This window comes from Primulina tabacum, chromosome 13 (genome assembly GCF_025594145.1).
Source record: "Primulina tabacum isolate GXHZ01 chromosome 13, ASM2559414v2, whole genome shotgun sequence".
NCBI lineage: Eukaryota > Viridiplantae > Streptophyta > Magnoliopsida > Lamiales > Gesneriaceae > Primulina > Primulina tabacum.
The window spans coordinates 5,709,604-5,781,692 of NC_134562.1; the positions used below are offsets into that span (position 1 = coordinate 5,709,604).

At 36.9% G+C, this 72,089-nt stretch overlaps 1 long non-coding RNA gene and 1 other non-coding gene across 2 annotated transcripts; one reads left to right on the forward strand and one right to left on the reverse strand.

Annotated features, from left to right (window-relative positions):
* The first annotated feature begins 16,547 nt into the window (after positions 1–16,547).
* LOC142523000 (uncharacterized) lies at positions 16,548–53,333 on the forward strand. Its single transcript, XR_012814565.1, has 3 exons — positions 16,548–16,660; positions 17,062–17,573; positions 53,229–53,333. It is a non-coding gene; the product is annotated as an uncharacterized LOC142523000 (long non-coding RNA).
* Positions 42,757–42,863, reverse strand: LOC142523560 (small nucleolar RNA R71). Its single transcript, XR_012814748.1, has one exon. It is a non-coding gene; the product is annotated as a small nucleolar RNA R71 (small nucleolar RNA).
* Positions 53,334–72,089: the final 18,756 nt, after the last annotated feature.

Consider the following 72,089-nt stretch of genomic DNA (forward strand, 5'->3'; position numbering starts at 1 on the left):
CTACATCTATCTCTTTGCTGGAGGTTCCATTTCCTAGAAGAGTTCTAAACAGTCTCTTATAGCCTCTTCCATCATGGCTGCTGAGTTTGTAGCATGTTATGAGACATCCAATCATGGAGTATGGCTGCAAAAAAACTTTCACGGGACTGCGCATTGTTGATAGCATTGAAAGGTCACTAAGAATACATTGTGACAATAAATTAGCAGTTATGTATTCCAATATTAACAAGAGCTCGACGAAGTCAAAACATATTGACATCGAGAACTTGGTTTTAAAGAAAGATTTCAGAGTGGAAAGTTGTCTATTGAGCATATCAGTACAAACTCCAAGGTTGCAGATCCGCTTACTAAAAGACTACCACCCAAACAGTTTCATCAGCACACTGCTCTATGGTCAATTGAGCAAATTCGTTTTTATTGGGAGTTTGTTACTTTAAATAGTTTTCAGTTGTAGACATTTTCAATTAGAGTTATGTAAAAAAAATTACATAAATAAATTTCAAGTTCAGTCACACTCTGATTATAGTTTAAAGTTTGATCTCAAAAAGTTCAGGGAGGACCAGTTGGAAATGGACATGTTATGATCACATTGCATGAAATTTCCATGCAACACATCCACTTCATAATCCATGTCATTCATTTGTGTTGGCATGTAACGTCTCGAAAATTAGAAGGTCCACGTGAACCACAATCATCCAAGTTATTAAATTTCTTTTGTATTTTATTAAATTTTTTTAAGGCATTAAATGCATGTTTATTTCATTAATTTGTGTTTTTATTTAACGGTTTATTTAAAGTTTCATGCATTAAGGCTTTAAGTTGTATTTTGTGCTCGAACGAGTAACGGAGACCTGGAATATTCAAGAAAAATATTTTTGTGGAGTAATTATTTTTAATTAATTAATATGAGGTGTTTTTAAGTATGATTTTTTAAAAAGGGCCTTGGTTGGGTATTTTTACCCATCGGGTCATATTTTTAGCCGGTACGCAAATTTTTATCGATTCGGAGGACTTTTTGAGGGCTCGGACATTATTTTAAAAAACGTACCTAAACGAAATATTTTTCGGGAGTGTTTTTGGACTTGACGGGTTTATTTTATTACTTAATGGGCCTAAAACCATTTTTATCCTTTAATTTTAATTAAGGACCCATTAGTTTATTATTTTATGACTTAAACCTAATTAACTAAACCCTAAACCTATTTTGCTACATGGTGGCCACCCCCTTCTTTTCTCCAGCAGCTTTCTCATGTTAGAAAAGCAGCAACCAGCAGCCAGTCTTGATTTCTCCATGGTTCTTCAAGAAAACTCCTCCCCCACCTCTCCGGTTCACGTCCCGTGCATAGTTCTTCGAGTTTTCAAGTGTATAATCATTAAGGCACGTCATGTATCTCATTTTCTCATCATTACACCATATATATGCGGTTGTATATGTATTTTCCGATAAAACTCATTGATCTATCATGTAGCTCTTTTGTGCAAAGTTTTGAAACGTAATATGCATTGTTTCATTCATGTCTCACGTTTTCTTGACCATGGTGCAAGGGGCTGCTAGACCTAGGTAAAATGGGGCTGTACATGTCGAAGTTTAGGAGGTAGGAGGGTCGAGTGTAAATTGAACAAGGGCTAAGTGATGAATCGATGGGGTTCTGCTTGTGAAGGGAAGTTAGGGTAGATCGGCTAAGGGGTTGAGGAGTCCATGCAAGGGGCTGATTGGGGCCGTGGTGCAAACCCTAAAGGGTCCAAGCCGTGGTTCATAAATGCTGGAACGTGGCTTTGTATGTCTATGGTAGGATCGAAGAGCATGGAAATTTTGGTTGCGCGGGGTGAGTGCTTCGGGCCAATCGCTTGAGGTCGAATGCATGGAACTGTAGGCTCGGGTGAGTGGTCTAGAGAAGGGTTCTTGGGCTCGGTCTTGGTCCTAGGGCTTGCTGGTTCGAAGCTAGTTCGGCTTCGGGTAGGCTAGAGTCGCATATTTGTTGATCTACCACATTAGGGTTTGAGTTTTAGCAAGGGGGCCGAAATTAAAGCAGCTTTTGGCCTTGTTTTCGTGGGTCATAGTGGGCTGGAAAGTATGGTTTAAGGGCTGGTTGGCTAGATAAGACAAGATTTGGGAAAATTCGGTTAAGTTTCGGGTCGTTTCAGGTTAAAACCGGGACCCCGGTCTAAGTTTTAAAACGAGACGGTTGAGTTTTGTAACGAGCTCGAGTTTATGACTAAGAAACAATTTTAAATATGTTTTGGGATTTTTTATGGAGTTTGGTAAGCTTCGGGTCGAAATTTAGAGGTCCAGGGGTAAAACGGTCATTTTGGGTTTCCAAGGGCAAAATTGTCATTTTGCACCCAGGGTGAGTTTTTAGTCCTGCCAGCGTCCCGAGCACAAATATATCATGCTTTTAAATATTTATGTATCATGAATATGATTTTTATGAAATTATGAAAACTACGTTGCGTGCTTGATTCTAAGAAAATTTACGTATATGCATGATTTTGTTAAATGATGAAAATGATGATGCTTTGAAAGATGGGAATTGGTTGCTACTAACGTTGTACATGCAAATGTCAATAATGTATATGTAAATGCTAATGATGATGTTTAGGCGCAGTAGATGGGTTATACTGTCGCTGATGTCCGACAGCCGCCAGGTACCACGGTTTTATGTAGATGGATCCATTGTATAATGATTAAACGATAAAGCTGATACGAAAGTCACAACTAATTAACTAAATTCAATTAAATTAAATGTATAAGTATATGATGATACGATGAGCTGTTTTGACACGTATGCTTTTACCATATGATTTTATGCGACACATTTACGTTTATGTTTTCAAGTTCATGAAATGTATATTTATTACAATACTTTTCACCGTTGCATGTTATGTATATGTATTTGATATAACGTTACAGGTGTGTTGAGTCTTTAGACTCATTAGGTGTGAATGATACTGGTGAGCATTTTGATCAGGAGATTGGAGGTGATGATGACTGAACGGGCGGAGCTGGTGGCGCACGTTAACCCGAGGACCTTGTATTCTTCCGCAAGAATATGATTTTATGGGAACATGTTTAAACAGCTTTTTAAATAGTTGATGATTTTATTTTGTTGAGGGTTTTGACAGATTTTAATATGCTTGACGCCTCATATTTTTAAACGGTAATTGTTTAGGTTGGTTGCTCTTTTCATAATTTTAACTTTATTTATTTTATTCAGCAGTGGATTGATTTTAAAAAATGAATGTTTCGAATTTTATGTATTTATTTAGGCATGGTTTCGGCCGTTGCATTTTTTTTTTAAAATATGTTTCAGTAGAATTTTAGATAGAATTTTAAAGTTAGCAGACGTTTCAGTTGGTATCAGAGCAAGGGTCCTGTTTAGGGTTGTGCCACCGCCAGCTTCTGCAGCTCAGTCTTCAAGCCTCAAGTCTGTAAGTTTAAAGGTTTCAAATGTTTTGAAAGTTTTATGATATCACCTGCATGTTTACATGATATACATTTTATGGTACATGTTTATCTGTCATTATGTTTTGAGAATAGATGCTTTAAAATTTTTATGCATGTTACGACATGAAATGAGAAATTATATGATTTTCATGCATGTTGACTTTATGGTGGAATTGGACATGATTAAGAATTTGGCTATTGGGCGTTAGGAAAAGTTGAAAATGATTTGACTATATTAATTTTGGTTAGTAAATACTGATGTTCTACTCTTTTAGGTCATAAGTTAGTCATGAAAATTATGAATATTTTTGGGACTTGTACATTTTGTAAGAAAATAGTGATGGTTCGTGTTTACTAGTTGAATTAATTTTCGAGAAATTCATATAAGAAATAATGATTCGAAGGCTACGACAATCTTTAGAAGTATAAAAATGTATAACTTGGGATTTTAAGTATTTATGGGAATGTAAGATTGGTTAAGGGAATTGATTTTGGGTTTAATAAGCTTATGGTTATTGAACTTTATGACACGGAAAACTTATAAAATGGAATTAGGAATGCCAAGAACTTGTGGACAAAATTAAGGACAATTTGGATAATTTTCGAGGAAATTAAGAATTAACTTTGCAATTTTTAAGAAATTTGGGGTCTAGTTTAGCAGTAAGGGATAATCGAATGGTTTAAATAATAAGAATTTTTGATGATTTAGGCTTGAAGGGATATTTAGAACCTTGAAACATCTAGGTAATGATGTTATAAGGAATGGAATCAAAGGCATTGTAGGATGAATCAATAATGGGCTTGAAAATCTAAGTGTTAACGGTATAATGTTGTGGAAATTAAGAATTTAGAGTGATAATAATTTAAGGTAATGATGATCAATTAGTTAAGATACAAGATCAGACATTAAGTTAACTTATTTTTGGGGACTTAAGGTTTGATGTAGCATAAGTTTTAATTATGATCTTAGCAACTAAAATTATATCTTCGCTAGGGTTAAATTTTTCTAGAAAGTTAGGGCATGACTGATGGTTAGGTTATTTGATAGATGCATGTAAGGGTTGAGGTAGACACCTTGTTTTGAGAAATTTTTGAAAGTCATTGAGAAATTTGAGACTAAGCGGATATGTGTGTTGGAGTTATACTATCTATTACTACTTGGGTTGAGTAAGCTTGAATTTCAAGTTTATGAGATAAGTGTTTATACGGAAATTTTGGATGAAATTAAAACAAAAGGAATTAGTTGTGTTCAACATAGGTTGCCAATGAACGAATATTAAGATTTTTATCGAGTAAGAAATTTAAAATCTTGATATGGGGATTCTAGAACTCTATGGGTTAAAAGTGAAGTTGATTTATTAGAATTAGTCTAAGGCTACCATGGGATAACTTATTAAGTTTTATACGCTAGTATGTATTAAGAATTGAGGATACGTAAGAATGCGACATTCGTTTCAATGAGGAAAGTCCAAGGGTCTTAGGCCTCAACTTTATTGTAATTGGGAAGAGAATAGTTTAAGCATGTAATCGTTTCATTATTTAGGTAGAAGATCGATATTGTAAATTTTGGGTATTATGGATTATCACTACTCGAAATTTAAGATTTGCAACAATTTTATATTTGGAGTGTACTTGTAAATAGTTAAGTTACGTAAGTTTGGTGCCGTAAGATAAAGATTCGATTCAAAGATCTTAGGACTAATTTTATTATGGGGTTGAGATAAGGTTTAACTTTTAAGTGTATAACCGAGGATAGAAGTCGGTCAGTAAATTTTGAGGCTAAGGTTTCCTAAGTTGAACTACCTAAATGCTAATGTAATAGGACGATGAACATTATGGGTATAGTATAAGAAAAGTAAGGTGCGATAAGTTTGGACATTCATCTCTAGTATGAAGAATTGCGAGATAAGTCAAATTCGAGATCATAGTAGAATATAACTAAGTCACCGTAAGTCGTTTTAAGTTGTGATTCACAAACGAGGTTTTTGGTAGGAAATTTAAATAGGAACTGAGGAGACATAAAGACAACTTAACACTTATTTTATCAGAGTAGCGCAGCGGAAGCGTTGATTATTGGCATACTAGAATTAAGAGTCTAAAATTTTTCTATCGAGGATAAGCGAATTTCGGGGACAAAATTCAATTTAAGAGGGATAGATTGTAACGTCCCGAAAATTCGAAGATCCACGTGAACCACATGCATGTAAGTTATTAAATTTTTTTGTATTTTATTAAATTAATTGAAGGCATTAAATGGATGTTTATTTCATTAATTTGTGTTATTATTTCATGGTTTATATAAAGTTTCATGCATTAAGTTTTTAAGTTGTATTTCGCGCTCGAACGAGTAACGGAGACCGGGAATATTCAAGAAAAATATTTTTATGGAGTAATTATTTTTAATTAATTATTATGAGGTGTTTTTAAATATGATTTTTGAAAATTGGCCTTGGTTGGGTATTTTTACCCGTCGGATCATATTTTTAGCCGGTAAATTTTTATCGATTCGGAGGACTTTTAGAAGGCTCGGACATTATTTTAAAAAACGTACCTAAAAAAAATATTTTTCGGGAGTGTTTTTGGGCTTGAAAGATTTATTTTATTTCTTAATGGGCTTAAAACCATTTTTATCCCTTTAATTTTTAATTAAGGGCACATTAGTGTATTATTTTATGACTTAAACCTAATTAACTAAACACTAAACTTATTTTGCTACATGGTGGCCGCCCCCTTCTTTTCTCCAACAGCTTTCTCACGTTAGAACAGTAGCCACTCTTGATTTCTCCATGGTTCTTCAAGTAAACTCCTCCCCCGCCTCTCCGGTACACGTCTCACGCGTAGTTCTTCGAGTTTTCAAGCGTATAATCATTAAGGCACGCCATGTATCTCTTTTTCTCACCATTACACCATATATATGTGGTTGTATATGTATTTTCTTGTAAAACTCATTGATCTATCATGTAGTTTCTTTTGTGCAAAGTTTTGATTCGTAATATGCATTGTTTCATTCATGTCTCACGTTTTTCTTCACCATGGTGCAAGGGGCTGCTAGACCTAGGTAAAATGGGGCTGGACACGTCGAAGTTTATGAAGTAGGAGGGTCGAGTGTAAATTGAACCATGGCTAAGGGATGAATCGATCGGGTTGTGCTTGTGAAGGGGAGTTAGGGCTAGATCGGCTAAGGGGTTGAGGAGGCAATGCAAGGGGCTGATCGGAGCCGTGGTGCAGACCTTGGAGGGTCCTAGTCATGGTTCATAAAGGCTGGAACGTGGCTTTCTATGTCTAGGTTAGGATCAAAGAGCATGGAAATTTGTGGTTGTGCGGGGTGAGTGCTTCGGGCCAATCGCTTGAGGTCGAGTGCATGGGACTGTAGGCTCAGGTGAGTGGTCCATAGAAGGGGTCTTGGGCTCGGTCTTGGTCCTAGGGCTTGCTGGTTCGAAGCTGGTCCGGCTTCGGGTAGGCTAGAGTCGCATATTTGTTGATCTACCACATTAGGGTTTGAGTTTTAGCAAGGGGGCCAAAATTCCAGCAGCTTTTGGCCTTGTTTTCATCGGTAATAGTGGGCTGGAAAGTATGATTTAAGAGCTGGTTGGGTAGACTTAAGACCTGATTCGAGTTTGGTTTCCAGGGGCAAAATGGTCATTTTGCACCCATGGTGAGTTTTTAGCCCTGGCAGCGCCCCGAGCACAATTTTATCATGTTTTTAAATGTTTATGCATCATGAATATGATTTTTATGAAATTATGAAAATTACGTTGCGTGCTTGATTCTAAGAAAATTTACGTATATGCATAATTTTGTTAAGTGATGAAAATGATGATGCTTTGAAGGATGGGAATTGGTTGTGACTAACGATGTATATGTAAATGCTAATGATGTTTATGTAAATGCTAATTATGAGGCTTAGGCACAGTAGATGGTTAATACTGTCGCTGATGTCCGACAGCCACCGGGTATGTAGAACCCGTATATCAGTAGACGTATAAGCCATGCATAATTCTAGATTTTTAAATTTAATTGACTTCATTGCATAATTATTTTAAATCCATTTATTTGAAGTTAATTATTCATTATTTCAGTTCAGTAGTTTGATTTTTAGCATTTCAGTTATTTCAGTGAGGCCGGACCGGAGTCGGAGTTTTGAGATAGAATTTAAGATTCGAGAAATATTTCCAGAAGTTAATTTAGCTAGCAACCAAGTTCATTTAAGTTAGAAAGGGAGGTTTGAGGATTTAATTTAATTATTTGAGGTGATTAAGAAATGAACTCATTTAAGTTATTTAATTAAGGGGTTAGCTCACTAAATTATTTAAAGGATTAGTAAGGCTTTCAAGGATTATTAGTTGACTAGATAATCAACATTTCCCTTTATTTTATCATGCATTTTTCGGCCACCCTTAGTGCTAGAAGATTCATTTTCCAACTCATCAACTTTGACCAATTCTTTGCATGTAATTAGTAGGATAATTCTAGGATTTTTGGGAGCACAATTTAATTAATTAATGGACATATCCTAGACTAGAAAACAAGAGAAATTTCGGCCACTACCTCCTAGAAGCATCCACCAACTCATTTGATATCAAACCATAATTCAAAATTCAAAAATGAGAAGACTTGGTCTTGATTCTTTCCTTATATCTTGCACCCACTTCCCTCACCCTCCTAACCATTTTTCCCCCCTCTCCTTTTCGAAAATTCAGAGTGAAATCAGACCCCTTTTCAGTAGAAAAAAACGTGAATAATAGCTAGGGAGAAAGGGAGAAAAATCGAGAACTAGAAAGAACAAGAGAAGCGCTCCACCTCCTCCGGGCCGCGTCGTCGTTGTTTCGTTCGTTTTCTTTCAAAACGAAACCAGGCATGTCTAGATTTCTTTCAAACCTCAATCAAGTCATATTATCATTTATTTTTCAGTACATGATCATGTTTATTCAAGAAAAAACCGAGATACATGTCAAAACATTTTGGAACAACACATGCAGAATTTTCGTTTTTCCTTGGCAAGCTTCACGTTTTTCTTGGTTTGTGAGTTTCAGGTGATTGGTTCGACTCCAGGCTCCCAAGGCGACTCCTATACACGTAATAGGATTCATTAGGACCATTTTGGTCCATTCAAACCAGCCCCATGCTTGCTGGAAATTCAGAATGACAGCAAGTTCCCATAGGCGCAGATTTGTGTTCGAAAATTTCAGTTTTTGTGTCAAGGGGTTGGATCTGATCTTGGCTGCCCTAAGAGCTCTTACCCATGGTTGGATCACTCCCCTAGCATGTCTAAGACGTGACTAAGTCGCCCTTTTGGTGGCTTGGTCCATGGCTCATCGTTTTTTAAATAATCAACAAGAACAGCCCCTTTCCCCATTCGGCCCCTTCCATTTTTCAGCATATGGTTTCGTTTCTTTTGTTGCTTGGTATGGATCTTGGTTGGCCTATGGCCCTTAGCCACGGTTCATATCATGCTCCTAGATGTCTAGATCGTGCCATGGTCAATCAAATGGCCATTGGAACGACACGAGACATCGATCATAGCATAAACACTACACACGCATTCAAGATGCTCTCGGTTGGACCCTTCGGTTGAGTTATGGTGTGATGCGGATTGTGGCTGGCCTAGGGCCCTTAGCCATGGTTCAAATCATTCCTTGGGATGTTGGTAAGAGTCTCTGGTCGGTGGTTCACGCCCCTAATGGCCGATAGTCTCGAAACCAACGCAAGTCTTGTAGTTGCGCAGCTGCTGGAAATTACAGCAACTTGCTGTGTCGTTTAGAAGGCTTGTTTGAGTTCTTGGTTGGCTTTTAGCCCATGGCCTTGGACTGGACAGTGCCTCATTGAGTTAGGAAGGTCATGTTTTTGACCGTTTGTCATTTGGATCATTTTTGAGGTCGTACGAGAATTTACGGTGCAATGTGCCAAATTGACTCTCGAAAGAGCGTTTCGTGTTTTGGCCTCCATTTCACCTAGATTTCGACCCTATCATTTTAGGAGCATTATTTTATGATTTTTCAGCGTATTTTAATCATGACTATACGTCGTTCAGTGTCGGTTCAGGTTGGCTCGGAGTCATGATTAAATGCGAAGTCATTAGGCGTCATAGTCGCATCTTTTGAACGTAAATTGCATAGTTGGTCATGTTTAAGCTATTGCATATTTTTCATGGCACAGTTAGGTTGCAGCGAGCCTGGGAACGATCCAATCCAATCCAGTTGGTAAAAATTACAGGAATTTTCATTACGCCAGTTAATTATTTTACGTGCATTAAATAGAAAATGATTATTTTTGAGATTTATGCGATATGGCTTGTGGTTCATTCACTATGTGGGAGTGTTATTTTATACGGTCGCCAGTGACCGATCAGTTCAGTATGGTACCACCCAGTCGCCAGTGACCGGCCAGCTCAGTTCAGTTTCAGCCTCCCCGGTAGCCAGTTACCGATCAGTTCAGCTTAGTGCAGTGGCCACAGGCGTAAAACATAATCTCAACAGAAAATTTTATCAGTTATTTCAGTACAGGCTCCAAGGAGCAGACATTTTTACTGTGATTATCAGTTCATTTATGCACGTATTATAATTGCTCAGTACAGATTATTTTTCAGTATGCCTCAGGACAGGATATGTTAACTCATGCATATTTTAAATTCAGATTTTTACTCGTTAGATGCGATTTATGCATGCTGAGTCTTTAGGCTCACTAGACTTGATTGTTGTAGGTACTGATGAGGCCAGGGCCGAGGGCGGGGACCAGTGAGCCAGCTTGGGTCGGCAGTAGTGGCACCCGAGGACCTCAGTGCAGCAGTTGTTATTTTATTCCGCAAACAATTTTTATCAGTCGTGGGATAATTTTTAAATTGTTATTGTTGGCAAAACTTTATTTTTTTCCGCTGCTATTATTTTAAACATTGAACTTGATTCCCCAGTGATTTTATGAATGAGGCCATTTAAGTTCTTTTAAAAAGAAAAATTTTTAATTTTCCGCAAATTTTCAAGAAAGGAGTGTTAGGCCCCTCACAGGGTACCACAGTTTTATGTAGATGGATCCATCGTATAATGATGAAACGATAAAGCTGATACGAAAGTCACAACGAATGAACTGAATTCAATTAATGTAAATGTATAAGTATATGATGATACGATGAGCTGTTTTGACACGTATGCTTTTACCATATGATTTTATGTGACACATTTACGTTTTTGTTTTCAAGTTCATGAAATGTATATTGATTACAATACTTTTCACTATTGCATGTTATGTATATGTATTTGATACAATGTTACAAGTGTGTTGAGTCTTTAGACTCACTAGGTGTGAATGATGCATGTGAGCATTTTGATCAGGAGACTGGAGGTGATGATGACTGAACGGGCGGAGCTGGTGGCGCACGTTTACCCGAGGACCTTCTAGTCCTTCGCAAGAATATGATTTTATGAGAACACGTTTAAACAGCTTTTTAAATGGTTTATGATTTTATTTTGTTGAGGGTTTTGACAGATTTTAATATGTTTGACGCCGCCTTATATTTTTAAACGTTAATTGTTTAGGTTGGTTGTTCTTTTCATAATTTTAACTGTAGTTATTTTATTCAGCAGTGGGTTGATTTTACAAAATGAATGTTTCGAATTTTATGTATTTATGCTGGTATGGTTTCGGCCATTGCATTTAAAAAAAAACGTTTCAGTAGAATTTTAGATAGAATTTTAAAATGAGCAAACGTTTCATGGTGGCATATATGACAATTGATGTATCTAGTTACCTTGAGTGTAGCAAAAACTTCTTTGATCCTATGTTGATGTGATTTATTGATCGGATAGGTTATAGATACATTACAGAACGAAAACATTTTTAGCTCGTAAGGTTATTTTCACGTACATGATTATAAGATTACACATATAGCCTAACTGAGAGATTTTTAGCTCATATGTGAATAATTATGCATTGTGAGTTGTCAGTTAAGTTAAGTTAAGTTCAAAATAAAATAATCAACTAATGTTTCGGATTATTAGGTTTTAATATATCTAATAGTTTGTGGGTCTTTAATGTGTAGAGATATAAGTGTAATTTCTCTTTTTATAATTAGATAAAACAAAAATATCAGAAAATAATGATAAACATTATCTATATATTGGTCATGATCTTCAGATAACACGTAATCACTTTCCTTAATCTCTTTCTCATTAAGAAAATAGTTAAGAAGAGAAAAATAAAGGATTTTCTAAAGGCAAGAGCGCATATATCTGGAAGATCGAGATACATTCTAAAGAATTCAGAATTATGACTTCAGATATGTTTCTGTTTAAGTTTTCTGTCAAATTCTTTATGATTTAGTATGATTGATTACGTGGTTTATATGGATTTTTCCCAACATTCAAAACATAATGGAAACAAGCCATGTTGATTATTTTTTTATGTTGATTATCTTCAATAATATTAACACCGTATTCTTCTTTCAACTTTTTCAAAGTGAAAGCTCGAATCATTTTTTTTATTATCATTATCATACATGCATGATTCTTTTGTTTCTTTTCTTTTTCAATACATACAAATGTTTGTACGTAGCATACTGGCTATATATTTATTATAGCTAATATAATTAGAAATTACATTAATCTGAAAATTCAGAAATCATTAGTAGATTAATGTTAAGAAGTATATTTTTCAATTATATGATATTGTCATGCATTTTTTTTTTTAAATCGTGAAGTTGTTTTACTTTTTTTGGGTCACCTTGAGGTCTAGGTCTTGAGGTAACCGCCTCACGTGCTTCACCTCAAGTACAAGCCTTAGTATTACTGAACAGATCCAAATTCATACCGATCCCGGTTCTAGTTCCAATTTGTCCGGTTGGTTGATAAAATCAGCTTTCCAATTCAATCAATCAATTTACCAAATACATTTATGTTTCAGAATACATATACCTATATAAAGTTCGTATTTCTCATCTTCGTGTCATTTTTATAATATATTATAACTAAAATAACAGCAGATTTGCATCAAACAAGGGCATTTATATATATATATATATATATATATATATATAAAATAACAGCAGATTTGCATCAAACAAGGGCATTTATATATATATATATATATATATATATATATATATATAGAAGAATCACTCGATGGAAATTTGGATCAACAAGCATGTTCAATCAAGATTATATTCCCACAATTTCATAAAAAAAAATTTATATTCCTTATGACTAAAGATGAGAGTAGAGGACAATGAACATACTTTATTTCTTTAATAGAGAAAAGGAATAAAGTAATGGAATCAATGCTGTGAGGATAAGAAAAGAATGAAACGGACAAAGAAAGAACATAAAAACTTTCACGTTTGTGAGATAGATCTCCGACCCAATTCATGAAAAATATTATTTTTATGTCAAACCGTCTGATATAGGACATGTACCATTGAAATCACAATCACAACACACAAGATAAACTTGAAAAATCTCATAACCATGCAAAAACAGATTGGTAAATCATTTGACCCGGGATAAAAACCCAAAAACTAAAACCAACGTCTTCTACTTCTATTATAAGCATGATAACAGGAAAACTGTATTGCCCAAAACAAATAATATTAATATAGTGGTTACTATTTTGTTTAAAGAGAAGAACATGGGTTCTGTAATTGCAAGAAATGAAGCAAAAAATGCAAAAGGAGTGTCTCAATTAAACTACTATCTACACTAATCCCAAAGGTAAAATGAATTGGCCATTAAGGATATTAATATACTCAACTAAAAGATGAATCTTATGTTATTTCAAAGAAACAATGTGTTTAATTGAATTAAAAAAAATTTAATTTTTGGAGTTTTAGAGATTTAAATTTGCAACATTTGATATGACTAACTCAGAAACCACCGGTATAAGATGAGATTAAAACATGATATTGATATTTGATACAGTGGCATATGTTAGAGTAGGTGCACAGTGAGTCAACTTGTAGATTGAGCTTTATTGACTCTTATGTAAAAAAAAAAATTGTTTTAATAATATTTTACGATTTATCTAATTATCACATTTCTTTTTATGTATACTCATATAAGCCGCATAGATAAAGTTTTTGAATATGCAAAAAGTACCATGAATTCTGTCTCTCAACGAAAGATCATGAAACTCATTAGGAAGTATAATGTATATTCTAAACAGGTTCCTAGTCGAATCAGCCGCCTAAAATAAGGATAAAGATTGCTTGAGCTTGAGATTAGCATATGTGATATGAATGTCAAATTTCATTGGTAATGGCATGGTGACGTTCATTCATACATATGGGTTGTAACGACCTGAAAATTTGAAGGTCCACGTGAACCACATGCATGCAAATTATCAAATTTCTTATGTATTTTAATAAATTTATTTTAATTGCATCAATTAAATATGATAGGCATGTTTACATGTTTAAAATATGGTTTTCTACTAGAATGCATAAAATTGTGTTTTAAAGGTGATTTGAGACGCGATCGAGGATCGGAGACCGGAGATCATATAAGGGAAAATATTTTTATTAAATTATTATTTTTAATTTTTTAATGTATGATATATTTTAATAGATATTTTCGAAAATGAGGTATTTTGAAGAGTTTTACGCGACGAGTCGTATTTTAAACCGGCAATAAATTTTTGACAAAAATAGAGACTTGACTTTTTGGATACTCGGTTAATATTTTCGAAAATCAACCTAAAAAAAATATTTTAAATATTATCTAATGGGCCTAATGAGCCTATTATACTAGGTTAATGGGCCTAAGCTTGCACCATGTATTTTTATATCAAATAATCAAGTTTCCAAGCTCTTTTATTCCATTCAAAACACACGCCCCACCCTAAGAATACTAGGACTCTTCCACCAGCACATAAAGACACACACCACACGTTTTCAAGACGAATTCACGCAAGGTTTGAATAAAATTCAGCAAGTTTCTTCCCTTGTCTCTCCGTCAACTTTCCATGCATCACAAGTCGTTTTTCGTGCGTAATAAAGGCAAAGACACGCATTAATCTTCCTTCACTCATCTTTCACACCATTTTATATGTTTTGTTACATATTTGCATGAAAAATACGATACACTTCTTTTATTTTCGTGTTAAGAAATGAATTCAAGAATTTTGGTGTATGACAAATCGAAATCAACTGCGGCTGGAATCCAAATAAGCTCGATCGGCAAAAACCTACGGGTTTCTCAACCGCTGATTCTTCAGATTACGGCAAAAGTGAACCGGTTCATTTAAGAGAATCGCTTATTGCTACAAGACATTCTCTGACCGGTTAAATGCATTCAAAACTCCTTGAAGTCAACGATTATACATCAATTCCAAGAATGATATGCATTTAACTCTCTATCCCAGAAAGGAAGTTCAGAGATAGACTTCTTCATTCTGATGCTAAAAGAACAGTTGCCTTAAGAGGAAATCCTCAAGGAAAGAGCTTCAGATTTATGATGAGCAAAAGGAAGATTAAATGCGAACATTTATTGCTCATAAAGATGAAAGCGACTCATCTGATTCAGAAGCTCAAGTTTACGTTAACTGTCCTTTGCGACCGTTAAGTCATTCGGCTATATCAACAGAGAGGGATGCAAGTTAAACTCACGCAAGCTATACAACTCATACATACATCAAAAAGATTATTAAGCTTTCCTTCAAAAGAAATCTGAGAGCGCAATCAAAGAAAATATTCATCTTCGCTCTTTCTGCACGCAGTTCAACAGAAACATATTTGATCATCCAAGGATCTTTTCGTGCTACTCAAACAAACTACTGTTTCATATCAGTAACCTGTTGGTTATTTGATAAAAATTGTGGTGTCTGGTGAACTAAGTGTTCTTAATATCCAGAAGTGTAAAGTGATCACTAAGAGTTCCATCTCAGGCAGTGTGATAAGTCCTGGTTGAAGTGGGCTGTTGCAAATATTTTTGTAAATTCAAAGTCTTTTAGTGGAATCCTTCCTGAAAGAGGAAGAATGGGTGACGTAGGAGTATTCAATCTCCGATCATCCATAAAATCCTGTGTCATTTATCTCTTTCCCGATCCTAACATTTCGTTTTTATGGCATAAACATGATAAAACTAGAGTTTTCATCTTTTGAAACTCTTGCTTATGATGCACAAAAGGGCTACCATGGTAGGGCTATGGGAAAGTATGTTTTTCCACATGTTTAAGGGTCCCTATGTGTACGTCCAAAGGCTGGAAAATTTAGGGGAATAAGGTGAACGAAAATTGAGTTTTTTATGGCCTAGGGTAGGGTTTGCGGTTTTTCTTCCTAGGAGGGCGCGGCCACCAGCTGGTGTTGGAGCATGTCCAGGAGTCCTAAGTGGGTGGTCTTGTAGCCTTAGGTGAGAGGATGTAGCACTGGTATGGTTTAGGGAGGAGGGCCGCTCGGTTTGGGGGCTCATAGGGCTAGGGCACACATTTTGTTGGGAAAAAAGGGAAGAGGCTGCCTGAGTGCTTTACCAGGCAAGGGGCTGGGCTTGTGAGGGCCCTAGCCATGAGCCATGGTGGTCCAAGGATGGCGGGATGGTTCAGGAAGGTGAGGCGCTCGGCTAGGAGTCAATAAACCCGTACGTGCAAAGTGTAGGGACGGATAGTGCACTTTCTCGTGCATGGGCCAGTAGATGATGGTCTAAGGGGTTCTAAAGGATTAGGTCTAGGTCCTAGGAGGGTTGGTCAGAGTCTAGTCCAATGGGTTAGGGTCTAGGTTGTGAGACCCCGAGAATAAAATAGCTTCGATGGCATTTTGGTAAATAATTTGAAAAATATTCAATTTATTTTGATGGCATTTTCGTAAATAAGTTGAAAAATAATGAATTAATTCTAAAAAATAAAATATGACATATCTTGGTTATATGAAGTCCAAATGATTTGAGATTTAGATATGACGTAGAAAACTCAAATATAGAGAAGTTTCATGTTTTGAGTTTTGGAAAATTTGATCGTTTGACTGGTCCGAAGAGATATACCGACGTTAAAATTTTAAATAGTATATATCATATTATATTATATTATTTTATTAATATAATATAATATAATATTAAAAAAAAGAAAAGGATAAATCAAACCTGCGTCAATGAATTCAATCATTCACTGAAAGTTTTCGTACACAGAGAGAGAGAAAGGTGAGGAGGGTTTTGATTTTCTTTTCAATCGTGCGACTTATCGGTTTATCCAATCGACGAACCGACTTCAGTTCTGGGATCGTTGACACGAGGTCTTCGATTTGAGGTATAAATTTTATATTTTTTGTGAGGTTTGAAATTCGTCGATTTTTGGAATAAATCCAATATATTGTTAAATCATACTGGAATTGAAGATTGTTGAATAGTGTATGATTTTAACGAAGAAGAGATGATTATAGTGATGTTGTTTTGAATTATTCCCAATTTATTATAATTAGGGAATTTTAATCGTTGAATTGAGATTGGAGAATTATTTGTCAGTTACTATTAATTCTGATAAATATATGCGGTAGAATAACCGACAAGAAATTAAGTTTTGAAGTCGAAATTGAATTATGCTATGATTTGAATTTGATATGAATTTTTGAAGTTTCAAAAGATATTTGAAACTTATATTATTGAATTTGAATGAAGTTATTGATTGAAATGAATATGTTATTGATGTAGATAGATTATTATACTGCAATCTTCAAGCTACATCGATTGGAAACGAAGATTTGAGGTATGTTGCGATCGTGTAACATACGACAGGTATCTGTATTATATGATTTATGTTTGATTGATTGGATTGAGAATACATGTCTATATGCCTTATTTGTTGAGTTTATGTGGCATACATGACATGCACGTTGAGCTATGATCCTTGGATACCTTGATATGATTTGATTTGATTCTGGGGATTGTGAACACGATGCTATGTTTGGCATTATATGGCCCTTAAAACATAGTTATCAGTGGCCCCGATGAATTTGATTGGGATTTGGGATTTGATGGCGTTTTGTCGACGTTATCATACGAGTATCCCTGATTGAGGCCGGTGTGCCAGCTCGAGCATTGACTTGATAGCGATTCGATTGATTCTGACATGTGCTCAGTGGATGGGCATTTGACCTGATACCGCCACGACATACATGCATTGCATATCATATATCATTGTTTAGATATATGTGGTATATATTGTGGTTGCTTCAGACTGAGCTTTGCTCACCCCAGAGGAGACTGTTGTTGTCTTTGTATGTTGACAATGACAGGTACTCCAGGATATCAGGAGACCGGAGATGGTACTTCTGGAGGGAGTCACGGTTGATTGAGGTTTAGTGGTCTATCCCAGTATATATGTATATGTTTCTGTATGAGTTTGTTTGTAGGTATTTGATCTGGATTATGTGTGGTCTTGTTTTATATTGTGATATGTTGAGACGAGACTATATTATATACTATTTTCAGTATTATAATTACAGTCGACATGTTTTGGGCTCATTGTAAAGAAAATTTTAACTTGTTTTCTGCTGTAATTAATTAACCCTAATCAGATGTGATGTAATAACGATTAGGAGTTAAGGGCCCCACACAGAGTGGTATCAGAGCATAGCTGGGAATGCTCGATTGATTCTTGTGTACACTTGAATAGGCACAAATGAATTATGCACTTGTGTTTGATTTATTTGTATTACTTGCTCCTACTTGATTTGGTTTGAGTAAGTTATTGATGAGATTATTGATATGAGATGATGATGATGTGACATTGATATTGATTTGTGATATTCATCCTCTGATTGTAGATGGATCCCACAAATGAAACTGCGAGTAGCAGTACTGAGAGGTAATCATCTTCTTAATCATCTTTGGGACTTAATTATCAATTAAGATAAACAGGGTCTAAAAATTTTTCTTTTAAAAATATAAGTGCGGAACGTAATGGAATTTAACTAATACACTGTAACGACCCGAAAATCAGACTACGTATAAGCCATGCATAATTATTACTATTTAAATTTAAAAATGATTTATATATATATATATATATGAAGGGTCTAATTCATTTTGATATTTGACAAGTCATAACTATTTATTTTAAATGCAAAAGTTTAGTTTTATCTTTTCAGTTAAATACGCGAGGACGGACCGGAGTTTGAAGATTAGAGATAAGATTAATAATAAGAAAGACATTCCTAAATTTAAGTTAAGTCAAAGAATAATTTAATTTAAAGAAAAAGAATGTCCTTGGGATTTAATAAATTAATTAGAACTAAGTTGTTAAATAAGTTCTTTAGGTTAATATTTACGTAGAGTTAAATTAAAATATGTAAACAAATAAGGATGAATTAATTTAAGAAATTAGACATAGCATTTTAATACTTAAATTTTAGGTTAAGTATGTCATGCAAGAGTTTATCCCACATTAATGGGTTAATTCACTAAAATAAATATAATGGTATTTAAAAACCTTAATCATTTAAAATACAAGAATTAAACAAAAATTATACCATAAAATAGCATCAACTCTCGATCAATCCATAAACAAACTCAAATGGTTATTAACTCCCCATTCAAGCCACCTTTAAATGGACTACATAGTGTATTCAATTCCTCATTTTAATCCACTAATTATTAGTAATCCTAATACTACAATTCCACTTCATTTCTCCTCAACCTATGAGTCTAGAAAATAGACTGAATGTGCAGCAAGAATGAGGGCAAGAATCGGTAGCTAGAGGGAGAAGAAATAATTCAAATGCCATTCAAAATTCCATTCACTTGTAACCTTCAAATAAATGCACTTCAAGACCCATTAATCCCCACTTATAACATTACATCTTCCTTACCTACATATCCTACACTCTCATGCTCGAAAAATCAGAAGGAATCAGCTGCTAAAAACCTGAAAACAACAGCAATAAAACAAGAGAAGAAGAAACAATTCAAAAACCATTTCACTCCTTCACTTGTAACTTCCATTTTAATGTATGTTATGGGACCTTTAACACCTCCTATACCACTCCTCTTCATTGCCTAACAAGCCTACATCCTCACCTTCGAAACATATCAGAAATAGCAGCTTAGGAACGTGATAACAGTAGCTGAAACAAGAAGGAAAACTCAACTCCGCTTCGCCGCTCGCATTCGTCGTATTGATTTGTTTTTGTGTCAAAACAAATTCCAGGCATGTATATATTGTTTCCTTTCTCTTCAATCAAGGCTGCTTCTAGACATGATTTAGAGTATGTTAGGGTGTTATTGGTTCATTGGTTTGGGTCCATACAATTCGAACAAGGCATGACAGCAACTATTTTCCATAAACTACAGAATTGTATTCAAGATTCTGTCATGTGGGTGTTTAGGGTGGTGTTCGAATCCTGGCTGTCCTAGGGGCTGTAGCCATGATTAGAACTCTCCCTTATCATGTCTAGTACGTGACCAAGTCAGTCTTTCCATGTTTGCTTCACGGCCCATCAGATTTTTACAGCAACATAGCATACGTCCCACAGTTTCAACATTCTAAATTTTTGGGTGAGTGAGTTTCGGTTGTTGGGTGGTTAGATGGATTGTGGTTGGCTTGTAGCCCATAACCACGGTTCATACAACACTCCAACATGTCTAGGTCGAGCCATGGTCAATCAAATGGCCATTGGAACGATACAAGACAACAAAACAATTCAAGATACACCACTGCACAGAATTTAAATTCTCGGTTGTCATGTTTCATTGTCCTAGGTGTTTGATTGGTTTGTGGTTGGCTTTTAGCCCATAGCCATGGTCCAAGCCATGCCTTAGGATGTTGGTAAGAGTCTTCGGTCGATGGTTCAAGCCCATGGTCATTATTTTAAGAGTTTACTCCACAAACAATTAAAATGCTACTGCTGTATTTTGACAGCAACTTTCATTTCGGTTCAGGAGGTTTTTCTGAGTTCTTGGTTGGCTTTTAGCCCATGGCCGTGGACTGGACAGTACCTCAATGAGTTAGGAAGGTCATGTTTTTGGTCGTTCGTGATTTGGTCGAGTTTAGAGGTCGTACGAGAATTTACGGTGAAAGATGCCAAAATGACTCTCGAAAGAGTGTTTTATGTTTTTGGATTCCATTCACCTATTTTCATGTTTTACAGTTATTAGCATATTTTTCAGTATGTTTGGGGTATTTGTAATCATGGTTTAACGTCAGTTTAATGTTGGTTCGGGTTGGTACGAAGCCATGGTTAAAAATCAAGTTGTTGGTCCGAATCGTCTCAGTTTTTGGTTCTATTGTTAAAATTTTGTTAAGTTAAGATTTATTGCATGTGTCACATATTAGTAGCATGTCACAGCAAGCCTGGGAACGATTCAACTCATCCGGTAAAAATAAGGTTATAATGATATTACGTGCATAAAAATATAAAATGTTTATTTTTGAGATATATGCTATATGTCTTGTGGCCACCTTATGCTTATGGGTTTGGAAGTCGGTAGGTGCAACCGAGGACCTCTCCGCCCGGTGACTTACGACCGGTTTATGATTATGTATGGATACTGACATCCAGTCCAAGGGCTGTGATTGATCTCTACCGCCCAGTATACTGTGGTTTAGTCTGATCAGACGCTTACGCTATGTTATGGGCCACTTGCTTAGAAACATTATCTCTATCAGAAAATTATGATATGTTATGACAGAGCTCTATTGAGCAAAGCTTTTACGTATGAATTTTCAGATATGCACGTAGTTATAATTATTCATGATACGATTTTCACCATACGCTCTACGATACTTTATTTTTATGATGCATGCGATTTTATGTTATATTTAATTGTTATTCACGATATATACATGTTGAGTCTTTAGACTCACTAGACTTGATTGTTATAAGTATTGACGAGGTCAGGACCGCGGGCGGAGACCAGTGAGCGATCTTGGGACAGCAGTAGTAAACCCGAGGACCTCATGATTTAATTTATGCACTTTTTATTATTCAAACTCAGTTTTAATACGTTGGATTATTTTTAAATTGATACGTTGGATTATTTTTAAGTGATGTTTACGTTGGATTATTTTTAAATTGTTGGTTGAAAACAATATTTGCTTCCGTTGTTATTTTAAAGTTAAAATTATTTACATGTTTATATGAATCAAATAAGACAATATAATTATTTATTTAGAAAAATTTTAATAATTCCGCAAAATTATGAATACGAAATACAGGCCTTTACAGTTGGTATCAGAGCCTATGATCTTGTAAAGAGTTGTACTACTACTGACCTTGAGAAGCTCACGAAGTCACGCCTTCGGTCTGTAAGTTTTACGTTTACGCACTTTGTTTAAAGCATGAAATATTTTAACAGCATGTTTTCATGAAATATTTTACGTTCAGATTTTGATTATGCAGTATTTATTTAAATTTAAAGAAATAATGTAATTATGCATGTTGGTTACGTTTCGAATTGGAAATGTCTAAGAATTCGAATATTAGGCTTTAGGAGAAGTTGAAAATGATTTGACTATATTAATTTTTTAGGTCAGTAGTACTGATGTCCTCCTTATGGGTCATAAGTTAATCTTGAAAATTATGAATGCTTTTGGGACTTGTAGAATTTATAAGAAATTATTGATGGTTCTTGGTTGCTAGTCGAGTAAATTTTTGAGGATTTCATATAAGCAATAGCGATTCGAAGACTACGACAATCTTTAAGATTATAAATGTACAATTTGAGGATTTTAAGTATCTATGAAAATGTAAGATTAATTATGAGAATTTATTTAGGATGCATGCTCTACATAGTTGGATTTAAGGATTGAATTGCAGGAATTGAGAATTTTAAAGATCTGATTGTAATTACTAATAATTTGAGGACCTAAGTGCAAAACAAAATTCTAAGGGACTATTTTCGAATTTACCAAATTTTGAGTTCGAGAATTTAAAAGTTTAATGAGGTAAAGATGGAAAATTTTATGGGGACAATAATGCAAATTTCAAAGAGTTATAGGACCAAAATGTAAATTGGGAGAACTATAAGAGTCAGGTTGCAATTTTCAAAATTTTAAGGATTAAATGCGAACTTTTGAGGAACACTTGGGATTTTAAATATTTATAGAAATGTAAGACGTGTGATGGGAATTAATTTTGGGTATAATAAACTTAAGACTATTAAACCTTATGATACGGGAAATCTATAAAATGAAATTGAGAATACTGAGGACTCATGAGTAATTTTGAAATTTTCGAGATTTAGGGAAAAAATTGGATGATATTCGAGGAAAGTAAGAATTAATTTTAAAATCTTAGGAAATTTGAGAACTTATCTAGTAGTAAGTGAGAATTGAACGGTTTAAATGGCAGGAATTTTCGGTTATTTAGGCTCGAAGGAAATATAGAATATTTAGATATTTGGATTATAATGTTATAATGAATGGTAACCAAGGACATTGTAGGATGAATCAATCTTAGGCATGAAAATTTAAGCGTTAGTGAAATCATGTTGTGGCAAATTAAGGATTTAAAGTGATGCCGATTTAAGGTAAAATTTGATTGGTTAGTTAAGTATAAGGATAAACATTGAGTTAGAAATTTTTTTTTGGGAATTTAAGTTTGATGTGTCGTAAGTTTTAACCAGGATCTTAACAGTTAGAATTATACCTTTGGGGGAATTTGATTTTTCTAGAAAGTTGAGTATGATGGATGGTTAGGTTACTCGATAGACGCATGTAAGAATTGAATTAGACACCTTATCTTGAGGAATTTTGAAAGTCATTAAGAAATTTGGGACTAAGCGGATATGTGGGCTGGAGTTATACTATCTAATATTATTTGGGTTGCATAAGCTTGAATTTCAAGATTTATAAGATAGGTGTTCATACATAAGTTTTGGATGAAATAAAAAAAAAAAGAATTAGAGGCGTTCAACATAGAGTACCTAATGAACTAACATTAAGATTTTAATTGAGTAAGAAATCCGAAATCTTGATATGGGAATTTTAGAACTCTATGGGTGATATGAGTGAAGTTGAATTATTAGAGTAAGTTTATCGCTAACATGAGATAACTTATTAAGTTTTATACACTAGACTTAATTAAGCATTGATGATACTTAAGAATGCGACATTTGTTTAAATGAGGAAAGTTCAGAGTCTTAGGCCTTAACTATATTGTAATTGGAAAGAAAATGGTTTAAGCATATAATTGAGACTTGAAGGGCTTTAAAATATTGGTAGAAGGTCGATGTTGTATAATTGGGTTTTATGGATTAACGTTATTTGAGGTTTAAGATTTGCAACAATTTTATATTTGGGGTATACTCGTAAATAGTTAAGTTATATAAGTTTGGGCTGTAAGATAAAGATTCGATTCAAGGATCGTAGACTAATTTTGTTATGGAGCTGAGATAAGATTTAATTTTTAAGTGTATCATCGAGGATAGAAGTTGATCAGTAACATTTGGTGCTAAGAGTCTTTAAGTTGAACTGCCGTAAATGCTAATGTAATAGGTCGTTGAACATTACGGGTATAGTATAAGGAAGGTAAGACATGATAAGTTTGAACCACCAATTCTAATATTGGGAACGATGAGAAAAGTCAGAATTCGAGGTCATAGTAAAGTAAAGCTAAGTTACTATAAGTCATTTTAAGTTGCGATTCGCAAATGAGATTTTTGGTAGGCAATCTAATTAGGATTGAAGAAACGTAAGGACAGCCTATGACTTAATTTTTATCAGAGTAGCGCAGCGGTAGCGTGGTTGTTGGGATAATAGAATTAAGAATCTAAACTTTTGGATTAGCGAATTTCGGGGACGAAATTCAATTTAAGGGGGGAAGATTGTAACGACCCGAAAATCAGACTACGTATAAGCCATGCATAATTATTACTATTTAAATTTAAAAATGATTTATATATATATATATGAAGGGTCTAATTCATTTTGATATTTGACAAGTCATAACTATTTATTTTAAATGCAAAAGTTTAGTTTTATCTTTTCAGTTAAATACGCGAGGACGGACCGGAGTTTGAAGATTAGAGATAAGATTAATAATAAGAAAGACATTCCTAAATTTAAGTTAAGTCAAAGAATAATTTAATTTAAAGAAAAAGAATGTCCTTGGGATTTAATAAATTAATTAGAACTAAGTTGTTAAATAAGTTCTTTAGGTTAATATTTACGATAGAGTTAAATTAAAATATGTAAACAAATAAGGATGAATTAATTTAAGAAATTAGACATAGCATTTTAATACTTAAATTTTAGGTTAAGTATGTCATGCAAGAGTTTATCCCACATTAATGGGTTAATTCACTAAAATAAATATAATGGTATTTAAAAACCTTAATCATTTAAAATACAAAAATTAAACAAAAATTATACCATAAAATAGCATCAACTCTCGGTCAATCCATAAACAAATTCAAATGATTAGTAACTCCTCATTCAAGCCACCTTTAAATGGACTTCATAGTGTATTCAATTCCTCATTTTAATCCACTAATTATTAGTAATCCTAATACTACAATTCCACTTCATTTCTCCTCAACTTATGAGTCTAGAAAATAGACTGAATGTGCAGCACGAATGAGGGCAAGAATCGGTAGCTAGGGGGAGAAGAAATAATTCAAATGCCATTCAAAATTCCATTCACTTGTAACCTTCAAATAAATGCACTTCAAGACCCATTAATCCCCACTTATAACATTCATCTTCCTTATCTACATATCCTACACTCTCATGCTCGAAAAATCAGAAGGAATCAGCTGCTAAAAACGTGAAAACAACAGCAATATAACAAGAGAAGAAGAAACAATTAAAAAACCATTTCACTCCTTCACTTGTAACTCCCATTTTAATGTATGTTATGGCACCTTTAACACCTCCTAAACCACTCCTCTTCATTGCCTAACAAGCCTACATCCTCACCTTCGAAACATATCAGAAATAGCAGCTTAGGAACGTGATAACAGTAGCTGAAACAAGAAGGAAAACTCAACTCCGCTCCGCCGCTCGCATTCGTCATATTGATTTGTTTTTGTGTCAAAACAAATTCCAGGCATGTATATATTGTTTCCTTTCTCTTCAATCAAGTCCTATAGATATTTTTAAACCATTACATAACCATGATTCAAGCTATATATCGAAATTGACAGCAAGTTGTAAAGTAAAATTCTGCACAGATTTTTCTATGCTTTTTGGTTCAACTTCACGGTTTGGTTGCTTTTGTGGATTACAGGTAGTTGTTCGATTCCAGGCACTCAAGGCTACTTCTAGACATGATTTAGAGTATGTTAGGGTGTTATTGGTTCATTGGTTTGAGTCCATACAATTCGAACAAGGCATGACAACAACTATTTTCCATAAACTACAGAATTGTATTCAAGATTCTGTCATGTGGGTGTTTAGGGTGGTGTTCGAATCCTGGCTGTCCTAGGGGCTGTAGCCATGATTAGAACTCTCCCTTATCATGTCTAGTACGTGACCAAGTCAGTCTTTCCATGTTTGCTTCACGGCCCATCAGATTTTTACAGCAACATAGCATACGTCCCACAGTTTCAACATTCTAAATTTTTGGGTGAGTGAGTTTCGGTTGTTGGGTGGTTAGATGGATTGTGGTTGGCTTGTAGCCCATAACCATGGTTCATACAACACTCCAACATGTCTAGGTCGAGCCATGGTCAATCAAATGGCCATTGGAACGATACAAGACAACAAAACAATTCAAGATACACCAATGCACAGAATTTAAATTCTCGGTTGTCATGTTTCATTGTTCTAGGTGTTTGACTGGTTTGTGTTTGGCTTTTAGCCCTTAGCCATGGTCCAAGCCATGCCTTAGGATGTTGGTAAGAGTCTTTGGTCGATGGTTCAAGCCCATGGTCATTATTTTCAGAGTTTACTCCACAAACACATAAAATGCTACTGCTGTATTTTGACAGCAACTTTCATTTCGGTTCATGAGGTTTTTCTGAGTTCTTGGTTGGCTTTTAGCCCATGGTCTTGGACTGGACAGTACCTCAATGAGTTAGGAAGGTCATGTTTTTTGCCGTTCGTGATTTGGTCGAGTTTAGAGGTCGTACGAGAATTTACGGTGAAAGATGCCAAAATGACTCTCGAAAGAGTGTTTTATGTTTTTGGATTCCATTCACCTATTTTCATGTTTTACAGTTATTAGCATATTTTTCAGTATATTTGGGGTATTTGTAATCATGGTTTAACGTCTGTTTAATGTTGGTTCGGGTTGGTACGAAGCCATGGTTAAAAATCAAGTTGTTGGTCCGAATCGTCTCATTTTTGGTTCTATTGTTAAAATTTTGTTAAGTTAAGATTTATTGCATGTGTCACATATTAGTAGCATGTCACAGCAAGCTTGGGAACGATTCAACTCATCCGGTAAAAATAAGGTTATAATGATATTACGTGCATAAAAATATAAAATGTTTATTTTTGAGATATATGCTATATGTCTTGTGGCCACCTTATGCTTATGGGTTTGGAAGTCGGTAGGTGCAACCGAGGACCTCTCCGCCCGGTGACTTACGATCAGGTTTATGATTATGTATGGGTACGGACATCCAGTCCAAGGGCTGTGATTGATCTCTACCGCCCAGTATACTGTGGTTTAGTCTGATCAGGCGCTTACGCTATGTTATGGGCTACTTGCTTAGAAACATTATCTCTATCAAAAAATTATGATATGTTATGACAGAGCTCTATTGAGCAAAGCTTTTACGTATGAATTTTCAGATATGCACGTAGTTATAATTATTCATGATACGATTTTCACCATACGCTTTACGATACTTTATTTTTATGATGGATGCGATTTTATGTTATATTTACTTGTTATTCACGATATATACATGTTGAGTCTTTAGACTCACTAGACTTGATTGTTGTAGGTATTGACGAGGTCGGGACCGCGGGCGGAGACCAGTGAGCGATCTTGGGACAACAGTAGTAAACCCGAGGACCTCATGATTTAATTTATGCACTTTTTATTATTCAAACTCAGTTTTAATACGTTGGATTATTTTTAAATTGATACGTTGGATTATTTTTAAGTGATGTTTACGTTGGATTATTTTTAAATTGTTGGTTGAAAACAATATTTGCTTCCGTTGTTATTTTAAAGTTAAAATTATTTACATGTTTATTTGAATCAAATAAGACAAGATAATTATTTATTTAGAAAAGTTTTAATAATTCCGCAAAATTATGAATACGAAATATGGGCCTTTACATATACATCTCAGTATAAAAGTACAATAATGTACAACAATTATTCAAACTAGTCTAAGGTTCAACTACTAATTTCCAGTATTAAACCAAGTCTACATCCAAGTCCGGAATCACCACTCTAATCTCGATCTCTCATCATCCTCTTGACCCTGATCCTGCCCCACCTGTTGTCATGCACACATACAAACAAGACAACAGCCGGATACTCCGGTGAGAATAAATCCCAGTATAAATAATGTATACATGCAGTTAACTGAATTAACATAAAAGCTTGAATTATATCTTACCACATATAGCATAATCAAACAACATGTATCAATACCAATCTGTAAATAATATCTGAATCGTAATCTACGAAACATAAATCAATACAAATCTGTAAATCAAGTTCTAGTCTCGATATCTAAGACTCGACTCATCTCTCATTCTAATCTAGGGATCCCGGTGAATAAGAACGTAACAAGTCTCCCACCTACTACTACCAGTCGCGGTGGCGGTACGTTCTTATTTCTGGACTTTGGTATAGCTGTATCGAATAATCTACAATAAGAACAATGTCTGTATCTTAAGCATATCGATACCCCAAACGTCCAGTGCCTTGGCGTATCTACCAAGACTAAGCCTAGTCTGACAATGTGCAATGGGTCAGTGACTATACTGTCAAAATCTAACCCCTCTGTTAGTGACTCTCACTCAATAGCTCTCTGCTTTCTACTTCTAATTCAATAGAATAACATAATCATTAAAACACAAAGGTATAAAAACAATACCATACAAGTATGTGGTTTAGGGAAACTCGAGTTAAATCTAACTCAAGTCGATCTCCCAATTAACATCAATTTATACCTTTCTCTTCTCGGTCTGATGAAGACGAAGTCTTGTATTCCAATCTGTCCATACCGAATCTGACAATGACGATCGCATAAATACAATATCAGTATATAACTCAGTTCAAAACCTGTTCTGATCAATACTCAAATCAAACACAATCTGATTAATGTCAATGACATAACAATACAATCTCAATCAATACTGAATCTGATCAATATCAATCAACTGATGTTTCGACGGCATAATAATACAGTCTTGATAACCCCGTCAATCTCAACATCACAGATATAATATCAGAATTCATAATCAGTATCATTAAAATTCATAATCTGAATAATAACACAACTCTGATAGAGAATCTCAACTAAATCAACTCTGAAATTCATAATAATTGTATAACCAGTCTATTCTTTAATCTGACTTCAATTATACAATGTCTACTGTAGCAGAAACATCATATCTGATTCGTATTCAATTCTGAAAATATCATAATTTCAAATCATGTCTAAACGTAATAAAACTCACGTTCAGTTGTATCCTGCTTTGATAGGAACACAGTACTGTAATAAGATTCAAAAACAGACGGACGGATTTTGCGTAACACTCAAATCTTCGAGACCAAAGATGTATGAAGTTCTTCAAGCTTCTCCGTACTTCTTTCTTCTCCTTACTGAAGGAATAATCGATTTATACATGTATATATATATATATCTCGTGCATGCAAGGCAAGTGGCTCACTCCTTCACATAACACGTCTCGCGCATATGCGCGAGACCTACGGGTCTCGGCTTTTAACCACTCGCGCATATGCGCGCTTCATCTCGCGCATATGCGCCAAAGTTTCTGGACGGGTCGCGCATATGTGCGCCTTATCTCGCGCATGTGCGCCGATGCTTCTGTAATCTTCGCGCATGTGCGCCGATACCTGTCGCGCATGTGCGCGGGGACTCTTCTTGTACTTCATGTTAAATCTTCTTTCGGTTCTCCCGGTCTGATCCGTTCCGTTTATAATCATCTTAATTAATAAATAAATCATTTCAAAAAATCTCAAATTACAGTAATAAAATCTCGGGCCTTACATTTCTCCCCTTCTCAGATCTGTGTTCGTCCTCGAACTCGTAAGTAATCAATTCAGATCTATCAGAAGAAATGTATAACGAGTTTAAATCAGAAACTCATCTTAATGAATCCATTCTGAAATCTCAATCTTATATTAGATTCTATCTCTCAAAATAGCTCTGACAAAATCAATCTCGCAATACTGGCTATATAACATCTGTATATACCAAACCCCAGCTCATAACAAATCACTACCATCAGCTGTTATCAAATCTGTTTATCCCATTCAAGGATATACTTAAATCTTCAGCCTCGAATACCAATCGTCACCATCCGACGTTGGCATATTAAGTCTGTCTGGTCTAAGCTATCTTCATTCTTTTCTGAATTAGCTACCTTTTCTTTGTCATATCTCTGACCGTATCAGACCCTATCTCAGGTATCTCTGAGATATTATTCTTATATCAAAGAACTCTGCAGTACTCACTGTACAATGTGTCATCTGTAACTATCTCATTATCCATCTGGTAATCTGAATACAATAATTCACACAGCGACCATATGTCATATCAATCAGTGCTAGCATCCAGCACTGCAGCTCCCTGGATACCTTCCAATATCTGGATAGTAACCTCTGACTATCTTTCAGTCGGTGGATAATATATAAGAAAATTTATGGTATATTTTGCCATAAGTACAAAATCAATCCAAATTCACAATCTGATATAATCTATTTCAACATTCTGGTCAATCTGACCATTTTTTTGACATCGATCTTTGTCCTCTGGTCATGTTTGTACGATATTTTGTACAAACTAATAGATATAGATTGAACAATCTGTCAATCACAATCATATCATATCATAATCTGGAAAGTATTGCAGTGGTCTCATTACGAAATTCATCGAAATATACTCCCTAGGTCTAATCAGAAATATACAAATTCTGTAATAAATCTTCTGATTTCTATTTTTCTGTCTTCATTTATTGACAATTCAGACATATCAGTACAATTCTGCCAACATTTCAGTATAATTCTATCATAACTGATTTAATCTGTCTATATCAAAACTGTCTGTTCGAATTATCATACACTTTCTGTTACCTGAACGACTACTGAATCCATTTCTGTGCGCTTCTGACCCTATCTGTCATTTCAAATTCGAACTATGCAGCACAAGAAATTAGTTAATAATATAAACTAAAGAAAAATACCTACCTGGTATTCGGTTCTGATTATCGATATCAAATTCGGTTGTACAATTCTGAAATATTTGACGTCACAAGATAATCATTCTTATACAGTAAAAATCACATATCTGTCACTCGGATCGATGTTCTGCTCTGATTATTGAAATTAAGTTCTGAACATTCGGGTTAAATCTCTGAACTGCCGTAATTCTCGAATTCAGCTCTGATTCGGTTTAAATAATCTGTATATAATCTCAACGGTTCACAATGATCTGTATTAAATACTGCTGTAAAAATATAACAATACTCAGGCAGACACAAAATAACCATCGTATAAGATAATCTGCCAACTCAGACCAAAAATAAATTTCTGACAATTCTGACATTTCTGATATTTCTGATATTTCTGATCTCTCTGATATCGGTATCATTCTCAGTCACTGATTCTGATCTCAACTGTGTCAAAATCAATCGGTATACTAACTTCAGATATCGCATATTCTGAATACAATCTGTTTCAAGCAGAATTCATATCTGAATAATTTCTGTATACAATAATTACAAGTTTTCAGAGTATTCAATACAATCTTCAGATATTTGATTCAGTCAATTAGATGCTGCAAGTATATCAAAATATCATAGATACAACCAGCATGTAATCAACAGAATATATCTAAACATACTGAAACATGCGATAGAGAAACACTAAATCAGATGTAACTCCTGGTCGGTACTCTTCTACTGATCTTTTAATTCTTTCAATTCATTATGTATCATTCTGTACATTCAATATCCTTCTGTATTGAATTCTAAAACAACAACAGTACCTGATATCAATTCAATTCTGAAATCTATCTTTCTGATATAAAGCAAATCTGAAATCTTATCTGGCAATTATCAGCCAACTCGTACATCACTGGCAATCTGCCAATGCTAGGCTCGATTTCAGTACATCTACTGAATACATAAGGATACCATCAGCTCCTATCTGTATCAATCGAGTCTTAGACAATACAGATATCAAAGGAATTCTAAATCTAGAATCCTTACCGTGAAATCTTTACTCATCAGCCATATCTGGTCTGAATTTTATACTCTCCTGAAATGAATCTATAATAGTTCTATACTTGTCCAGCATATTAATATCAATAATGCATTCAAATCAGAAAACACAAGTACATCATAATCTAACTCAATCTTATTCTCATCTTACTGTAGTATACGGTATTTCACAGAAATCTCCAATATCAATCTTTCTTTTCCAAAAATAAGGGAATCAATACTACAGTAAATACAGACCCAACAGGTACAGCATATATCAATGCAACTCAGTCAAAGATAATCGTAGAAAATGCATTAGTATATATATCAATACATAAGCCACATAATCGTAAAAGATCAGTACCTGTTACTATATTATCAAGTGTGCCCTGGGTCTGTTCCTCGATCACCACGCCTAGATGATCCAGCTCCCTGAAATCTGCGGGAAACTCTCTGTGGACAGACTCTTGCAAAATGTCCAGACTGTCGACAGATATGGCAACTACAAGTCACTCCCTGGCATTGCTCCGTGGGATGTCTTCCTCCGCACATTCTGCAGTAAACTCCAGTATAACTCGAGCTCGAACAACTGGAACTAGAGGAACCACTCCCTAACTTCTTGAATGGCTTCTTTCGAGCTTTCAGCAAATCATGCTTTCCACTCGTGCTGCCGCGATCAAATCGGAGAGGGGATTGCTGTATCTGGGGTTGCATCGCACACACCCTTTTTAGTTGTTTAATCAGACTCGCCTCCGCTCTCTTCGCTCTACTCAAGGCATCAACAAAATGGTAAGGTCGCTGCATATTCATCAATGCAACTATCTCCGAGTTCAATCCTCTAATGAACTGATCCGCTACAGCTTCATCATTCCCAATTACATGAGGAGAAAAATGCAGTAGAGTAGAGAATTTAGCAACATATCCTTCAATATTCAGTTGACCTTGTCTCAAATTCTCAAACTCTGCTTTCTTCTCTTCCCGGTACGAAACTGAGAAAAATCTTCGATAAAATTCATTTATGAATATTTCCCACGAAATCACTGTACCTCTTTGTTCTAGCATTCTTTTACTTGTAATCCACCAACTCCTGGCAGTCTCTCGTAACTGGTGGAATATCAGTTTAATTCTCTGCTCATCTGAATAATCAAGTAAATCAAACAATATTTCTATGTCATCAAACCAGTTCTCACAATCTTCAGACGTCTCGATACCACTCAGAATCGGTGGCTGAAATAACTGAAACTCTTCCAACTGTATTTCCATATAAGTTTCTGATACATCTATCTGTTCAGTCGAAGTACTACCCCTTTCTGGAATTCTCCGTGGAGGTATATCTTCTTATCAAAACATTAGTACTCAAATACTACAAATCTGTTCCAATCTTTCTCTGATCATCTTACAGCTGATCAAGAATCAAATCTGATTCATACCAAATAATACATATTACCAATTCAAATCAAATAATTAGATAACATGTATTTTAAAGCAGTAAAGCATAATGTCATGCTAGCACACACAATGTAAGTCAACATTAAAAAAAATCTCATGCTAGCAATCACATGCAAGGAAAGAAAACTCAATCTACCCCGCTCATTCTCATCTATCTCAGTCTAAAGGATCTATTGCTCTGGTACCACCTGTTGTGGTGAGCCGGACGCTAATCATCTTCTTAATCATCTATGGGATTTAATTATCAATTAAGATAACAGGGTCTAAAAATTTTTCTTTTTAAAATATAAGTGCGGAACGTAATGGAATTTAACTAATATACATCTCAGTATAAAAGTACAATAATGTACAACAATTATTCAAACTAGTCTAAGGTTCAACTACTAATTTCCAGTATTAAACCAAGTCTACATCCAAGTCCGGAATCACCACTCTAATCTCGATATCTCATCATCCTCTTGACCCTGATCCTGCCCCACCTGTTGTCATGCACACATACAAACAAGACAACAGCCGGATACTCCGGTGAGAATAAATCCCAGTATAAATAATGTATACATGCAGTTAACTGAATTAACATAAAAGCTTGAATTATATCTTATCACATATAGTATAATCAAACAACATGTATCAATACCAATCTGTAAATAATATCTGAATCGTAATCTACGAAACATAAATCAATACAAATCTGTAAATCAAGTTCTAGTCTCGATATCTAAGACTCGACTCATCTCTCATTCTAATCTAATGATCCCGGTGAATAAGAACGTAACAAGTCTCCCACCTACTACTACCAGTCGCGGTGGCGGTACGTTCTTATTTCTGGACTTTGGTCTAGCTGTATCGAATAATCTATAATAAGAACAATGTCTGTATCTTAAGCATATCGATACCCCAAACGTCCAGTGCCTTGGCGTATCTACCAAGACTAAGCCTAGTCTGACAATGTGCAATGGGTCAGTGACTATACTGTCAAAATCTAACCCCTCTGTCAGTGACTCTCACTCAATAGCTCTCTGCTTTCTACTTCTAATTCAATAGAATAACATAATCATTAAAACACAAAGGCATAAAAAAAATACCATACAAGTATGTGGTTTAGGGAAACTCGAGTTAAATCTAACTCAAGTCGATCTCCCAATTAACATCAATTTATACCTTTCTCTTCTCGGTCTGATGAAGACGAAGTCTTGTATTCCAATCTGTCCATACCGAATCTGACAATGACGATCGCATAATACAATATCAGTATATAACTCAGTTCAAAACCTGTTCTGATCAATACTCAAATCAAACACAATCTGATTAATGTCAATGACATAACAATACAATCTCAATCAATACTGAATCTGATCAATATCAATCAACTGATGTTTCGACGGCATAATAATACAGTCTTGATAACTCAATCTCAACATCACAGATATAATATCAGAATTCATAATCAGTATCAGTACAATTCATAATCTGAATAATAACACAACTCTAATAGAGAATCTCAACTAAATCAACTCTGAAATTCATAATAATTGTATAACCAGTCTATTCTTTAATCTGACTTCAATTATACAATGTCTACTGTAGCAGAAACATCATATCTGATTCGTATTCAATTCTTACAATATAATAATTTCAAATCATGTCTAAACGTAATAAAACTCACGTTCAGTTGTAGCCTGCATTGATAGGAACACAGTACTGTAATCAGATTCAAAAACAGACGGACGGATTTTGCGTAACACTCAAATCTACGAGGCCAAAGATGTATGAAGTTCTTCAGGCTTCTCCGTACTTCTTTCTTTTCCTTACTGAAGGAACAATCGATTTATACATATATATATATATATATATATCTCGTGCATGCAAGGCAAGTGGCTCACTCCTTCACATAACACGTCTCGCGCATATGCGCGACACAATCCGCGCATATGCGCGAGACCTACGGGTCTCGGCTTTTAACCACTCGCGCATATGCGCGCTTCATCTCGCGCATATGAGCCAAAGTTTCTGGATGGGTCGCGCATATGCGTGCCTTATCTCGCGCATGTGCACCGATGCTTCTGTAATCTTCGCGCATGTGCGCCGATACCTGTTGCGCATGTGCGCGGGGACTCTTCTTGTACTTCATGTTAAATCTTCTTTCGGTTCTCCCAGTCTGATCCGTTCCGTTTATAATCATCTTAATTAATAAATAAATCATTTCAAATTAATCTTAGATTACAGTAATAAAATCTCGGGCCTTATATCTGCAGCAGGGAACGATGACTGTTGCGGAATATGCTTCGAAGTTTTCGACTTTGTTGAAGTATGCACCTCACGTAGCTGCGAATGCAAAAGTGAAATATAACAGGTTTGTGAATGGTTTACATCCTGCTATATATACTTTTGTTGTTTCTGGTTTGCCTACCAGCTACGCAGAGGTAGTTGAACGGGCAAAGGCAGCCGAATGCTGGCCTAAAACGAGGAGGTCCTCAGTATACTCCTTCACCTCCTGTGACAGCTCAGCATCCTACTTTGCGTGCGAGAGGTATGAAGTTCAAGAAGACTGGTTCTGTTGTGTCTTCAGTCTTCTTCGAGTTCCAGTGGATCCCAGAGAGGGAGTCCAGTGATTGCTCCTTATTGTAGTCATTGTGGAGGCAGACATACTATCGAGCAGTGTCGAGGTATGTTTGGTACTTGTTATCAGTGTGGACAGGAATGCCATTTCTCTCGTGTATGTCCGAATAGGGGTACGACTTCGTACCAACCCCAGCCAGGATTTAGAGGTGGCCCCAGTATGATGAGACCTGCTGTTCCTGTTCCCTCTTTTCAGCAGTCGAATGTTCCACGATATCGAGGACCAGGTGGTCAGAGTGCCCAAGTCCCTCCTCAAGTGAGAGTGTATGCTATGACGGAGGATCAGGCAAAAGAAGCTCCTGGTGGTGTGATTGCAGGTATTTGCATGCTTTGCAATTATCCTGCACGTGTTTTATTTGATACAGGAGCATTCCACTCATTCATATCTCATGCGTTTGTTGCATCGCATGATATTATGTGTACCCCATTGTATGATGCTTTATCGATAGCCACGCCAGCAGGAAAGATTATTCTGTCTGAGCAAGTTGTGCATAATTGTGTATTGATATACGAGGATAATGTGATATTTCTGAATTTGATTGTCCTCCCAATGCACGACTTTGATTGTATTGTTGGCATGGATGTCTTGACAACCAATCGAGCTACTGTCGATTGTTTTCATGGAGTAGTTCGATTTAGACCTGTTGATGGACCCAAGTGGAATTTTTATGGCAAAGGTTCCCAAGCCAAAATTCCATTGGTATCCTCTTTGAAAATGTCTCGACTTTTGACTAGCGGAGATGAGGGTTATCTTATCTACGCTATTGATGTTTCTAAGAAGGAGCCTTCTTTATCTGAGATTCCTGTTGCGAAAGAATTTCTGGATGTATTTCCCAATGAGATTCCTGATTTTCCTCCTCATCGAGAAGTTGAATTTAGTATTGATCTGATGCCGGGAACTGCACCTATATCGAAAGCTCCTTATCGCATGGAACCATTAGAATTGAAAGAATTGAAAGAACAATTACAGGATCTTCTCGATAAGGGATATATTCGACCGAGTATATCACCTTGGGGAGCTCCAGTTTTATTTGTTCGAAAGAAAGATGGTACGATGCGAATGTGTATCGATTATAGGCAACTGAATCGGGCTACTCTGAAAAGTAAGTACCCACTTCCTCGTATTGATGATTTATTTGATCAGTTTCAGGGTACTTCTGTATACTCGAAGATTGATCTTCGTTCTGGGTATCATCAAGTACGAGTCCGAGACGAAGATGTGCCTAAAACTGCTTTTCGTACCAGGTATGGCCACTATGAATTCTTGGTTATGCCTTTCGGTCTCACGAATGCTCCTGCCGTTTTTATGGATTTAATGAATCGTATCTTTCGAGATTATCTTGACCGATTCGTTATCGTCTTTATTGATGATATTCTTGTGTATTCGAAATCGAAAAAGAAGCATACTGAACATCTGAGACTGGTACTTCAAACTCTTCGCAATAGTCATTTATATGATAAATTGTCTAAATGCGAATTCTGGATGGATCGAGTGGTATTTTTGGGCCACGTCATTTCGAGACATGACATATCTGTTGATCCTGCTAAGGTTGAAGTTGTATTGAATTGGCCGAGACCTACGAATGTTCCTGAGGTTCTTAGCTTCATGGGTTTAGCTGGTTATTATCGTCGTTTTATTGAAGGATTTTCGAAAATAGCTAAACCTATTACTCAACTGACACAGAAGAATCAGATATTCATTTGGTCAGATGAATGTGAAGCTAGTTTTCTTGAATTGAAGACGAGATTGACCACAGCACCTGTGCTTACTATTCCCTCAGGTACCGGAGGATTTGTGGTGTGTACAGATGCATCTGGTAGAGGGTTTGGGTTGTGTTCTGATGCAACATGGCAAAGTGGATACTTATGCGTCTCGTCAATTGAAATCTCATGAAACTCGTTATCCTGTTCATGATCTTGAATTGACCGCCATTTTATTTGCTCTGAAGATTTGGCGTCATTACTTGTACGGAGAAAAATTGTTATCTATTCGGACCATAAGAGTCTGAAATATATCTTTTCTCAATCAGATTTGAATATGAGGCAACGCAGGTGGATGGATCTCTTGAAGGATTTTGATTGTGAGATTCAGTATCACCCTGGATCCGTGAATGTTACTGCGGATGCCCTGAGTCGTAAAGTTCATGATTCTGTTTTAGCTTCTGTTTGTGTCGCCAAAGTACATGAGGATATATGTACTTCTGGTTGGACTTTTCACTCGAATCGGAATTTTGTCACTGTCTCAGCATTACAAATTGAGCCTAATTTAATATCTAAAATACGAAAGGCCCAACGAATCGATGCTCAAATCCAGAAGTCGAAAGAACTTGTATCTGCAGAACATCAGTCTGGATTTCAGATTTCTTCTGATGGTTCTTTACGACTTAATGGTCGGCTGGTAGTCCCTGATAATTCTGATTTTAAATCTTTCCTTCTTCGAGAAGCACATTGTAGCAAATACAGTATTCACCCTGGAGGTCGAAAGATGTATTTGATGTTGAGACCTCAATTCTGGTGGAGACGTATGAAGAAGGACATTGCTGAATTTATTTCGAAATGTCTTGTCTGCTAGCAAGTGAAAGCTGAGAGAATGAAACCTGGAGGTTTACTCCATAGTCTTGAAATCCCAAAATGGAATTGGGAGCATATTGCTATGGATTTTGTGACTCATTTACCTCGTTCGCCCAAGGGCTGTGATGCTATTTGCGTTGTTATTGATCGGCTTTCGAAATCTGCACGTTTCATTCTGTATGAACGGACTTATCCTTATAAGAGAATGGACCCGTTTATACATTGAGAATATTGTGAGACTGCACGGTGTGCCAGTCTCAATTGTATCAGATCGTGATCCCAAGTTTGCTTCTAAATTCTGGGGTAGTTTCCAAGAAGCGATGGGTACGCGTTTCGTTATGAGTACTGCTTATCATCCTCAAACCGATGGCCAAACTGAGCGTACAATTCAAACGTTAGAGGATATGTTACGTGCGATTGTGATGGATTTCAGAATGGGATGGCAAGATGCCTTACCATTGGTAGAATTTTCTTATAATAATAGCTTCCAAACGAGTATTGGTATGGCATCGTTTGAAGCCTTATACGGGAGACGATGTAGATCACCGTTATTCTGGGATGAAATTGGTGAAAAACAATTGACTGGACCTGAAATGATACAAGAAATGAATGATAAGGTTCAGTTGATTCGACAGCGGATTAAAGCTGCTCAGTATCGTCAAACGAGTTATGCGAATAAACGAAGACGACCCTTGGAATTCCAGAAAGGTGACAAAGTGTTTTTGAAAATATCTCCCTTTAGAGGCACTGTTCGATTTGGTATGCGAGGGAAATTATCTCCTCGATATGTTGGTCCATACGAGATCCTTGATCGAGTTGGGGATCTTGCTTATCGATTGGCATTGCCACCAGCTTTATCTGCCATTCATGATGTGTTTCATGTTTCTATGTTGAGAAAGTATGAACCAGATCCATCACATGTACTTGCACCTGATGAGGTTGAACGTGATCCTTCACTTTCCTATGTTGAACAACCTATTTGCATTATGGATCGGAAGGAGAAAGTATTGCGTAATAAATCGATTCCGTTAGTTCAATTGCAATGGACACGACATGGTGTGGAGGATTCAACCTGGGAATTAGGAAAGCAAGATGCGAGAATCATATCCGCACTTGTTTGATTCTATTCCACCTATTCCATTGTATTCAATGCATGGTGATCCATTTACTGATTTTAGTTTTGACATGTACTATAACTGGTGACATATTATATGTTTGCCAATATTACGTATATAGAGATGTTTGAGATTTCGAGGACGAAATCTTTTAAGTTGGGGAGAAATGTGAGACCCCGAGAATAAAATAGCTTCGATGGCATTTTGATAAATAAGTTGAAAATTATTCAATTTATTTTGATGGCATTTTCATAAATAAGTTGAAAATTAATGAATTAATTTTAAAGAATAAAATATGACATATCTTGGTCATATGAAGTCCAAATGATTTGATATATGGATATGACGTAGAAAACTCAAAGATAGAGAAGTTTCATGTTTTGAGTTTTGGAAAATTTGATCGTTTGACTAGTCCGAAAAGATATACCCACGTTAAAATTTTAAATAGTATATATTATATTATATTATATTATTATATTATATTATTAATATAATATAATATTAAAAAAAAGATAAATCAAACCTGCGTGAATGAATTCAATCATTCATTGAAAGTTTTCGAACACAGAGAGAGAGAAAGGTGAGGAGGGTTTTGATTTTCTTTTCAATCGTGCGACTTATCGATTTATCCTAATCGACGAACCGACTTCAGTTCTGGGATCGTTGACACGAGCTCTTCGATTTGAGGTATAAATTTTATATTTTTTGTGAGGTTTGAAATTCGTCGATTTTTGGAATAAATCCAATATATTGTTAAATCATACTGGAATTGAATATTGTTGCATAGTGTATGATTTTAACGAAGAAGAGATGATTATAGTAATGTTGTTTTGAATTATTCCCAATTTATTATAATTAGGGAATTTTAATCGTTGAATTGATATTGGAGAGTTATTTGTCAGTTATTATTAATTCTGATAAATATATGCGGTAGAATAACCGACAAGAAATTAAGTTTTGAAGTCGGAATTGAATTATGCTATGATTTGAATTTGATATGAATTTTTGAAGTTTCAAAAGATATTTGAAACTTATATTATTGAATTTGAATGAAGTTATTGATTGAAATGAATATGTTATTGATGTAGATAGATTATTATACTGCAATCTTCAAGCTACATCGATTGGAAACGAAGATTTGAGGTATGTTGCGACCGGGTAACATACGACAGGTATCTGTATTATATGATATATGTTTGATTGATTGGATTGAGAATACATGTCTATATGCCTTATTTGTAGAGTTTATGCGACATACATGACATGCACGTTGAGCTATGATCCTTGGATACCTTGATATGATTTGATTTGATTATGGGGTTTGTGAACACGATGCTATGTTTGTGATAAGTGCACTTTGTGCACTTAAATTGTTCTTATAATTCATACAGATTGTTAGTTTTCTGGGGCAGAATTACGCGCTTTTGTTGTTTTTTGGTGTGAGTGCAGGAATCTAAGTGCGGCTACAACATGTGCGTGAAAACGAGCTAAAATGGCGCCTAGGAGAAGAAGTGCGAGCAATGCCCCGAAGCGAGTGAACTACAGTAGCGCATATGCGCGAGAGAGAGAACAGGCGAGACCAGTGAGCAGCGCGCATATGCGCCGCTCATGGCGCGCATATGCGCGCAAGAAGAAGGCACGCACCACCGAAGGACCCGCGCATATGCGCGAGTTTTTGTCGCGCATATGCGCGCGGCGCGAATTTCAAGAATTAAATAGGTCTCGGCGTGTTTTTTTTAGTGGTTCTGAATATTCTGGGCACAGCCGTCATATCATTCGAGAAGAGGAGAAAAAGTGAGAGCGCACGGAGCACGGGATGCGAAGAACAGAGATAAAAGACGTTGGATCCGGACACGGAGACGCACTTTCATCTCTCGCCAACACGTTCTTAATTCGGTTTCTTACTTTTACGTTTTTAATGATTACAAACAGGTTTTGTGGTGATTTAAATTCGAGCATGAACTAATTTTATTTTCTAGAGATTGATGTAGTCGTGGTTGAACCTATATGAACGACGATTTGAATTTTCATTGAATTATTTCATTGTGTTTATTTGTGATTTTTGTTTTTAACGCTTTTGAATTACTGGCCATAATTCGATTGATTACATAATTGAAATCTAACACTCGACAGAGGGGATTGAAATTAGGACAGAAGAAATCACATCGTTAGATATTTATAACGTGCAAAAGACGTATAACTCTGACGAATCCATAAAAGAACCTTGTTTACTTTTATTACGTGTTACGTGATTTTGAATAGACATATTAAAATCAGTAATAGGTAGTAAATTTCTATTTAACACTCGACAGAGGGAATAGAAAATATTGTGAGTTCTTGGTTAATAAACATGGTACAATTTAATTAAATGTTAGTCAATGTTAATTTAGCATAGGGGAGACTCGACGAAATCATATCTCTAGATTTATTTCCTCAGTAAATTTTCTGCTGCGTGCTAGAATTACAGGAATTGTTATTTTATTTGAATTGATTTTAAACCAACTATTTGATTCGTTTAAATAAAGTTGAGCTATGTCAATTGTGGTAATTAATATACAGTTTTAAATATTTACTCTTCGTGGGATCGATATCTGTACTCTAACCAGTACTAAAACTTGACACCGTATACTTGCGGTAGTGAAAATACGCAGCAAGTTTTTGGCGCCGTTGCCGGGGAGTAAACTATTTAATTGCATATTGATATCATTACTAGGTAGTCTTTACTTTAATTTAGACTTTATTTTATTTTACTATTTATTCTGTTAATTGATAATCTTCTATGTTTTGCAGTGCATGCGAAGATTTCAAAATCCCGACTTGCTGATTTTTTATCCGGAAATCGAAAGAACTGCCAGGAGATTAAGAAAAGCAAGGAGAGATGAAATTAAAGCAATGGCTGAAAACAGAGATAATCAGAATGAGCTCCCTAGAGAGGTGCCAATCCGGGAACATTTCCGCCCAGTCATCAATGCTCACTACTCTGGAATAGCTCGTGGAACTATTGCTGCTAATAATTTCGAGCTAAAGCCCACACTCATCAACATTGTTCAACAGAACCAATTTGGAGGAGCAGCCACCGCAGATCCCCATATTCACCTCAGAACTTTCCTGGAGATCACGGATACGGTAAAAATTAACGGCTTTTCTGACGAAATTATTCGATTGCGCCTGTTTCCGTTTTCTCTTAGGGATCACGCAAGGAGTTGGCTCCAATCTCTACCGCTGGGAAGTGTTACTACTTGGGCAGATTTGGTTACGAAGTTTCTGTCAAAGTACTTTCCTCCTGCTAAATCTGCTCAGCTGAAAATAGATATCGCCAACTTCAGGCAGAGAGAATTTGAAGTATTATATGAGGCGTGGGAGCGATACAAAGGATTATTCAGGAAGTGTCCGAATCATGGATATGCAGATTGGGTACAAATCGAGTTATTTTACAATGGTTTGGATGGGCCGACTAGAGGGAATGTGGATGCAGCCGCCGGAGGTACTATTTTTTCTAAAACACCTGATGAGGCATATAAATTGCTTGAACAGATGACCATTAACAGTTATCAGTGGCCGAGTGAGAAATCTGGATCAAGGAAACCTGCTGGAGTGTATGCTGTAGACCCGATCACATCACTTACTGCACAGGTTTCGGCATTAACCGCACAGATAGCAGCGATGAACAAGCCAGGCCAATCTACGTCTAATGTAGCATTGGTGACTGCTGAGGAAGAGCCAGTTGTGGAGGAAGCTCAGTACATCAACAATCGCGGTTTTGGAGGTTATCGAGGTAATCCTCCCCCTAATACTTATCATCCAGGTTTGAGGAATCACGATAATTTCTCCTATGCAAACAACAATAACGTGTTGAATCCTCTACCAGGGTTCAATACACAGAAAGGGGAAGGAAAGCCATCTTTTGAAGATCTAGTTGGGACGTTTGTGACTGAGTCTAGGAAAAGAATGGCGAGAACTGAGTCTCGTCTTGATAACATGGAGACACATATTGGCAATATGGGTGCCACGATGAAATCCTTGGAAACACAGATTGGGCAACTAGCCAATGCTTTAAAAGACCAGAATCGAGGACAGTTTCCCAGCAATACCGAGGTGAATCCTAGGGAACAGTGCAAAGCTGTCACACTGAGGAGTGGCAAGGAAGTCGGAATCCCAAAGCCTGCTGAAGAAAGTGTAGATATTACAGTTGAGGAAGATGAGGGAAAGAGTGCAAGTGTTGAAGAAGAGAAAGTAGAGAAACCTGAGAAAGTACTTAAATAGCAGCCCTTACCAAAGGTGAATCTTCCATATCCACAGAGGTTCAAGAAGAAAAGACTAGATAATCAGTTTGCGAAGTTCCTGGAAATTTTCAAGAAAATACACATTAACATCCCATTTGCCGATGCATTGGAGCAAATGCCCAACTATGATAAGTTCATTAAGGATGTGATGTCTAAGAAGAGGAAACTTCAAGAATTTAAGACCGTAAAGCTGACCGAAGAGTGCAGTGCCATACTCCAGAGAAAATTACCACAGAAACTCAAAGATCCAGGGAGTTTTACTATTCCCTGTGTTATTGGTGGCTCTAGAGTAAATAGAGCTTTATGTGATTTGGGTGCTAGTATAAATTTAATGCCTTTTTCTATTTACACGACTTTGGAGCTTGGCGAGGTGAAACCTAGCACTATTACTTTGCAGCTGACAGACAGATCACTTACCTATCCACGAGGGATAGTAGAGGATGTGCTGGTAAAGGTAGACAAATTCATATTTCCTGCTGATTTTGTCATCTTAGATATGGAAGAAGACCAGGAGACTCCGCTCATCTTTGGAAGGCCATTCTTGGCCACCGGGAAAGCCTTGATTGATGTGCACAAGGGCGAGCTCACATTGAGAGTAGGTGGAGAAGAAGTCGTGTTCAACATCTACAACACCGTCAAAGGACCAAATGAGGTAAGTACTTGTAATAGCATTGATATAATTGATTCATGTGTATCTCATGTTGGTGCAGGTAGGATGAGAAAAGACTCTTTAGAGAGATGCTTGTTGGAGTCAGCTTCCACAGTGGATGAAGAGGACTGGGATGTGCGAGAGGATTTACTTTCTCTTAATACGCTACCTAAAGAAAAGATTAATGCCCAACATGAAGAGTTACTTGAGGATGCAAGTAAAGAGGTACCAAAAGCACCCCCTGCATTGAAGGAATTACCGAGTCATTTGTGCTATGCATTCTTAGACGAGAGTTCGTCACATCCGGTAATTATATCTTCTGCTCTTACTATTGATGAAAGGGATATGTTGTTGAGGGTGTTGCGAGAATTTAAGTCTGCTTTGGGATGAACAATTGCTGATATAAAGGGGATTAGCCCTACTGTTTGTATGCATAAAATATTGATGCAGGAGTCCTATTCCCCCTATGTTGATCATCAGAGGAGGCTTAATCCAGCCATGAAAGAAGTTGTGAGGGCTGAGGTATTAAAATTGTTAAATGCTGGTGTTATTTATGCCATATCTGACAGTTCTTGGGTTTCACCAGTACAAGTAGTGCCTAAAAAGGGAGGTATAACTGTAGTAAGAAATGAGGATAACGAATTGATTTCAACTCGTCCAGTGACTGGTTGGCGAGTGTGTATAGACTACAGGAAATTGAATGATGCGACTAGGAAAGAACACTTCCCCTTCCCTTTATTGACCAGATGCTTGATAGAGTAGGTGTTTATCATTATTATTTCTTTCTAGATGGTTATTCAGGTTATAATCAGATTGTCATAGCACTGGAGGATCAGGAGAAGACTACCTTCACTTGCCCCTACGGTACATTTGCTTTCAGGAGAATGCCATTTGGTCTGTGCAATGCACCTGCTACTTTTCAGAGGTGTATGATGGCCATATTTTCTGACATGGTCGAGGAAATAATGGAAGTTTTTATTGATGATATCTCTGTATTTGGTTCATCTTTTGATCATTGTTTGCAGAATCTAACGCTTGTTTTGCAGCGATGTCAGGCAAAGAATCTAGTGCTGAATTGGGAAAAATGTCATTTCATGGTCCCAGAAGGTATTGTTCTTGGGCACAAAATTTCGGCTAGAGGGATAGAAGTGGACAGAGCCAAAGTGGTGGCAATCGAAAATCTCCCACCGCCGAGGAATGTAAAAGGGATCAGAAGTTTCTTGGGACATGCCGGGTTCTATCGTCGTTATATTAAAGATTTCTCTAAAATTACTAGACCTTTATGTAATTTATTAGAGAAAGATTCTACATTTATTTTTGACGATGATTGTTTGCAGGCGTTTAACAGGATCAAGGCAGCACTGATTTCCGCACCCATCATGATAGTGCCTGATTGGAAGGAGCCCTTTGAGCTCATGTGCGATGCTAGCGACTATGCTGTGGGAGCAGCATTGGGACAAAGACGAGACAAGATGTTCAAAGCTATCTACTATGCAAGTCGTACACTCAATGCAGCCCAACAGAATTACACAACTACTGAGAAAGAAATGCTAGCAGTGGTGTTTGCATTCGACAAGTTCAGAACATATCTCATTGGCACCAAGGTAACTGTTTTCACTGACCATGCAGCTCTTCGCTACTTGTTTGCCAAAAAGGATGCCAAGCCCAGGTTGATACGATGGATACTCCTACTACAAGAATTTGACTTTGAAGTCAAAGACAAGAAAGGTTGTGAGAACCAGGTGGCTGATCACCTGTCACGACTAGAGCTGGAAGAAAGAACTGAAGGTGGAGTTATCAATGAGTCGTTCCCAGACGAACAACTCTTCAAGGTAAATGTTACACATCCTTGGTTTGCAGATATAGCTAATTTTCTGGCTGCAGGGGAATTACCTTCAGATTTAACTTATCACCAAAAGAAGAAATTTCTTCATGATGCCAAGTTTTATCTGTGGGACGATCTCTTCTTGTTCAAGAGATGCGCTGATTAGATAATTAGACGATGTGTAGCAAAGGAAGAAGCGGGTATGATTCTAGAGCAGTGTCATTCCTCACCCTACGGTGGACACTTTGGAGCATCTATAACAGCAGCTAAAGCATTACAGTCAGGTTTTTATTGGCCTAATCTGTTTAAGGATAGTTATACATTAGTTAAGTCATGTGATAAATGCCAAAGAGTTGGCAATATTTCTAGACGACATGAATTACCACTAACAAATATTTTGGAGGTGGAACTCTTTGATGTCTGGGTATTGACTTTATGGGTCCATTCCCATCCTCTTTTGGTCAATCTTACATTTTACTTGCCGTTGATTATGTGTCCAAATGGGTGGAAGCCATTGCCACCAGTACTAATGATGCTCGAGTTGTTGTTAAGTTTGTCCACAGGAACATTTTCACAAGATTTGGAACGCCTAGAGCCATTATCAGTGATGAAGGTATGCATTTCTGTAACAAAATTTTTAACTCATTGTTGGCTAAGTATGATGTGAAGCACAGGGTGACACTGGCATACCATCCGCAAGCTAATGGGCAAGCAGAGGTATCCAACCGGGAGATTAAGCAAATATTAGAAAAAACAGTGAAGACAAACCGGAAGGATTGGGCGATCAAGCTAGATGATGCATTATGGGCGTACAAGACTGCATACAAGACACCTATCGGGATGTCGCCTTATAGGTTGGTCTTTGGGAAAGCATGCCATCTACCTTTGGAACTGGAGCACAAAGCATTTTGGGCTGTCAAAAAGCTAAATTTTGATATGGGAGCATCTGGCGAGCAACGACTGCTACAGCTGAATGAGATGGAGGAATTCAGGAATGATGCATACGAAAATGCAAAGATATACAAAGAAAGGACCAAGAGATGGCACTACAAGCAGATTCTTCGACGAGATTTCGAACCAGGGCAACAAGTGTTATTATTCAATTCTCGACTGAGGTTGTTTCCTGGTAAGTTAAAATCACGATGGTCTGGACCGTTCACAGTAGAAACAGTGTATCCACATGGTGCAATTGAGTTAAAGTGCACCAATGGGCAGACATTTAAAGTCAATGGTCAAAGGGTCAAGCATTACTTTGGAAATGAAGTGCGACACATGGACAACATCCCACTTGGAGAACCAAAGTAGACAGGAGAAAGTCAGGCTGATGACGTTAAACCAAGCGATGTGTGGGAGGCAACCCATATTTATTTATTTTTGCATTCGTTTTGCCTTTATTATTTTATTTCAATTCTTTAGTTTATTAATTTTAATCATCTCTATTCAAGTATTAATTTGAATTGTTTTATTTTTTTTGCAGGTTATTTATTCATGAATAAAAAAAAATCGAGAAGGTTATGGACAGTGTGCCCCGCGCACATGCGCGACGAATTTCCGCGCACATGCGCGATATTGGCAGAGAGCTCGGCGCATATGCGCCAATCCTGGCGCGCGCATGCGCGAAACTTACAGAGAGGTCGGCGCATATGCGCCAATACTTGCGCGCATATGCGCCACATTCCAGCATGCCGGCCAGTAGCAGACGCGCATATGCGCCACTTCATTGCGCGCATATGCGCGTGACTCAGTTTAAGAAAAAAAAAGGGGGGGATCGCGACTTCAGAATTCAGAAACCCACTCTCCCTCACACATCACAGCACCTCCCTCCTTCAACACTCCACGCCGCCGCCGCTCTTCCTCAGAAACCCACGCCGCCGCCTCCCACTACCGAAAGCCGACCACCGCCTTCACAACAGCAAATTTTCCACCAACACTCCGATTTCTGGTAACTCTCTCATGAAGTTAAAGGCTTTATTTCGAAATTTTCTCAAATCTTGAGAATAGTTGAGAATTGGTGTTCAATTTTTAGAGGAACTTATGTTATTGTGACGTGGGTACTTCGTTTTGTTCTAAATCAGTTTGTGATTGGGGCATATAACGTATTGCTAACCGGATTAAGTGGTTTGGTGAAATTATAATCGTTACCTATATTGGGGTGTGATTAACAGATTTTTCTTTTGGCTCTTCAATTGTTAAATTTAGTCGGTGTTGATTGTGATATTGGATTATTGAGTTGATATGGCGCCGAAAAAGAGGTCAAAAAAGGGTGCCTCTTCCTCTTCAAGCTTCGATTCTCACCGATTCTGGAATGAGGAGGCCCAACGGGTGTATGAGAGCTCGATGACTCGGTCTATCATCCCAGAGAGGGGATTTAATTTATCAAAAATACGTGGTATTATTAAGCGTGAACTTGAAAGAAGACAATGGGTTGAATTTGCTCAACCTCCTCTAGATGCTGTGATTTCTGTTGTGCGAGAGTTCTATGCCAATCGGCGGATACGGCATGACGAGTCAAAAGTACTGGTGCGAGGTAAATTGATATCGTTTGATTCTCAGACGATAAATATGATCTATCAGATGCCGAGCCTCGAAGAAGACGAGTGCAGTGAATTCTTAGAAGATGGGGTTGATTATTCAGAGGTCATTCGGACCGTGTGTCAGGCAGGCGCCGTATGGAAAATGAGCTCGAGTGGTCCAATCTCACTGAAGAAATCCGAGATGAACCCTAATGCAAGTGCGTGGACATCGTTCGTGTTGGCTCGGATTCTCCCATCCTCGCATTACCACGATGTAACCAAAGACAAAGTTGCGCTTGTCTTTGCTATTTTGATGGGCAAATATGTTAACTTGGGAAGAATAATATATGGATCGATCATTAGAGCCGGCACAGGATTAGCCACGGTCGCCCTTCCATGCCCTCACATTGTTACCGAACTATGCAGACAGGCCGGCGTCTCCTGGTCGCCTGATGAGCGAGTGCTTAAGCCGAAGGCTCCCATCATTGCTTCCTATAGGCCCCCCGATGATCCAGATGACGAGGACCTACCACAGGCACAGCTTCCACCACCTGAGGGAGCCCGACAGCGCAGGGGAGACCGACTTCACAGACTTGAGACAGAGATGGGCGAGCAGAGGAGGTTACTAGTTGAGCAGCGCCAGGTGCTGGATTCGCTTCAGCACCGCACGGACCATTTCATGGGATACATGATGGACTTCACATCCGTTCTTGCTATGCGGTTCCCGCCTATAGGTCCAGAGGATCCTATGTTTCCCCAGCCACCTGCCTGGCCACCACAGTATGCAGGACCTCCTCCACAGGCCCCACCCCAGCACATGGATGAAGATCTTGATGATGATGACGGCGAGCACTGACGCTTGTCGTGGGAGGTACGATTGTCCCGTTCTTTCTTGTTTATACATTGAGGACAATGCATGTTTTAAGTTTGGGGGGGTTGATTTGATTTTTTTGATTTGATTCGATTTGATGCTTTGATGTTTATTTAATTTAAATGCTTTGATGTTTATTTAATTAAAATATATATATATATATATATTTAATTTAGTCTTTATGTTTTTCGCAGTCGTTAATTTTTTTAGAATTGTGGAATTAAGGTGATAATCAAACAATGAGGAGAGTTGACCCGAAATTCATGTTGTTCCTTGATTACGAATCCGAATGCATGCTATCATTACTTAACCGTTTACACATTAATTCACGAATGCTATGATTGTTGATACACCCGATGTCAAGAGAGTGTTCATGTGGTTTGTGATTTGAATTGTATGAATGGACTCCAAAACCTGCATGTTGATTACTTGTTGTTGAGTTACATGTTCACTAACACAAAAATGATTCAGGCAGTCTTTGATTTATGTTGGGCCTGTTTTTCCTTGAAAAAATTGTCATTTGTTAGCCCTTTGAGCCTAAATGAGAATGAGATGTGTGATTTGTTCTGTTTGAATACCCGAAAACATGATATGTCTGTGTTTGTTGATTGGTAAATTGAAAGGAGTCTAGAACTTGGTTTGGCACTCTTCGAGGCGAGATACGGGTATTGTGTGACTTAGGGATGATTTAGGCGATTCTTGAAACGTTTGAGCCTTTCAAGACTACCCATAACATCATTTACACCCTAGTGTCCCATGTTTGAGCTTAATGAAAATCCAATGGAGTGTGCCAAGGCACACAAAAGCCCCCATTCGTATCAATTCTAAACTCCTACGTCAACTACCAACTTTTGAGCATATACACTAGTACCTACCGAAACCTGAGAGAAAACGAACCTGTGTATCATTACAAAAGTTCTTCTCCCTTGTGTTCATTAAAGAATATCATCGAAAAGAAAAAGATGAAAAGATGGAAAAAAAAAAGAAGAGATGTTGAAAAAAAAAAAAAGGGGGAAAGAAAAAGTTGAATAAAGAGTAAAAGAGTATGACATGTGATGTGAAAAAGAGGACAAAATGGTGAATATGTTGTGGCAAGGCAAGTGGAAGTGAAACAAACAGGAAGGAGACACATGTTGAAAAATAAACTGGTTTGTTTTCTCTCACTTTTGATTCCCTATCTTCATTTGTAGCCATTAGCCGTAGCCTAACGTTATAAGCTTAAAAGACCTATTAACCGAGTCACACGTACCCAATATACTAGTGGAGAATAGTTGTCAAAGTTAAGCCTATGGACACTTGAAAAATACCGTCGATAAACACAGAATTTGATTGTGTACATGTGCGCATCTCATGATATTGGATTTTATTTGGTTAATTGTTGTCTTCATAATACCATTTTGTTTAGCCAAATGTTACCCTATAAGTCCTGTTGATTTGTGAAGGTACATGTGTGTCTCAATGATTTTTCTAATTACATGTGTGTCGAGAAGTCCAAAAATTTTATGAGATGAAAAGTTATGAACTTATCTTGGCATTTGGAGCGGGTAAACGAGAATAGCAGAACACACACGCACGTGAACTGTGAGTAATGTGGCATGTGTTTGATTCAATATCATGGAAACTGTAATCTCTGAGGCGAGTGGTTACCCTTTATTCCAAAATTCTTGTTCGTTTAGTTACTTTCTTTAGGATGTGTTTAGTCAAGTCTAGCTAATGTTTTATTTATTTTATTTTGCTCGGGACTAGCAAAAGTTTAAGTTTGGGGGATTTGATAAGTGCACTTTGTGCACTTAAATTGTCCTTATAATTCATACAGATTGTTAGTTTTCTGGGGCAGAATAACGCGCTTTTGTTGTTTTTTGGTGTGAGTGCAGGAATCTAGGTGCGGCTACAACATGTGCGTGAAAACGAGCTAAAATGGCGCCTAGGAGAAAAAGTGCGAGCAATGCCCCGAAGCGAGTGAACTACAGTAGCGCATATGCGCGAGAGAGAGAACAGGCGAGACCAGTGAGCAGCGCGCATATGCGCCGCTCATGGCGCGCATATGCGCACAAGAAGAAGGCACGCACCGAAGGACCCGCGCATATGCGCGAGTTTTTGTCGCGCATATGCGCGCGGCGCGAATTTTCAGAATTAAATAGGTCTCGGCGTGTTTTTTTTAGGGGTTCTGAATATTCTGGGCACAGCCGTCATATCATTCGAGAAGAGGAGAAAAAATGAGAGCGCATGGAGCACGGGACGCGAAGAACATAGATAAAAGACGTTGGATCCGGACACGGAGACGCACTTTCATCTCTCGCCAACACGTTCTTAATTCGGTTTCTTACTTTTACGTTTTTAATGATTTCAAACAGGTTTTGTGGTGATTTAAATTCGAGCATGAACTAATTTTATTTTCTAGAGATTGATGTAGTCGTGGTTGAAGCTATGTGAACGACGATTTGAATTTTCATTGAATTATTTCATCGTGTTTATTTGTGATTTCTTGTTTTTAATGCTTTTGAATTACTGGCCATAATTCGATTGATTACATAATTGAAATCTAACACTCGACAGAGGGGATTGAAATTAGGAAAGAAGAAATCACATCGTTAGATATTTATAACGTGCAAAAGACGTATAACTCTGACGAATCCATAAAAGAACCTTGTTTACTTTTATTACGTGTTACGTGATTTTGAATAGACATATTAAAATCAGTAATAGGTAGTAAATTTCTATTTAACACTCGACAGAGGGAATAGAAAATATTGTGAGTTCTTGGTTAATAAACATGGTGCAATTTAATTAAATGTTAGTCAATGTTAATTTAGCATAGGGGAGACTCGACGAAATCATATCTCTAGATTTATTTCCTCAGTGAATTTTCTGCTGCGTGCTAGAATTAAAGGAATTGTTATTTTATTTGAATTGATTTTAAACCAATTATTTGATTCGTTTAAATAAAGTTGAGCTATGTCAATTATGGTAATTAATATACAGTTTTAAATATTTACTCTTCGTGGGATCGATATCTGTACTCTAACCAGTACTAAAACTTGACACCGTATACTTGCGGTAGTGAAAATACGCAACAAGTTTTTATGAGCGGCGCATATGCGCGCTGCTCACTGGTCTCGCCTGTTCTCTCTCTCGCGCATATGCGCTACTGTAGTTCACTCGCTTCGGGGCATTGCTCGCACTTCTTCTCCTAGGCGCCATTTTAGCTCGTTTTCACGCACATGTTGTAGCCGCACCTAGATTCCTGCACTCACACCAAAAAACAACAAAAGCGCGTAATTCTGCCCCAGAAAACTAACAATCTATATGAATTATAAGGACAATTTAAGTGCACAAAGTGCACTTATCAGTTTGACATTATATGGCCCTTAAAACATAGTTATCAGTGGCCCCGATGATTTGATTGAGATTTGGGATTTGATGGCGCTTTGTCGACGTTATCATACGAGTATCCCTGATTGAGGCCGGTGTGCCAGCTCGAGCATTGATTTGATAGCGATTCGATTGATTCTGACATGTGCTCAGTGGATGGGCATTTGACCTGATACCTCCACGACATACATGCATTGCATATCATATATCATTGTTTAAATATCTGTGGTATATATTGTGGTTGCTTCAGACTGAGCTTTGCTCACCCCAGAGGGGGCTGTTGTTGTCTTTGTATGTTGACAATGACAGGTACTCCAGGATATCAGGAGACCGGAGATGGTACTTCTGGAGGAAGTCACAGTTGATTGAGTTTAGTGGACTATCCCAGTATATATGTATATGTGTCTGTATATCGGGGCATGTCCCGAGGATATGAGTTTGTTTGTAGGTATTTGATCTGGATTATGTGTGGGCTTGTTTTATATTGTGATATGTGGAGACGAGACTATATTATATACTATTTTCAGTATTATAATTACAGTCGACATGTTTTGGGCTCATTGTAAAGAAAATTTAAACTCGTTTTCCGCTGTAATTAACTAACCCTAATCAGGTTGTGATGTAATAACGATTAGGAGGTAAGGGCCCCACATAGGTTCGAAAGATTTGAGGTTGGCATGAGTTAGGGTTCGATCAATTTAGGGCTGAAAATTCAGTGTTTTTTTAGGCTTGTTCAATGGATTTAATTGGCTTTATTTGGGTTGTATATGGTATAGTTAGGTGTTATTAATCTATGGTTCAAGTTTGGTAAGTTTTGGTTAAGTTTTGAGTCAATTCGGGTTAAAATCGATGCGTAGGTTTAAGTTTTAAAACGAATTGGAAAATTAGTTGAGGAGCTTAAGTTTAAGTCTAAGAAATATTTATGGGTGTATTTTAAGTTGTTATGTTAAGTTTGGATAGATTTGGGTCGTCGTTTTAAGGTCTAAGAATAAATTGGGAAGGTTAGGGTTTCAGGAGCAAAACGATCATTTTACACCTGAAAAATGTTAGACTTCCTGGCAGTGCCCTGAATGCTGTAATAAATATTAAAATATTTTTTTCAAATGTTTATGAAATTTTATGATGAAAATTTAATGCTAAAAGACATGTTGCATGCTTGGTTTAAAAGAAAATTGATTTATATTTGCATGAATTTTTATATGTGATGGAAATATGAAAGGTTGAAGGAGGTGAATTGATTGTGACTAATACGATGATACGATGATATATAAGGCCAAGGCTCAGTTGACGGGAAAGAGCGTCGCTGATGTCCCCGCCGCCCGATACCGTGGTTATACGTAAATGGATCCATCGACCTACAACTAATATGAAAGTCACAATTGAGGATCTGAATTCGATAAAAAGAGAAACGTATATGTATATGATGAATAGGAAAAAATATATGATGAAAGAAAAATGTTTAAATTTATGCATGTTTATGAAAAGCTAGTTTCTTAAAAGTTTTTTTACTGTTACTTGTGAACGTATATGTATTACTTGCTATTACGATTAAGGTTTGCTGAGTCAATAGACTCCATATGTGTGATCGATGCAGCTGCGCATGAGATTGATGGAGGACTTGATGGTTGAACTAGCTAGACTGAAGGTGCGCACAACCCGAGGACCGTCGCTAGTTTTTCGTAATCACGTTTATGATTTAAGTGTACTTTAAAGATTTTATGACTTTTATGCTTTTGAGTGTTTTTGAGAGATTTAAGAGTTTACGCTTTATTTTGGGAAAAATGTTAAATTTAGGTTTGGTTGACGATTTACGATTTCATGTTTTGAATGCTTTCTTTTGGATTTTCAAATAATTAGTTGTTGAGTTTATTTTTAAATGGTGTCAAATATATACACACACACACACACACACATATATATATATATATGTGTTTGTGTGTATATATATGTCACTACAAGAATAAATGCTTATCATGACATTCATAAATGTCATCATATTCAATATTTAGTGACATTTTAGTTTTAGTGATACCTCCAACAAATGCCCTCTATTCCAATGTCGTCTTAAACTTCCTGATATTTTTTAATGTCATTATAAGATGTTAATGACAACTTCATACGTGTTACTAATTATTCATATAATGACAATTTTAAATGTCAGGAAAACTCATGTTTTAAATACATTTATACATGCCTTGTTATTATAGTAATAGTGACAAATTTATATGTCGGTTAAAATCATTTATAATGACAACTAAAAATGTCATGTATGTTATTTATAGTGACAATAACAAATGTGAGAATATTTGGGTTGGATAAATATTGGAGGAGGAAAAAATAGATAAAATAAATGTGAGAATAAAAAAACATATTAGATTAGTTATCTTGACATTTTTAATTGATGTCATTTTTTATATGGAGGGAAACAATTATTTTCCCTCCTCCAATATATATCCAACCCAAATATTCCCACATTTATTTATAGTGACAATTTTTAGTTTTTTAATGATTTTTTACGATGTGGGAAAAATAATTGGTTCCCTCCATACAAAACATAACATAATTAAAAATGTCAGGATAACTAATCTAATATGTTTTTTTATTTTACACATTATTAATTTTTTACAAGTGTCATTATTAGGTATTTGTAACAACATTTAATTAAAAGTGTCTACAAAAAAATGTCACAATAGCCCTTTATTGTTGTAGTGTGTGTATATAGTTACATTTCGGCCGAATAGATGGATAAAAAAAATTTCTAGTACATTTTAAAGAAAAACGAGTAGTGGACGTTTCAGTTGGTATCTGAGTAATGTTCCTGCAAAGGGTTGTGCCACCGTCAGTTTCGAAAAGCTCAGTCGTCAAGTCTCAAGTCTGTAAGTTTAAATGTTTTTAATGTTATCACCTGCATGTTTACATTTAAGCTACATGTTTAAACACTTTTTGAAGTTAAATGGCATTTATGTTTAAGTTTGCATGATAAATGATTTTTATGATTAAACCTGCATGATTACATTTTTTTTAATGCTAAAAGAATAGATGATTTAGAATTTTTATGCATGTTAGGATATGAAATAAGAAATTATATGATTTTCATACATGCTGGTTTCGTAGTGGAATTGGGCATGTTTAAGAATTTGGTTTTTAGGTGTTAGGAAAAGTTGAAAATGATTTGACTATATTGATTTTTGGGTTTTGGTATTGATGTTCTACTCTTTGGGTCATAAGTTAATCATGAAGATTATGAATGTTTTTGGGACATGTAGATTTTTTAAGAAAATACTGATGATTTTGTTAGAGTAGGTGCACGTGGAGCCAAGTGTTGGCCGAGTGTTCACAATGAAACTCTATGTATAAACAGTCTTTAATTCAATAATATTTGAAATTATTATTTTGGCACATCTTTATCTGTATACCCATGCTAGTTGCATAGATAAAGCCCTTGAATATACAAATAGTAGAAAGAATATGAGATGCTCATATGATGAGTATCATGAAACTCATATTTGGAATATTGTATATTCTGAACAGTTCCTAGTCGATTCAGCCGCCACTAAGAAGGATATAGTTCGCTCGAGTTCGAGACTAGTATCTGCGATGTGAGTACGATGTTTCATTGGTAGGGGACATTGTTATGTCCGAGCATGCAGATAGGTGCTCCTTGTAGAGTGCACTGAACAACCCTCCATAAAGGACTTTCCAAGTGGTTCTCACTTATCGAGTGGAAACGTCCTAGTTTATGGTTGTACACCATTAGTCCTTATGACCCGGGACAACATTGAGACTCTATGTGCTAGAATTACACTTTGACTTGTTTACCGACTCTCATGGGGTCATCAGGTGGCAAGGTTGGGTGTTCTGTCGAAACATATAGGAGTCGATGCATTGTAGTCGGGGATTCACCGCTTACCTTCGGGTATGGATATCCTATGTGTTCTCATGTATGTGTAGTATGAAATCTCTGATCAGAGTATGGTGGTAATTATGAAAGGGGTTTAATAGATTACACCATCTATGCAACTACTACATGACACATAGTATCGATTCATTGACAACTCTCGATATACCAATGGTTGTCGAATCGGTCGGGATATATGAGTTGAAGGGACCGTACTGTACGCTAACCATAATTGAATGGTTCTTGCAGGCACTATCATTTGATACCTAGGGAATCATGTAAGCGATGCTGCTAGGCGTTTAACATGATTGGTTGGGTACTATCAGACTTGAGTTCTGACATTCTTGTTATCAAGGAGTTGATAAGTAAGAATGGAGCAATTGGGGTATGCTCATATAAGGACATGTTTAGTCCGAATCACATGGAGATGTGAACTCACGGCTAGTTCTATCAATGAACCATTGAGGGCCACACAAGTACTAGCTTTCTAGATCTCGTTGAGAAGTAAAAATAGTTCAATGTGTTGAACGGCTTATAAAGGAGTTTATAAGCACAAGGAAAATTATAAGTTTTACTTCTATAAAAAGGGAAAATAGTTCAATGTGTTGAACGGCTTATAAAGGAGTTTATAAACGTAAGAAAATAGAAGTATGACTTCTATGCGAGAAATGTAATTTTTAATTTATGAATGTGTTCCTAAATTAAAAGTTGGCCAAATAAATAATGTATTTGAAAATTGTGATTTTCATAAACATTATTATGGACTAAATTAAATTAATTCAAGTGTTGAATTAATTAACACTAGTGGGCTTAGTAGAGTCTAAATAATTATATTAATTCAACTGTTGAATTAATTAAATTAATTCAAGTGTTGAATTAATTAAATAATACTGGGTCTTGTAGTGCCCAATATAAAATAATTATTTAACTAGTGGACTTGAGTAAATTCAAGTAATGTTTAATTAGTCTCAAATTTGTTTGAGATAATTAAATTTAAGTCCATGGGTTTTTTAATTGTTAAAAACCAAATAAAATAAGCATGGGGAGGTGAAGAGTTGGAGACAACTTTTTGAGTTAAAGGCTTGCATGCCTTTGTAACTTTTGAGATAAGCTTTTTGCACTACAAAGACAAGACCATTCTCCCTTCTCTCCTCATGTGATGGATGAAATTCTCACAAGTATTCTCCCTCATTTTTCTCTCAATTTTCTTCTTCAATTGTTGAGGAATGAAAACACTTCTCAAAGAAAAATGCCCTACACTTTCTAGTGCAAGTGTAAGGTGAATCTTTTAAGTTTGGTGGTGGGCTTGATTTTGAAGTAAGGAAGCTTGAAGATTTGTCTACCATTCAAGAGCTTAGTTGTTTATCAACTAAGTTGGAGCCATCATCAACCTTTGTGGTTGATAGGTATATTTTTAAACACACTATGATTGTCATTTTTGTGTTTTTGTATTTGCTACACAATATAGTGGGGGTGGCCGAAATTTTTCCTTGTAAAATCGTTTTTGTACTTCCGTTGCGCATTTCCGACACCATATTCGATCCTCTTTCAAGTGGTATCAGAGCTATGGATACTATTTTGTGTAGCATTTACATGATATTATATTGAGATCGATTTCTAACTGCTTGAGATGAAATTTTGCAACAAATATCAAGGCCTATTGTGTGGGATTTTCGGGCAGCTCGGGCTGCCCGTAGGGCTGCCCATTTCGAGCAGCAAGGGCAGCCCCTCGGGCTGCCCGAACGTCCCTTTCAAAATAAAAAAAAAAAATTTGTTGGCAGGAATCCGGCGACGGAGTTCCGGCGACGGCGATGACGACTAGGGTTTCCAAAAGTGTTTTGGATTATCAAAGTGTCATGGGCCTTGAAGTTGTTGGGCCATTAGATGGCTAACATATTTGTGAAATTTAAATGGGCCAAAATGTTTTTAGTGAAAAATGATTTTTTGGGCCCTTGAGTTTAAATTTACAAAGTTGCAAATATTTTCTCATTAAATAAATAATTTAAGTTGGACTTTAATTATTTATAGTAAATGGCGATTTACAAGAAATTCGGTTATAAATAAATTAATTAGAAAGTAAACAAAAGTGTTTGTATACTTTGTTAATTTAGTTTATAATCGTGGCGGTTAGTGATTGGATCAAGATATATAATATTGGATCAATTGATTATTGTGATAGATGGTGTATGATATATGATATTATGCATGAAGGATGATCAAAAGCCCAAGCCCAATTTGCTAGGTTTATACTAGGATATTTTGTGTTGAATGATTGTAATAATTATCAATTTATAAAGTGGGCTTGGTTTATGGCCCGTTCCCACCCCATGAGATGTATCCCTATTTGCCATGGATATTTATTTGTATATATTAGTATAGTGGATGATCAAGATTGGAAGATGGTGGCCATGATGATTATGAAGATCGAAGACATGTAAATATTGGAAGCATATGTAATAGTTGCATTTGCATCCCATGCATTTCCCTAGGATTCGACCTAGGCCCGTGTTTAGCTCACACGGGCCATTAGTTTTGGGGTGATTGATCATCCTTGTTTTGTTTACTGTTTATAATATATACATGATATGTTATAAATAATGAGTATGTGCGTTATTATTATGATAATAACAAAGTTGCATGAATCCGGCAATTATACGATCAAACATGGCGAGCTTTTAAAATAAAATTAATGATGAGACCTTTCAAAATTAAAAACCTTCATTTTGAATAAGATTCAAAATTAATATCAAGCCCGAAAAGGGAATTATAAATTTGTTTATAATTTCCTTGTCTTCCATCGACAATGGGTGCATGATGAATGTTACCCGTACTCGGGGCTCGGCTCATATTATTGGGGGAGCTTCGGGTGCCGGAAAGCTGTGACATCCATTGACATGGTGATGTGAACTACGTGGAACTCCCATGATTTCGGCTCATATTATTGAGGGAACTCATGGCGATTGTCCATTAAGGTTCAACATCGATGGGTAAGGCTTGACATGTAAAGATGAACGACGTCATATTATTGGGTCCTAATCAAACGTGAGACAAAATTTTACGTAGAAGGGTTGTATGGAGATGCAATTGGAAACTACCTTTTAGGAATTGTGATTGGCTGATATTATTCGGGATCATAATTCGCTAATTGGACCTTACGTACCTACTGAGGAGAGGAATTTCCCGTTTTCACTAGAGGGTAGTGAAAGATGTCAAAAGAGTGGGAGCAAATATTTATGAAGTAAAAGTCCATACTTCATATCTTACTAAATATTTTAAAATAGTCATCAACATTTATATGTTCTTACTTTTCAGTACAAATTGACAATGTCTTCGATTCGCAATCCGCTATCCGCAATACTCGAAAAACACGTGTTAACTGGACATAATTATCTCACTTGGCTAAGAAACCTGAAAATCGTCTTGAATTCGAAAAGGATGGCATATACACTTACTGAGTCGCCCCTTGTTGAGGCTCCGACTGACTGCACTCCTGAGGAATTGCAGACTTACAAGGATTGGTGTGGCCATGACTTGCGAGCTAAGTATTATATGCAGGCTTCTTTAAATGATGAGCTGCAGAGGCGTTTTGAGGATGCAAAGAATGCTGCTGACATTCATTTGCATCTCAAGGAGCTCTTTGATAAGCAAACACGGCCTCTTAGGCATGCCACCGTCAAGGAGCTAATCACTTTACGCATGCGAGATGGGGCCTCGGTCCATGAGCATGGCCTAAAGATGATTGGGCTTGTGGACAAGCTCGTTGGCATGGATCTGATGTAGAGCCCAAAATTCAGTACACGTAAAATACATGCATTATTTAATTGTTGAATCAGTTATTTAATTTAAAATGATTTTTCTTAGCCATGCATAATTTATGAAAATGCGTTATTTTAAATTAGTCATGTTTATTGTGATGCACGATAAAATGTTTTTTTTCGAGTTTCATGTTTCAGGCGATCATTCGAGGCGGGATTGAGGAAAAGACTGGTGACGATGTTGGCAATTTAAAAATGCGATATTTTATTTTTAAGTTGAGGATGGGGCACTTTAAATGATTTGTTTAGTTTTAGCATTTTTAAGCCTAAATCATTTAGTTAGTAATTTTAAGAGTTTAAAACTTTAAAATTAGCATTTTTGGTGTGTGTTATTTTAATTGTAGAGTTTATTTTAAGCTAGGTGGGTTAGCCTTTTTATTAGTATTTTTACTAGTTAATTAGCACTAATTACACAGAAATTTAAACCCACACGCACGTTTTATGCACTCACACACACTTACATGTTTTTACACACACTAAAACCTATAACACACACTACACGATTTTTTTCATCTTTTTCTTCAAAAATAAATACTAGGGTTCTTCAATAGAACAGCAGCCGCCCCACTCCCCTATTATTATTCCAGCGATCTTGTGTGAATTCTTCAAGGATTGTAGCGCCACGGTCATCCCGGATCAAGCCTCGCACCGGTTTCGCTTCGATATCGCCGGTTCGGTAACGTTTAATATCAATAAGGCACGTATATCCTTTCGTTCCTGTATCGATCATGTCATATTATGCGTGCGTTGTTATTTATGCGTAAAACCATGTGTATGTTGTGTAGAAGTTTGAGCAATCATGTTTAAATCGCTTTTGAAGCCCTTTTTAGATCTGAAATTTACGTTTTTACTGTTCTGTTTAAAACTGAGAATTTTCGGGCAAGATTTTGGGAAAACTTTCAACGCAAAAAATGTAGAACTTTTCGATACCTTCGATTTGATATAAAATTCGAGATTTTTAGATGAAAAATGAGTGAGTTATGACGTTTTTCGTGAGACTGCTCAAGCTGTTATTTCCAGAAAATTATGTTATTGATGCGTTCTTGAAGTTTTATTGTTGCAGGCTTCGTTGGGAATCGACGGGTGATCGTGGCTGCTTCTACGTATGTATAGCATGTTGTTAGGTTGGTATTTCGGGTCCGTGTACTCACGTTTTTGGGAAAAATATTATGGTTGCTTTGGGGTTTGATGTCTTGGTTTAGTGCAAGGGTTATCAAGGTCGTGTCCTGGGAAATTGTAGAATGTCCTAAGGAATGATTGAGCTTGAGAGTAAGTATGATTTCTACGTCTAAGTTATGCAAGTTAAGTATGCAATTTCATGTTAGTATGTCGCAGCAACGGCCCCATTCGAAGTCCAACGAATCCCTCAACGCCAAGTAAGTATGATGACGTGCAAAGAAAATATTTTAAGTTTTTGGAGGTATGCTAAATGTCTTGTGACCAAATTATGTTAGGATTGGAAAGCGTTAAATTATGAACGGGGACCAATCCGCCTGTTAAATTATGAACGGGTTAGATCGAGGTTGGAAAGCGTTAAATTATGAACGGGGACCAACCAGCCCGTTAAATTATGAACGGGATCTCATGTATGTGGCAGTGGATACGTCCCTGTCAGCCCAGTACTGTGGTTTGTCTGATCAGGAATTTATTATATTATGGGTCACTTGCTTTGAAACATGCCTCTACGCAAAATAAAGTCATGTATGTTTAAGTACGTTCAGTTATGCAAGCATGTTTATGAAAGCTTTCAAGTTATGGCACGTCTATGTATGTACGTATGTTCAAGTTACGTTATGGAAGTTCAAGTTTTAGTATGTACGCTCTATTTTAAATGTGCATGTTGTTTTATTATGTAATACTCGTTATTCTGGTTTATACGTGTTGAGTCTTTAGACTCACTAGACTTGATCGATGCAGGTGAGTATGTTGATGAGGAGATAGGAGGTGGCGACCAAGGGGCAGGCTTGGACTAAGCGGGAGGCTAAACCCGAGGAACGCCATGTTTAAGTTTTATGCAAAAGTTAAATTACTCTGATTTCATATTTTGATGGAAATACTTTGAGCAAACCTTTTGTGAGCAAACTTTATTGTAGTTATTTTGAACAACCATGTCTTATGGGGGACTTGGTTGAGATATTTTATGGCAAACTTTGAAGGTTATTTTATGTTTAAGAAAATTTTAATTTTTTCGCAAATTTTGAATGGTAAAAGTACGGTACGTTACATCTGATGTTGCCTTCGGAGTTGACCACCGATGTGTTGCTCTTATCACTGCCTAGCTCATTTGATCCTTTTGTGATGAATTTCAACATGAACAAGCTAGAGCCAACCCTTGAGAAGTTGGTGAATATGCTTGTTACGTTTGAATCAACCATCAAGAAAGAGAAGTTGGTTCTTTATGTAGGTTCTTCATCTGGTACGAAGATTGATCCACATAGGAAGGGAAAGAAGCGTTCTTTCCAACGTCCCAAGAAGAACGTGCCCTTGTTGAGGCAATCTCCGAATCCCGTCGTGGCTGCCACACCAGTTAACGCTGACAAGACTAGTGATGTTTGTCATCACTGCAAGAAGCCTGGACATTGGAGGCGTAATTGCAAAGAATATCTTACCCAGAAAGGTTCTGAAAATGGTATGTTCTACATCGAAGTAAACATTTCAATTAACTCTACTTCTTGGGTATTAGATACCGGCTGTGGCCCATATCTCTGTAATGATTTACAGGTGATGGAAAGAAGTAGGAGACTTAGGGAAGGTGAGACCTTCTTGAGGATGGGCAATGGAGCAAGAGTTGCTGCCAAGACCTTAGAAGATGTTTACTTATTGTTGAACAATGATTTTAAGTTAACTTTAAGAGATGTTTTGTTCGTACCTAAGTTGGTTAAACCATTGTTTCCATTTCTATGCTGATAAAGATGGATATTCTTGTTTATTTAGCAAAGTTGTTTGCAACATTTACAAGAATGAATGTTTGATTGGCATCAGTGAACTTGAAAACGATCTCTATAACTTAAAATTGAAATATATTCCACTAAATGTCCATTCAAAGGTAGATACCATATGAGATATGGATGGGTAAGCCTCCCAAATATTCTTATCTTAGAATATGGGGGTGCCCTGCTTATGTGAAGCAAGTAGTGAGAGATAAATTGGATAGTTGATCCATTTTATGTTACTTTGTGGGATATCCAAGGAATTCAGTTGGATACTATTTATATCATCCCCAAGAAACAAAGTTGTTTGTTTCTAGGAATGCAACCTTTTTGGAAAAGAAATTTCTATTGGATAGAAAAGGGGAGATGATAGAACTCGAAGAGGTTCGAGAGACACCCACAATTGAAGAACCCACACCCGAAGAGCCAAGAGAGAAGATACAAGCTCCTAGAAGATCCGAGAGAGTCTCGAGACCACCTATGAGGTATGGTCTGCTTCTTGAAGAGGGCCATGATGAGCCTAACCTTGGATGTGATCCAAGGACCTTCAAGGAAGCGTTATCTGATGCCGATTCATCCAAGTGGCTTGAAGCAGTGGAATCTGAGATGAATTCCATGCATTCGAACCAAGTGTGGAACCTTGTTGATCCACCTGAGGGAACTGTTCCCATAGGGTGTAAATGGGTTTACAAGAGGAAACTTGGGGCGGATGGGAAGGTATTGACATTCAAGGCGCGATTGGTGGCAAAAGGATATTGAAACGTCCTGCCCTTTTTATTGTTTTAAAAGTATTGGAAATTTTTTTTTTCTAATTTTCGGCCCTCACATATAAATATTTTTATAAAATATTTTGCATATAAAAACATCACCCACTAGCATTTTTAAAATAAAGTGCACTAGTCATAAAATGAAATCATCTACTGTTTTACCAAACCTAAAAAGCAATAATTTGAAAAGAATAGCCCATACTAAACCTCTCAAAAATCTCTCAAATGCATAAATAAATAATCTTAAAAATCTTTAATCATAAAGCATGAGTCAAAAGTCATAATGCGGAAAAAGTAGAAGCGCTGGTCCTCGGGTTGTGTGCGCCTTCAGTCCAGTCAAATCACCCGTCAAGTCCTCCCTCAAACTCACCTGCATCCATCACACCTAGTGAGTCTAAAGACTCAACACACCATCATCTTTATAGCAAGTAATACGTAATGCAGTCAACATATAACAGTGAAATATATTTGTACTTAAAATATCGTTTTCATGAAGATGCATAAACTTCAAACATGAACATTTTCGTGAACCTTTTATGATGCATGAGCTTTAAATAGGAACATTTTCATAATGATGCGTCAACCTTAAGTATAAACATTTTCATGACATGCATAACATAAACCTTAACCTTTTCCTTTTTCCTCAACATGACATGACATAAAACCTTTTTAACATGATCATAAACATTTTTCCTTTTCCTTTGTTGAATTCAGATCGTTAATTGTGACTTTCCTCAAACCTCAAAATTCGATGGATCCATCTACATGTAACCACAGTACTGGGCGGCGGGGGACACCAGCAACACTCTCACTGGTCAACTGGGCCCTGGCCTATCATGATCGAATAGAAATACGATCGTCGGGGCTCCTTCTGGGACCTTCTCCCATAAATGGGCTCCCTCTGGGGCCTTCTCCCCTCACGATATTCTCATTCTTACCTCAAACCTCATATCCTCATAACCTCATATTCGCAATAATGGAAACACGATCGTCGGGCTCCCACTGGGACCATCACCCTCACGACGTCGCCATCATTAACGAATTAGTCACAACCACTTCACTTCCTTCAACATTTTTCATTCACATCACTTTAGAAAAATCGTGAATAATATTTGCATTTTTCATTTTGAAACCAAGCATGCAACATGTATTTTAAATGTCTTCCATAAATCATAAAAATCAAATAGACATTTTAAAAATCATAATTTAATCATGGATACATCATAAACATTTAAAAATAATCATAATATCATAAAAACAGCATTTAGGGCACTGCCATGACCTTCACAAATTTCTGGGTGTAAAAAGACCGTTTTAGCCCTAGACTCGACATTTTACGATTTCGACTTTTTCCTTGATTTCATGACTCTAACATGTCCCAAATAATTATTTAAACCCAAATTAATTTTCCCATAATTTTATTTGGCTTAAAACTTAGACTTTTTCATTTATCTTTAATTAATTGTTTTGACGGTGTTTTAATCCCGAAAAATCCCAAACTTTAATATAAAATTCCTAAATTCTAAATTTAGTCTTTTTATATTATTTTAGCCCTTATGGACAATGACTCGACCCCTGTGAGCCGTTTTCCAATTTTTCTTTATTTTAAAAAAACTATTTGACACCTATACTTCAACCCGAGCCAACTTTTGATTTTATCGAGTTACCCTCGGACCATAACGAACCAGAACTTGCCAAACATGTTGGAGTACGCTACTGGACCTAGGAAACTCACGGAAACCTCACCCAAAGCCAAAAACAACAGCCCCCTAAGTGACCCCATGCTGGCCGAGACTTTCAAAGTGTGTGGACTCTTCGTTTGTTGTGTTAGGGACCCTAGCCAACGACCCTAGCCCCAAACCAGAGTTTTGTGCACCACCTTAGTACTCTAGTGAACCACCCTAGCCCAGCCCGTGCCCCATGCATCGAGCCCCTGACCCCTGAAGCGGTGCGAAGCCTGCACAGCGTTGGGCTGTGCTCTCGGGTAGAGTCCTAGCGTGGCTAGGACTCTCCCCCAGCCCTATCTGTGAGTCCTAGATTGGCTAGGACCCTCCCCTTGACTCATGCGAGACTCTAGCCAAGCCCTGGCCCAAGCCAAGGCCAAGCCTCCCCTTAGGACAAGCAACCCGATCGCCCCAACCATGACAGCAACTTTCTGGACTCGGTTTGCTTGTTGTTCTCCTTTGGTTTAGTCGATATATGTGTGGTGTGTGGGACTCTAAAACATGCACAAACTTTACCTGGTCACAACCTAATGTCATGGCAGCCCCTACAAGGCGTGGATTTTGTGCATAGAATCAAAAGTTCAAGGCATGCTCATGAGAAATTCCGAAAATTCTGAAAAGTATATCATGTTTTTTCATGCGTAAAATAATTTCAACCATAATATGATATGATGGATGAGAAAAGGAGATGTATGGCGTGCCTTTGCGTTATATACGCTCGAATATCCGTTGACGACGAAGAACGGGACGCGACGATAGCTTCTACCTTGCTAACTATCTTCGAAAACCCTCCAAAATATGCTTCATAGTGCCGTGTGTGTGTGTGGAGAGTGCTTGGGAGAGTTTTTCAGAATTTTAAAGTAGGTGGCCGATGGATTTGTGTGCAAGGTTTAGGGTTTTGTAATTTTTTAACACTTTAAATATAAGTTAATCACCTCCAAGGCTAATTAGGCCTATTAAGCCATCTAAGTAGGCCCATTAGTCTAATTAGGATTTAAATAAAATAATACCAAAGTTTTTCTTTAATTAAATAAGTGGATTTATTAGCCGGGTGGCCAAAAATCTCGTATTTTAATTGAAAAACCAACACCGATAAAATTTACGTCCCGGCGTATAAAATCACCTCCAAACCCTTATTTTCAATAATACTAAAAAGCATCGACCATATTTTAAATAATTAAAAATAATCATTTAATAAAAGCATTTAACATTATTCAGCCATCGGTCCCCGTTCCTCGATCGTCACTTGAATATTCCTAAAAATATAATTTTATGCATGATGACAATAAAATTCTCATTTAACATATGAACAAGTATGTCACATAATTAATTAGCAATTAAAATCAATTATTACTTATTTTTCATTATTTTCTAGATTCCCATGCAGTTGGATTACGTTGTCTTAATTTTGGACCTTACAATTCCTCCCTCCCTTAAATAAAATTTCGTCCTAGAAATTAAAACTTACTGAATAGATCTGGATAGCGACTCTTCAAGTCTCTCTCGGTTTCCCAAGTTGCTTCCTCTTCCGAGTGATTCGACCACTTGACCTTGACCATTAGAATGACTTTGTTACGCAATCGTCTTTCTTGTCTTGCCAAAATCTGGACTGGTCTTTCTTCATATGTCATATTTTGAGTTAGTAGAAGAGGTTCATAATTAAGCACATGTGACGGATTAGACATGTACTTTCGCAGCATCAAAATGTGGAACACATTGTGAACTCCAGAAAGTGCGGGTGGCAATGCCACTCTATAAGCTAGTGTCCCGATTCTCTCCAAAATCTCAAACGGACCTATAAATCTTGGACTAAGCTTGCCTTTCTTGCCAAAGCGCATAACACCCTTCATGGGTGCTATTTTCACAAATACATGATCGCCCACTGCAAACTCTAAGTCCCTTCGTCTTTTGTCCGCATAACTCTTTTGTCGGCTTTGTGCAGTCTTCATTCTGTCACGAATTTTGACTACAAGCTCAGCTGTCTCCTCAATCACATCTGGACCAATATCTCTCCTTTCTCCAACCTCGTCCCAATGAATAGGAGATCTACACTTCCTTCCATAGAGTGCCTCAAAAGAAGCCATTCCTATTGATGATTGATAGCTGTTATTGTAAGTGAACTACACTAGAGGTAATTTTGGTTCCCAACTGCCTTGGAAATCAATAACACATGCTCGTAGTAGATCTTCCAAAATCTGTATAGCCCTTTCTGACTGACCATCGGTTTGAGGGTGGAATGCTGTACTGAACAATAATTTGGTCCCCATCGCTGCATGCAGACTCTTCCAGAATGATGATGTGAATCTCGGATCTCTGTCAGAAATAATAGACACTGGAATCCCATGTAAACGGACTATCTCCCGAATATATAACTCTGCATACTGAATCATGGTGAATGTCGTCTTAATAGGTAGAAAATGCGCTGATTTCGTAAGACGATCAACAATCACCCAAATGGCATTGAATCCTTTAACTGTCTCTAGCAATCCCACAACAAAGTCCATAGTGATGTTCTCCCATTTCCACTCGGGAATAGGGAGTGGTTTTAATTTTCCTGCTGGTCTTTGATGCTCTGCTTTGACTTGCTAACAAGTCAAACACGCGGATACATATCTCAGAATGTCCCTCTTCATGCCTGGCCACCAATATAACAACTGCAGATCTCTATACATTTTTGCGCTGCCCGGATGAATGGAATATGGTGTGTCATGGGCTTCCTTCATAATAAGGTTTCTCAAGGAATCATCACTAGGAACCCATAGACGGTCTCTATAACGGACCAAGCCATCCACTACTGAATATAAATTTCGGCCCTTGGCTTCATCTCTAGCTATCCACTTTTGCAACTGCTCATCAGTAGACTGCCCATCACGAATTCTGTCTCTCAAAGTTGACTGTACTGATAATGTGGCAAGATTAGGGGCCTCGCCCCTAGCATACACTATAAGCTCAAACTGTTGTATCTCGGACTTCAATGGTCTTTGGAGTGATAAATCAGTGATAACTGCTGCTTTTCTACTCAATGCGTCTGCCACTACATTAGCTTTCCCCGGATGGTAGCTAATGTCACAATCATAGTCCTTTACCAATTCAAGCCATCTGCGTTGTCTCATAATCAGCTCCTTTTGGGTGAAGAAGTATTTCAGACTTTTATGATCGGTGAATATTTTGCACTTCTCCCCATAAAGGTAATGTCTCCATATCTTTAGTGCAAAGACTACTGCTGCAAGCTCAAGATCATGAGTAGGGTAGTTCTTTTCATGAATTTTCAACTGTCTTGACGCATAGGCGATAACTCGGTCATTTTGCATCAGAACTGCGCCCAAACCAAGTTTAGAAGCGTCGGTATATAGAACATACTCCCCTTGCCCCGATGGCATAGATAACACTGGTGCGGATATCAAGGCTTGCTTCAACTTGTCAAAACTGTCTTGACACTCGGATCCTCAAATAAACTTAGCATTTTTCTTCGTCAAAGATGTCAAAGGCACTGCAATAGATGAGAACCCCTTGATGAATTTGCGATAATAGCCAGCTAGTCCTAAGAAACTGCGAATCTCGGTGACACTCTTCGGTACTGGCCACTCTTTTACTGCCTCAACTTTACTCGGATCAACTTCCACGCCATCACTAGAAATGATGTGGCCTAAGAACGCCATTCTGTCAAGCCAAAAGTCGCACTTGCTGAACTTTGCATATAGCTTTCTGTCTTGTAATACCTGCAGTGCGATCCTCAAATGACGGCTATGCTCCTCTCTGTTCTTGGAATAGATCAATATGTCATCAATGAAGACAATAATAAACTGATCCAGATATGGCTGAAATACGCGATTCATGAGATCCATGAAGATTGCTGGCGCATTGGTCAACCCGAATGGCATGACCATAAACTCATAGTGCCCATATCTCGTGCGAAACGCTGTCTTGTGAACATCAGATTCTTTGACTTTCAATTGATGGTATCCAGATCGCAGGTCAATCTTAGAAAATATCGATGCTCCTTGCAACTGATCAAATAAATCTTCGATTCTAGGCAGTGGATACTTATTTTTGATAGTGACCCGATTAAGCTCTTTATAATCAATGCAAATACGCATGCTGCCATCTTTCTTTTTCACAAACAATACCGGAGCGTCCCATGGAGAGTAACTAGGGCGAATGAAACCCTTGTCTAGCAATTCTTGGATTTGATCTTTTAGTTCTTTCATTTCAGCAGGTGCTAGACGATAAGGTGCTTTAGATATAGAACAGTGCCCGGCATAAGATCAATAGAGAATTCCACTTCACGATCGGGCGGAATGCCAGAAACGTCGTCGGGAAAGACGCTAGGAAAATCTCTCACAATATCAACATCTTCTATCTTCTGACTGATGGATTCATGTGTAGTAGTGACACATGCTAGATAGGCTTGACATCCACGCTTAATAAGCTTCCTCGCACATAGACAAGAGATGATGTGCGGCATTTGCTTGTTTCTCGCCGCCTCAAAGAAAAAAGATTTACCACTAGGCGGTCTAATAGATACTGATCGCTGACGAAAATCAATCGAAGCTCCATTTGCTGATAACCAATCCATCCCAAGTATAATATCAAATTCGGGCATAGGAAGCACAATAAGATCTGCCCGAACAACATCTTTGAATAACCGAAGCTCCAGATTCTGAACAATCTTAGACGTGAGCATCTGATCGCCGGATGGAATAGAAACTTTGAAACCCAAACCCATATCTTGAGGAGTAATTTTCAATCTTTTTATGAAGATTTCAGATATGAAAGAGTGTGTAGCTCCTGAATCTAACAATGCATAGGTAGCTACACCTAAAATGATGATCCTCCCTGCGATGAAAATTGTCTTATATATCTTTTCGCGTTGAATCTTAAGGATTTACTATCATTAATTCCCAAAGTTATAAGAATATTGCGCGTTGAACTTAAACATTTCTTTGAAAAAAATTGCACCTTAGTCCCTCAATTTTTGAAATTTGCAAAATTGACCCCAAAATTTTCGAATTATTGCATTATAGTCCCTTTAATTTTCGGAATTGCATTTTAACCCCTCAAAAAATTCGAAATCCCCTTAATTATTATTTTATTTAATTTTGGCCCTAAAACTTTTTATTTGGAATCAATTCATCCTTCACATAAAATAAGGCACAAAATTCAAATCATTTTTTAGGGTTTCTAAAATCATCACTCAAGTCCAACTAAGTAGTACATGCAACCTAATTTATTCTAGGTTGAAACTTGATCTCAAATCAATTCTAATAACCAATTTAACATTTCATGCAATAATAAGCAATATAAAAGTGTTAAATGACTAGGTTACCCGTGATGAGTGCAGTGTCTGCTTCTTCCTCAGCTTCCTCAGCATTCATAACATAAGCTCGGGCCGCTAGTAGCTGCTTTCCTCTTTGGACAGTCATTGGCTTTGTGTCCATCCTCTTTGCAGTAGAAACATTTAATGATCCCCATTCACACTTGCCAAGATGTGGGCGGCTGCACTGTTTGCATAGTTGCCTCTCAGCAGGCTTTGGTGCTCCAGGATTTTGTGGCTTTGGTGGCGCTGGCTTCTTGATTTGACCTTGGGGCTTTTGAGGCCCTTGAGGTTTAGGAGGACCAGTATTTGGCTTCTTGTTGGGTTGATTGTTATTCTGATAGTGCTGCCTCTTGCGCTGAATCTCAAAGTCAATGTCCTTTAAGGACTGCTCAGCCTGATATGCATAAGTAACTGCCATAGCATAATTCTCCGGACGCATCATCATAACTTTATCCCGAATAGTAGGTCGTAGGTCATCCTTGAAATGCCTAAGTTTTTCTTCCGCGTCCCCGGCAATAAGTGATACAAAGTGGCAACCCCTATCAAACTTCTTCACAAAATCAGCAACAGGTATGTCTCCCTGACGGAGAGTCATAAATTCCCTCTTTATCCGGCTTCTGACGTCAGCAGTAAAGTATTTCTCATAGAATTTCGTCTTGAATTGTG